Source organism: Myodes glareolus, chromosome 1 (assembly GCF_982192425.1).
Source record: "Myodes glareolus chromosome 1, mMyoGla1.1, whole genome shotgun sequence".
NCBI classification, from domain to species: domain Eukaryota; kingdom Metazoa; phylum Chordata; class Mammalia; order Rodentia; family Cricetidae; genus Myodes; species Myodes glareolus.
This window is the reverse complement of record NC_142026.1, coordinates 63,296,953-63,369,041: the sequence shown is the minus strand read 5'-3', so window position 1 is coordinate 63,369,041 and position 72,089 is coordinate 63,296,953. Positions and strand designations below refer to the sequence as shown.

The window sequence follows — 72,089 nt, the reverse complement described above, 5'->3', positions numbered from 1 at the left end:
ATGGGTCAAGGAAGAAATAAAGGGAGACATTAAAGACTCCCTAAAATTCCATGAAAATGACCACACAACATACCCAAATTTATGGGACACAGTGAAAGCAGTGTTAAGAGAAAAATGCATAGCACTAAATGCCTACATAAGGAAGCTGGAAAAATCCCACACTAGTGAATTAACAGAACATTTGAAAACTTTAGAACAAAAAGAAGAAAAGTCACCTAAGAGAACTAGATGACAGAAAATAATCAAATTGAGAGCTGAAATCAACAAAATAGAAACAAAGAAAACAATACAAAGAATCAATGAGACAAAGAGTTGGTTCTTTGAGAAAAATCAACAAAATAGACAAACCTTTATCTAAACTAACCAAAAGGCAGAGAGAGAATATCCAAATTAAAAAAAATCAGAAATGAAAAGGGGGTTATAACAACAGACATGGAGGAAGTACAGAGAATCATGAGGTCATATTTTGAAAATCTGAACTCCACAAAATTGGAAAACTTAAAGTAAACAGACTACTTTCTGGATAAATATCACTTACCAAAATTAAATCAAGACCAGATAAGCAAACTAAATGTCCTTTAGCTGTTGAAGAAATATAAACAGTCATCAAAAGTCTCTCAACCAAAAAAAAGCCCAGCACCAGATGGTTTCAGGTCAGAATTCTACAAGATTTTCAAAGAAGAACTAATACCAATACTCCTCAAATTATTTCACACAAGAAACAGAAGGAACATTGCCAAACTCTTTTTATGAGGCTACAATTACCCTGACACCCAAACCATAGAAAGATATTACTAAGAAAGAGAATTACAGACCAATCTCACTCATGAACATTGATGCAAAAGTACTAAATAAAATACTGACAAATCAATTCCAAGAACACATCAGAACCATCATCTACCATTATCAAGTTGGCTTTATCCCAGAGATTCAGGGATGGTTCAACAAACAAAAATCTGCCAAAATAATCCACCATATAAAGAAGCTGAAAAATAAAAACCACATGATAATTTCATTAGATGCTGAAAAAGCATTTGACAAAATACAACATCCCTTCATGATAAATGTTTTGGAGAGAGCAGAGATATAAGGAACATACCTAAACATAATAAATGCAATATACAGCAAGCCAGCAGCCAACATCAAAATAAATGGAGAGAAACTCCCAGCAATTCCACTCAAATCAGAAACAAGACAAGGTTGTCCACTCTCTCCATATCTATTCAATCTAGTTCTTGAGGTCCTAGCTAGAGCTATAAGACACCAAAAGGAAATCAAGGGGATAAATATTGGAAAAGAAGAAGTCAAACTCTCACTATTTGCTGATGACATGATAGTTTACATAAGCAATCTCAAAAATTCTACAAAGGAACTTCTACAACTCATAAACACTTTCAGTAATGTAGCAGGATACAAGATTAACTTAAAAAAATCAGTAGCCCTCCTGTTCATGAATGATAAAAGGGTTGGGGAAGAAATGAGAGAATCAACACCTTTTACAATAGCCACAAATAGCATCAAATATCTTGGAGTAACTCTAACCAAACTAGTGGAAGACTTGTATGACAAGAACTTTAAATCTTTGAAGAAAGAAATTGAAGAAGACACCAGAAATTGGAAAGATCTCCTATGCTCTTGGGTAGGTCGAATTAGCATAGTAAAAAGGCAATCTTACCAAAAGCAATCTACAGATTCAATGCAATGCAATACCCATCAAAATCCCAGAAAAATTCTTCAAAGACCTTGAAAGAGTGGTAACCAACTTTGTATGGAAAAGCAAAAATCCCAGGGTAGCCTAAACAATCCTGTACAATAAAAGAACTTCTGAAGGCATCACAATCCCTGACTTCAAACTCTACCACAGAGCTACAGTACTGAAAACAGCCTGGTATTGACATAAGAAGAGACAGGAGGATCAATGGGACCAAATAGAAGACCTAGATATCAATCCACACATCTTTTAACACCTGATTTTTTAACAAAGAAACAAAAAAATCAAAAGGAAAAAAAGAAAGCATATTCAACAAGTGATGATGGCATAACTGGATATCAATATGTAGAAGAATGAAAATACACCCATATCTATCATCATGCACAAAACTCAAGTCCAAATGGATCAAAGACCTCAACATAAAGTCAGTCACACTGAACCTTATAGAAGAGAAAGTGGAAAATACACTTGAATGCATTGGCACTGGAGACCACTTCCTAAATATAACTCCAGCAGCACAGACACTGAGAGAAAAAATTAATAAATGGGACCTCCTGAAACTGAAAAACTTCTGTAAAGCAAAGGACATGGTCAAATAGACAAAATGACAGCCTACAGAATGGGAAAATATCTTCACCAACCTCACATCAGATAGAGGTCTGATCTTCAAAATATACAAAAAACTAAAGGAATTGGTCATCAAAAGATGGGAACAAATTCAGAGAACACAGCCAGACGTTTCACAGGGAGAGAAACCTTGGAACACAGAGCTCTAAATGGAATGTCTCTGTTAAAACCCTCCCCTCAGAGCTCAGAGCACCCAGAGGAAGAGGAGACAGAAAGAGGGTAAGAGTCGGAGGAGATGCAGGACACCAAGAGAATGAGGCTCTGAACCAACTGAGCAAAGCTCATATGAACTCAGACTGAGGAAGCAGGCACAGGGTCTGCTCGGGTCTGCACCAGGTCCTCTGTGCACATCTTATAGCTTTCAGTTTAGTGTTTCCATGGATTCCTGAGTGTGCGAGTGAGTGAGACTCTGGTTCTGGTGCCTTCTCTTGGGCTCTACTTTTCCTGTTGATTTGCACTGTATAACATTGAAATGATGGTTTTTGTTTTATCTTCTATTTAATTTTCATCATATCACTGAGAAGCCTATTCTTTTCTAATGGGAGATGGACAGAGGGTGAATCCTGAGTGGAGGGAAGGTGAAGAGGGACTGGGAGGAGGAGAAGGAAGGGGAAATTGTAATCAACATATATTAAATGAGGAAAGAATCTATTTTTTTCAAAGTTTATTAAATTATGAAAGTTTCCATTTCCGCCCCTCCTCCCAACACCCTCCCACTCCCCCCTCTCCCTCCTCCTCCCTCTCCATCCCTAAGAGCAGTCAGGGCTTCCAGCACTGTGGGAAGTTCAAGTTCCTCCCCCCTCCCTCCAGGTCCAGGAAGGTGAGTATCCAAACAGACTGGATCCCGAAAATCCAGTTTATGCAGAGGAAACAAGTCCCAGTGTCATTGTCAATGGCTTTTCAGAAAGGCTCCAGGCCAGCCACATTCAGAGAATCCGGCCACATTCAGAGAATCTGGTTGGATCACGTGCTCGTTCAGTCCCAGTCCAACTGGCCTTGGTGAACTCTCATTAGATCAGTCCCCTTGTATCAGTGGGTGATCGCACCCCTCGCGGTCCTGAGTTCCTTTTTCATGTTCTTCCTCCTTCTGCTCCTCATTTGGACCATGGAGGGCTCAGTGAAAGAAATTGAGGAGGATACCAGAAAATTGAAAGATCTCCCTTGCTCTTGGATTGGGAGAATCAACATAGTAAAAATGGCAATTCTACCAAGAGAAATCTATAGATTCAATGCAATCCCTATCAAAATCCCATCAAACTTCTTCACAGACCTTGAGAGAATAATAATTAATTTTATATGGAAAAACAAAAAACCCAGGATAGCCAAAACAATCTTATATAATAAAGGAATGTCTGGAGGTATAACCATCCCTGACTTCAAACTCTATTACACAGCTACAGTATTGAAAACATCTTGGTACTGGCATAAGAACAGAGAAGTCGACCCAGATATTAACCCACAAACCTATGAACACTTGATTTTCAACAAGGGGGCTAAAGGTATGCAATGGAAGAAGGAAAGCATCTTTAACAAATGGTGCTGGCATAACTGGATGTCAACCTATAGAAGAATGAAAGTAGATCCATATCTATCACCATGCACAAAACTCAAGTCCAAATGGATTAAAGACCTCAACATTAATCTGACCACTTTGAACCAGATAGAAGAGAAAGTGGGAAGTAGTCTACAAGACATAGGCACAGGAGACCACTTCCTAGGTAGAACCCCAGTAGCACAGACAATAAGAGAATCAATGAATAAATGGGACCTCCTGAAACTGAAAGAATCTATTTTTAATAAAAGGGGAAAAAATGTCTAATAGAAAAAGAAAGAGTTAATAGATTTGATGCAACTGGAAAACAACAAATGGATTATTTTGATAATTACACTTTCTAAAGTGGAGAAACTGTCTTCTGCTCCTTTGGGACTTTACGTGGGTATTGCTGCATTGACTTTGAAGACATCCCGAACATCCTGTCCTGGGAATATCTGTGCTCCTTTCTATGCTGTGAGAACTCCTTCAGCCAATAGCCTTTAAGACACTGACACACTCTGGGCCTGGCCACACGCACTATATAAACATATGTATCAATGTGCACAGCCCTTTTGGCTGCTGGATTTGGTTCTTTGCTCTGCTCATGCAGAGCACTTTGATCTATGAGTTTACCCCTAAATAGAGAACCCTTTATACTCCATTCTGAGCCACTGTGGGACGACTTTATTGTAATTGTCTACACATCCCCTCTATTAATTAATCTGTTGTTTATTGCTGGGAGCAGTGGGAGGAACCTGGTTGTGCACTTAGCCCATTGTATTCTCTGTGAACATCCTTTGCTCTCCTTTGTCAGGCATTTAATCACAATTAAAGACAAGTGTTTTCGTTCGTTTAAAAAGGTTTTCCCCTAATAATAAAAGAAGAAAGAAAATGAATTTGCTCAGGTTTAGAGGCTTTTAAATGCCTCTCCAAATTCCTCCTGAGTATAATGCTCCTTATGTTCAAGAGCCCTCTCCTGGGACAGTAGCCAGAGTGAAAGGGATGATTCAGGCAAAGCAGCTGGAATAGACTCAATAAGCCTAGACCTAGTCCTGTGTCCTGGAGAGTGAGCCTGCCCTCTAGTGTCTGGGAAAGGAAGCACAGGTCCATCTCACCTGTAGAGAAGGGCATAAAAGCTTCATTTTTCTTCAGAGCCCCACTGGCATCCAGGAAGTGGTCAGGATTGAAGGTGTCTGGTTGTTCAAAGTACTGTGGGTCATGGAGAGCTGTACTCAGGATGGGGTACACTTCAGTGTTCTAGGAGACATTGTGAGAGGCAATGATATTAGCATACCCTGACTCCCATATGCAGACAGTCAGTACTTAGGGAACTGCAGAATGCTAGGAAACCACAGGCAGGCTGAGGGTGGTGATTGGTAGAGTGGAGGGTGATCATGGCATAGAGATGTTGAATTGCAGTTGGTCTCACCTTGGGGAGCAGGTACCCTCAGAACAAAGTGTCTTTGCTGACTTTGTGTAGCACTCCAATCAGGACAAGATCTGAAAATCTCTGAATCTCATGGATGACAGCACCTGTGTAAAGCATTTTGGTGCGGTCATCAACGGTTGGTGGGCGGTGTGAGCTGATCACCTGATCGATGTCCTTTTGGACTTTCTCTGCACAGAAAAGAGAGACAACAGACAATGACCACACCCTTCACGGAGGCAATGCACAGTGACCCTGTTTTCTGTAAGCCAATAGCCTAGGAACAGTGCAGAGCCAGGAGACTGTTGAGAAAGACACACTGCACTCTTGGACACACACACCTGTGCTTCTCTCAGGCATCTGTCTCTCCAGTCATACTTAGAGCTATGTTAGAGACTTTCTCCAAAGCTCCAATCTTTCTCATAAAAGAGAGAAAAGGAAAACCCACAACAAAGGGCTATTTTTCATTTATCAGTCTGAGTGAAGGCTTGAGGAGGAGATGGTAAGAATTCTTCCCATTTCAAATGTAATGTTATAATTTGTGTTCCTACATAACACACACCAGAATCAGGCAGACAGACAGAATTCTTTGCATGGAATTTATGTATAAAAATCCAGGGTGCTGGAAAGATGTCTTAGTGGTTAAGAACACTCACAGCTCTTGAAGAGGACCCAGGTTCAATTCTCTGCAGCCTCATTGCAGCTCACACTATCTGTGAATCCAGGTCCAGTGAATCCAACACCCTCACACAGACATATATGCAGACAAAACAACAATGAACATTTGTAAAAAACAATACAGGTTAAATATCTGAGATTATATTCTCAGGAATAAAAGGGAAGTAAATTAATCTGTGTATAACTGAATACAGAATATAAACACATTGGTGAATATGATGGCTGATGAAATAGCTCAGTCAGCAAATGCATTGATTTCCATCCTGACAGCCTAGCTTTGACATCAGAACACATGTGAATGTGCAGGAGAGACCCAACTGCACAAAGTTGTCCTCCCGCCTTCACACATAACCTGCAGCAGACAAACTCACAACATCATTACATTGATTTCAAATTCTTAGAATGTGAGTGTGTAAGTCAGTCAAGCAAAGGATGATTGGTTACTAAAGAAAAGATTGCTGAGTAAGTGAAATGAGCAAAGTAAAACTGGATTGATGTGGGATTTCTCTCTGAATTCTGTGAATATCATTGGTTAATAAAAAAGCTGCTTTGGGTCTGTTGATCGGGCAGAATTTAGGTAGGTGGGGAAGACTAAACTGAATGCTAGGAGGAAGGAAGGCAGAGTCAGAGAGAAGCCTCACTGGAGACAGATGCTGGAACTTTAACCGGTAAGCCACAGCCACGTGGCAATACACAGATTAATATAAATAGGTTAAATTAATATGTAAGAGTTAGCCAATAAGAAACTAGAGCTAATAGACCAAGCAGTAATTTAATTAATACAGTCTGTGTGATTATTGGGGCTAAGCAGCTGGGCACCAAAAGTGGCTCTCTCTGCCAACAAATTGGTGCACCAATGTGGTGGACTAAATCTATATAAAACATGAGAAAGCTTGGAAAGGAACTTGAGAAGCAAAAATCCAGAGTTTAGCCACATTTTTCCCCAAATGGTCTTTGTTTCCTGGCAGCATGCTGTGGCTCCTTTAAGAGAGGTCTTGCCGATTCAGTCATAGCAGAAAAAAATGCCATGCTGTTTTTAAATGCCAGTTTTCTGGGCCAGGCTGCCAGCACAACCTCTGGTTCTTTCAGAAGGCTGAACATTTAAATGGGGTTTGTAAGCAGCATGTTACAAACTGCTTAATATCTCGACATATACCAACTGCATACTTGGAATTGGGCAATGTGCACAGCTTGCAGAGGTGGTGAACAGACTTCTACCGTGTTGCACTGTGTGCAGCAAGCAATGTCGCAGCTTAAGTTTTTAAGAAGTGCTTAGCATATTAAGAAGAGCTCCCGGATAGTAAAAGAATTACAGATACACAATAAAGACAGATTCATATGGAAAAGACCCCTAAATGGGTAACAGTGTTTGATAAATGTACATAGGCATGGGAGAGAGAAGAAATAAGAATATAGACAGTTAGAAAAACAAGTAAATGGTTAAAAAATGGTAACGTCTTTAATGAGACAGAGTAAGACTGTTATAAATTAAAAGGAGTAAAGAAAGAATAAGCCATATAAAGATGGAAAATTCAGAGTCTGGATTATGTATATTATTGTGTTTTCTTGGAATTTTTTGACTGTAGAGAGACATTTGATTTTGGGGATTGCTAAACTAAACCAAATTATATATTTTAAAGGTATTTTGACTTCAGAATATAGGTCTAAGGATATATTGCTTTGGAAAAGATGTTCTTCTTTTGATTACACAGAGGGTGAGTGCTGTGGGAGCTCCTTCCTCTCCTTCAGCCAATAGCCACTGAGATATCAGCCTACTGGGGCATGGTCTCTCTCTCTTTAAAAAAGCAGCAGCAGCCCTCCACTCACTCTCTTGCTTCCAGCTCCACTTCTGGCTACTAGACTCCTCTCCTGATCGTGCAGAGGGCTGTTTTCTGGGACTATGATCTGTAAGTTTTTCCCCTTTAAATAAATAACCATTCTATTAATCATAATTCCAAACTGGTGTGGAATTGTTTGTGACTTACGCCTTCAGATGAGAACCTGTGGGTGGCTTCCAGACTAATGTGCTTTGGTGGATCAAGAGCCTCTGAAAGGTTGCCTTGAACACCCCTCAAAAAATTACTTTACCCCAAAACAGCAGGAAGTATTTTAGAGAAAACTATGTCTATATTCCCAAATATTGCTTATAAATATTTGTTTACATTTAAAGAAGAATATGCTATAGATACTTGCTTTGGTATGGATCTTGGTTTATTGATAAAATTTAAGGTCAATTTTGTTATATGTATATTTCTGCTTTTGATTAAGGTATTGTGTTTGTGCAGCTCATTTAGTCATTTAAGATATTTTTTCTATGTACAGAGTTGTATTTCAGATAGATAGGCATTCTTCAAACCTTTCAAAGACTATGGAATATGACATTTAAAATGCTTTAAAATTATATTTTTTGGGAGTCTTTGATGGAGTTGAAGAATTAATAGTTATAGTTTTCCTTAGTTATGATAACAGATAAAGTAGATACAAATATTGTAACTATAATTCTTGCTTGATACCTGTTTTGTTATATGTAATTTTATTATGTTGAAGATAAAGCCTTCCTTTTCATTTAAACAGAAAAGGGGAGGTGATGTGGGATTCCCCTCTGTATACTGTGAATATCATTGATTAATAAAGAAGCTACTTTGGGACTGCTGATAGGGCAGAAATTAGGTAGGCAGGGAAGACTAAACTGAATGCTGGGAGGAAGGAAGGCGGGGTCAGAGAGAAGCCATGTAGCCTATATTTCCCATGCGAGGTCGCTGGGAAACAAACAAGCAGTCTCTTCCAGCACTGAATGTCCACATTCCACTTCTCACTCATTGTATTAATCAATTAATAAATCAACAAAGGCTCATACACAAATAAATCAATGAACATAACTAACCAATAATGAAGTGATGTTAGGTTTAGAAAAGGAATATGTAAATGAATAAATGAACAAATATAGGAATAAACAGGTAGGTGTATTGAATGATAAATAATCACAGAAAAATGAATGAATTATTAAATGAGTACCTGAAAGAATGGATAAATACATGAAGGGTGAATTCAAAGGCCATTGGGAAGGATTAAGGAATGAGGAGATTTGTATATGAATTAACCGTGAATCAATGACAGAGAGCCTGCCAAACTAGCTTTGATAAAGGATAAAACTCATAAGCTGATTCATCCAAATAAATGAGTTAAATATATGTCATTGGGTCAAACAGAAATGAAAGAATCAAGGATTAATAACCTCTGGGTATAGAGAAGACGGGCAGAGAATTACATGAGTGGGTGAATAGGTGTGTAGATGAATATATAGATGGGTAGATAGTGGATGGGTAAATGAATAGAATGGGTAAATGGATGAAGAGGTGGAAGGACAGAAAGATGAGTGAATGGTGTAAAGACAGAAGGAAAGAAAAAGAGAAGGAAGGGTGGATGGAAGGATGGAGGGTTACGTGGCTCAACCATTCATAGCACTGCCTTAGTTTAGAAGCAGGCCAAAACTTTCAGAGTCCCATATGTAAGAAGCCCATTTCTCTTTCATCTACACAAACCTCCGTAGCCAATAGGGAGCTAGAAGTTCCCCAACTGGCTGCCTGTGGCTCACCTGCAACATGGGGATATTTGAGCAGGAGCAGGAAGCCATAGTGGAGTGTAGTGCTGGTGGTCTTGGTGCCAGCAAAGAAGAGAGACAGCACTGAGATCATGAGGTTCTGGTGATGGAACTCCGTGTGTTGGTTGGTCTTCTCCTGGTTCCACATGGGAGAGAGAAGGGAGGGTCAGGGGTGCCTGGAGCCTTGCAGGGAGATGCACACACGTCCTGGGAACTGTCCTTCTGTCTCACTATCTGGACCACATGGCATTTCTCAGTCCTCAACAATGTCACTTGGTCTCTGCTCTGCCTTCTCTCTCTACTGTGCTCTCTGGTAGTTTAGCATGGTTTGTCTACCAGACTCTTTCTTCCTCTGGTCTTTCCTGCTTTTTGTCCCTTGCCCTGTGTTTCTTTCCCACCTTTCTTTCTCCCTATCACATTTTCTCCTGCCTTTAATTTTCATCATTTTCCAGACACTTCTGCATCTCCTCCACTCCATTTCCTGTCTCTCCTCCCCATCCTCCACCCCCTTTTCCTCTGCTCACATCCTCAGCCTTCACTCTCAGCCATCTCCTCTCATTCACTCAGGACTTACCTTCTCCATGCGTAGAAGGTAGGTATTAATGAAGTCTCTTGGATTGTTTGGGTCCAAGGTTGCCCAGTGTTTCTCCACGCTGTGGCCAGTGTATTCAAGGATTTCCTGCATGTTTTGTAGATTTGTCTGTGGGTACCAGGAAAGAACTTCAGGAAACCCGAATAGAGCTCAAATATCTGCAAGAAAAATGGGCCCAGCAGATCACATGGAGTTATCAGGTCTCAGGAAGTGGGTAGTGCTCCTAGGTCCACAGACGTCATGAAGGAACACACACACACACACACACACACACACACACACACACACACACATCATACATGCACACCATACATATACATGCTTTTGAACTGTGTCTCTAAATCAGTCTCTAACCTTCATTTTACATTCTCTCTATTTCCCTTTTCTTCTCTGTTCTCTCTCCCAATCACCCTTGCTGTTTTGTCTTAATTTGTTTCAATTTGTGGGTTATTGTATTTTGAACACATTTATGCTATACTGGATTTAAATTCAATGTGTAACCAAGGGTCAGCCTGAATTTCTGATACCCCAGCATCCACCAACAAAATGCTGGAATTTCATGTGTTGTACACCACTACTTCCTGGGGATGAACTCAGGGGCTCATGCATGAAACACTGTGTCCTCTGTCCTCTGCATCCCCCATGTCGTCATTTTCTCATGCCAGGATGGTTCTGTATTTCTGCATTCAGACCTCTCCACCCTGCTTAACATTCTTCTTTTGCTCTGCTCCTTCCTCCCTCAATTCCTCTTGGTCACAGGCACCTTGCTTCTCCATGTTACACTCCCTTCTTTGCCCGCAGAGCAGCATCTTCTTTCCTCTGCCTTGGATGCTCCTCTCTTCCCACCCACTGACCTGGCCTGAGAATGAGCTGGTGAGCGAGATGGTCTGATAGATCAGGTTCAAAAGGCGCAGACTGGTGGTCTTTGTAATCAAAGCGCTCTCCAAAGACAATTGAGCAGATAATGTTGGCTGTGATGCACTGGAAGAAGAAGGTGGAGTCCAGGGGGGCTCCTGGAGGAGGATGCAGGACAAAAGACAGGGGATATAGAGCCAGGGAACATTTGGCTTCAGCCCCATGTCTGTAAAGGTGTCCCCACCACTCACTGCTCAATGTACAGCAACAGCTGCTACCACATTTGCTCATATGGTGCACATAAGAGTCTGGGCTCTTCACTCAGAGATGCACGAATTCTTTTATTTAACTCCCCTCAGTACTGTACAGAATATGGAGTGCTATTCATATACACAGAAGGGGGCACCTTCACCAACAGAACTCAGCTAACCATGACCAGAGCTAGGATGCTGGGACAGAGAAGTGGAGTGTGTGTAGTCAGTCTCCACCTGTCCTCCTCCCAGGACAGCATCCTGACTCTGAATTGATAATTAACTCCCCCTGGAGGGAATGGTGCAGAGAAGAGTTCAGGGATGGCTGTGTGAATTTATGTCCTGCACACTCCATGCACATCTTCCAGTCTTCCTCCATCTCTTCTTTGACTTCCTCCATCCCTTCTCCAATTTCCTCAATTCCTTCTCTGACTTCTTTCACCCTTCCTCTCACTTCTGAGCTCTGTGGTGTTCCAGAAGCCATCCTTACTACCTGACTACCAGCCCATGTGTTCCAGAGCCATTTGCTGTTCTTCTCATGTGTTCAGGTCCAGCCCCACCATAAATTATCTCACGGACCAGTGTGGAGGCAAGGGAATAATTGAGGCACAGTTCACACAGCAATATTAAGAGGGAGTCTCAGGGTTCATCCAAATCCTGAAGATCCCTCACATTTATTATCCAAACAGCTTGTATATCAAAATGTAAACTGAGGGGGAAGTTCATTAGCATTCTGTTTCCTGGGTAGCAGGACTTAGGTCATGTCTGCCAATATGACTGCTCTGTCATGTAGACTGAATTAACACCTCTTCCCTAGATTGAAGGCGTAAGTCACAGACAATCCCACACCAGTTTGGAATTATGATTAATAGAATGGTTATTTATTCAAAGGGGAAAAAACTTACAGATTACCATCCCAGACAACAGCCCCTCCGCACGAACAGGAAAGGAGTCTAGGAGCCGGAAGCGGAGCTGGAAGCCAGAGAGAGAGTGGAGGACAGCCACTGCTTTTTTTAAAGAGAGAGAGACCACGCCCCAATGGGCTGGTAACTCAGCGGCGATTGGCTGAAGGAGCAGAAGGAGCTCCCACAGCACTAGATAATCTCTCAAATTACAAAGAAGGAGCAGAGCAACATTAGCATATCCTGACACTGCTTTGTTTAGAATGGCATCAGTTTGTCTGGAAAGGCTAGGTGACCATCTTCTGTGGGGAAGGTCCAAACTGTGGCCTGAAACTCTGGCCACCATACAATATATAAACATGGACTTGTATAACATGGCCCTACACGCATGTCTTCCAAACACTGCAACTCCAGTGTCACGAGATCCAGTCCTCTCTTCTGACCTCCAATGGACAGGAACTTATACATGGTACAGCTGCGAAGTACACAAACATAAATGCACAAAACTCTCAAATACACAAAATAGTTTCTCAAAATTTAGAGCCAGGAGAAGTAGCACATACCTGTAGTCACAGAAAATTGAGAGAGTGAAGAATTGCTGCAAGTCTAAGACAAGCCTGGGCTACAAAGCAAAAACCTCTCTCAAAAACAAAACAAAATAAAATTAAAGCTTAGAAAAGGGGATGACATAGCTCTGAAGTAGTGCTCCTGCCTAGAATCCTTCAGTGAAGGGATAGGGGTATATATCAGTGGTAGAGCCCCTGCCTAGAATCCCCAGTAAGGGGATAGGGGTGTAGCTCAGTGGTAGAGCCCCTGCCTAGAATCCCCCAGTGAGGAGCTAGGGGCATTGTTTGGTGTTATTACTCTTGTCTAGCATCCCCCAGTGAGGGGACTGGGTCATGGCTCAGTGGTAGAGCACATGTCTAAAATTTGAAAGGTCCTGGGATCAATACAAACATCTCAAAAAGAAAATTCTTTTGAGAGATGGAGTATTGGCTAAGAGTTCTGGCTACTCTTACAGAGGACACCAGATGGGTTCCCAGCACCCACACGGTGGCTCACAAACTGCCTGTCAGTCCAGTTCCAGTATCATGTTCTCTCCTGGCCTCTGAAGGCACTGCATGAAAAGTAAATCTTTAAAGAAAAAAAAACTCCTCCTTGATTTCTGCTGGTGTTAGTCAGGTTGAAAAGAATGGGAGGTTAGTGTCTTGCAATGGAAATTGAAGAGCTAAACATTGCAGTAGTCCCCCAAAAATAAAAACTCTAAATTGGGGTCAACAATATACTGTCGATGAAAGATAAATGATTAAACTTATAGACAGGATGATAGAAACTTCTTGGTACAAACCACAGATGAAATAGACACAGGTAACCCAGACACAGAAAGACAATTACCACATGTACTCACTCATAGGTGGTTTTTAAACATAAAACAAAGAAAACCAGTGTACAAACCACAATCTCAGAAAACTTAGACAACAGTGAGGACACTAAGAGAGACTTACATAGATCTAATCTGCATGAGAAGTAGAAAGTAGAAAAGGACAAGATCTCCTGAGTAAATTGGGAGCATGGGGACCTTGGGGGAGGGTTGAATGTGGGAGGGGAGAGGCAGGGAGGGGAGCAGAGAAAAATGTAGAGCTCAATCAAAATAAAAAAAAAAGAAATAGACTGAAAAAGGATTACCAAACCACCGGTATAGTGGTGCACACTTTTAATCCCAGCATTGAGGAGGCAAAGGTTGGTGGATCTCTATTAATTTGAGTCCAGCTTGTGAAACACAATTAATAAAAACTCAGAGACTGAAACTGGGGTTCAACCTGAAGATCTGAAAAGCAAAGCAACCAGCCACCGACTCTTACCTCGACCTCAATCTGAAATGGTGATCTTGTCTCCAGGGATCTCAGAATGAGCCTGAGCCTGAGACCTGTCTCCTCCCTTGCTATAATCCTCACTACTTCTGGGATTAAAGGCATGTACCACTACTGCCAGGTTTCTATGGCAAACTAAAATGTCTACTGTGATTAAAGGTGCGTGTTATTACTGCCTGGTCTAAAGGCTGGCCAGTGGGGCCGCTTTATTTTTTTGATCCTCAGGAAGTTTTGTTTATTAAAATACAAGTGGAATGCCTCTACAAACCTGGTCAACAGAGGGAGTTACACAGAGAAACCCTGTCTTCAAACACCAATAAGAAAAAAAGAGGATGAGGTGGATGAGAAGAAGAATTAATCAAAGGTTGAGGGGGCTGGTGAGAGGGCTCAGCAGGTAAAACACGAGCTGTGCAAACCTGATGGCCTGAGTTCAGTCCCAAGAATCCATGCTGCACAGCTGTTCGCTGAGCACACACATAAATAAAATGGTGAGGGAAGCCAGGTGTGATGGATCCCGCTTGTAATCCCAGTACATGGGAGACTAAGGCAGGAGTGGATCCAGGGGTAGCCCTGGAGCTCAGATCCAATTCATCCCAACAGCAGTTAGAGAATGTCTGTCTGACCAGGGGGTCTTCCGGGGGACACACCCATCAGAAGTCACTCACAGGGAGCCTGCCATGTTCCCACTGTGGATTTGGAAATGTCCCTGTATGCAATGCCAGCCCCTATCCTGTGGTGCTGCAGAAACAGTCCTACTGTCCTGACCACCCAGGATCTTGAGGGAGAAACACCCTCTGTGCCACCATTAACAGGCTTCCAGACTGTTGTGGGATATTTTGGTTTCATTATGGTATTCCTAAGACTGTCAATACACTTGGAAAGTAAGATGTGTTCATGGGAGTCTAGGGATGTGAGCTTGGGTAAACCAGAACCAGAAATGCTATTTCAGACTTCTGTAAACAAGTAAACAATGTATTTTCTTCAGGAAAAAGTAAATTATATATATATAATTTATATATATATAATATATATATGAATATATATATATAATATATATATATTCAGATAGAGTTTCATGTATTTCATATAAGGAATTGAGGATAACCTTGAACTCACAGGCCCTTGTTTCAACCTTCCAAATCATAGGATAATAAGCTTGCCCCAGTAAAATCCCTTTATGTGATGCCAAGCCTTGGACCCAGGGCTCCATGCAGCTGTGCACACACTCTTCCATCTGAGCATGCCTTAGCACATTTCCTTTTTCTCAGTCACTATGGATACTGCTGGTTACCCATTGAGTGATACCACACTCAGATGTACGGACAGACTAAAATAATCCCTACTTCTCTGGGAATTTGACTTCTGAGGCTTTCTTACCTCTGTGTTCTAGACCCCTGTTATCTTCTCAGAATCTACCCACACTGTTTCTTGATCCACGATAGAATCTCTGACCTTAACTGGCTGTGGAAAGAGCTGGTGGTGATAGTAAATCCTTCACTTAGTGAACTTAGTGAATGTGAAAATTTGGGATACTAGAAATTAAAGTGCTCACCAAAAAAATCATGGAGCAGGTGTTGTTGGCCATGACAGAGTGAAAGAGTAGGACCAGTGGTGTGAGAAGTTCATCTGTATATGTGTTGTTTCATTGGTTAATGAATAAAGATGCTGCTTTGGCCTGCAGCGAACCAGAGCAGAGCTACATGGGGGAAAACTCAACTGAATTATGGGAGAAAGAAGGTGGAGTCAGCAAGAAGCCATATAGATGCCAGAGGAGACAGATGCCAGAGCTTTGCCCAGTAAGCCACAGCCATGTGGCAATATACAGTTTAATAGAAATGGGTTCATTTAAGATGTAAGAGCTAGCTAGAAAGACACTTAAGCTATTGGTCAAACAGTATTGCAAGCAATACAGTTTCTGTGTGTTTAATCCAAGTCTGGGCAGCCAGGAATGAACAAGCAGCCTCTGTCAACAGACTGACATACCAATGTGTGCCAGTTAAATCCACACAAATCCTGAGAGAGCTTGGAAATGAATTCTAGACACAACCCCCCCAAATTTAGCCACATTTTTTTCCTGGATGGGCTCTGTTTGCTGGTGGTGAGGAGGAGCACTGTGGCTCTTTTAAAATTAGCAGCAAGAAACAATGTGGTTTAGAAATGGCAGCTTCCTGGTTTGTACTGGCAGTATGAACTCAGACTCTTTCCAGAGGCCAAATTCTTAATTAGGATTTGTGAGCAGAGTGCCACAACTTGCTTAATGGCAACATAGACCCACTGTGTGCCCGAAAATGGGGCAATGTGCATGGCTCTCAGAGGCAGCAAACATGCCTCTGCCCTGTTGGACTGGGCGGAGCCAACAGGCAGTGCTGCGGAGTTGGTCCCAGCCATGCCCACTTAGCAATTAAAAAAATGCTCCTGGTCAGATTATAATTACAGATACACAAGCAATAAGGACAGATTTAGATGCAAAGGACCTTTAAATGGGTCACAGTGTTGAATAAATATATGTAGGCGATGGGGGGGAGAGTATAGAGAGTTATAAAAAGAAGTAAATCTTTTTAAAAAATAAAACAAAGGCTTTAAAGATACAGAGTCATAGATTAAAGAAGCAGAGAAAATAAGCCTTGTCAAGAAGGAAAGTGCACAGAGAGTCTGGATTATGTATACTATTGTGTTTTCTTTGAATTTTTGGGTATGAATGAGCTAAGTACAGAGAGACACTTCATTGTACAGGCTACAGGCTGTTAAGCTAAACCAACACACATATTTAAAATATTTGGGTCTAAGGATGTGTTGCTTTGGAAAAGAGGTTTTGCTTTTGTTTTCATAGAGAATGAGAACCTGTGGATTCCAACCAGACTAATATGATTTGATGAACCAAGAGCCCCTGAAAGGTCAATGTAAACCCCTTAAAAATTGCTTTGCCCAACAAAAATCGGGATGTAGTTTAGAGAGAACTACACCCAAATTCCTAAATACTGCTTATAAATGTTTGTTTGCATTTAAAGGGGATATGCTATAGAGATTAGCATTGGTATGGATCTTGGTTTATTGATACAAATTTATGGTCAATTTTGTTATATGTATATTTCTACTCTTGATTAAGGTATTGTGTTTGTGCAGCTTATTTAAAAATGTAAAGTACAGTTAAAAATACAGTTAATAGTTATCTATAATAGTCAAACTTGTAGTTATGTTTGTTAGGTTTTCTAAATGTACAGAGATATATTTCAGAAGGATAGTTATTCCACAAACCTTTCAGAGACTACAGAATATGACATTTGAAATGTTTTAAGAACTTTGGACTTTTCAAGACAGTGAGACACATCTGTTCCTGGCAGCATCAATCTACTTCAAGAGGAAGATGGGCATCAAAGAGGCTCCTTATGGCATTGGTTAGGCATTTGGGCAAAAAACTGCTCTTACATGAACTACTTGTTGTTATGCTGTATGAACTGGACATGCAGGACCCGCAGAAAGATGACTTCTGAACTTGCCAAAAGGCAAAATGGACCTCTGGGATTCCTGATTTATGAAAGAACTGCCAGACATTTTGCATGACACAGAAAAAAGCAACTGATGAACTTTGCCTTTACAAGGCAAAACAGTTCTTCAAATTTTCTGCTTCATGGAAAAGTCTGCTTGATACTATGGGTCTGTAGTTTGAAGATGAATGCCCAAATGATACAAAAGATCCTTGGGTGACTGTCCAGACAGTGAGATGTCTCTGTCAGTTCTAGAGTTTTGAAAGTTGCTTATAATGGATGTCGTGTTTACTTAGGTACTATAAATCTTTCTGGAGTCTTTGATGAAGTTGAAGAATAGATAGTTATAGTTTTCCTTAGTTATAATAAAAGATAAAGTAGATATAAATATTGTAACTGTAATTCTTGCTTGATATTTGTTTTGTTATATGTGATTTTACTATGTTAAAGTTTAAACCTTCCATTTCATTTAGACAGAAAAGGGGAAATGGTGTGGGAAGTCTTTTAGTATATGTGTTGATTTTATTAGTTAATTAATAAAGAAGCTGCTTTGGCTTGTATCAGGATAGAATAGAGCTAGGTAGGGAAAGCTAAACTGAATGCTGGGAGAAATAAGGCAGAGTCATAGAGAAGTCAAGTAGCTGACAGAGGAAACATGCCAGAACTTTGCCTGGTAAGCCACAGCCATGTGGTAATACACAGATTAATAGAAATGGGTTAATTTATGATACAAGATCTAACTAGAAAGACCCTTAAGCTACAGGCCAAAAAATATTGCAAATAATATATTTTCTATGTGTTTATGTGGGGTCTGGGCAGCCAGGAATGAACAAGCAGCCTCCACCAACAGACTGGGTTTGGAAAGGCCCTTAGAAACAGGAGTTACATCACAGAGGTCTAGGTGTCATGTATATTGTCCCTCTGGATGACTTTCATAGGCTGGTTCTATCCCTGGTTTGTTGTATTTCTGTAATTATTGTGTCAATTATTCTCCAAGCTGTGTCAATTATTCTCCAAGCATCTGCCATGGTATGGCTCCTTGTGCATCTGTGTCTCTCTGGTCTCATTTCTGACTCTCTCTTTGAGAGAGTCTGTCCTCCCTTCCTGCCCTTTGCCTTACTTACTTTTCCATTGCACTACAAAGACACCATGACCACCTCAGTTTAGAGGAAAAAGCTTCATTGGGGCTTACAGTTTCAGAGGTGAGGCCATGACCATCATGGTCAGGAACATGAAAGCAGGTGGACAGTCATGGTGCTGAAGCAGTAGCTGAGAGCTTACATGTCATCCATGTAGGAGGTAGACAGAGCGCTAACTGGGAAAAGCAAGGGCTTTGGAAGCTTCAAAGTCCATCCCTAGTGACACATCTCCTCCAACAAGGCCACACCTCCTAACCTGTCCCAAACATTTCTACCAACTAGAGAGCAAGTATTCAAAGATCTGAGCCATGAGGGTTATTCTCATTCAAACCACCACATCCTGTTACTCTCATATCCATCTGTCCTCCCCACCAAGACATTTGTGTCTCTGTTGACTAATTACCGTACCTTATATTTCAATTCTGTATTTTTTCTGTGAAATTTCTATCTCAAAATGTATCCTTGGGTCTTTAGTGTTTCATCCCCTGTCCTGTCTCAACCCCCTGAATTGGTCTCTACACCACTCTATCAGGATCTTTAGCAACCACACTCTCCATCTCTTGACTCTATTGTGTTGACCTCCTGCACAGACCTCTGGGCCTCAGGCCAGGATTACCAAATCTCCACCACCAGACCCCAACCCTCTACCCTAATTCCATTCTTCATGCTCCATTTTCTGGTACAAAATCCTTTGTGGAAGTCAGACAGAACACCCCGAGGAAGTTTCAAGATTTTGTTAGGCCAAAAAATAAATTAATAAAAAATCATACCTAAGAGTGGTGTTGGGTGGGAACTTCCCTCCCCATACTCTTGGGACCATCCCCCACTCACCACTTTCTGGGAGTTGGATCAATGATGACCATGAGCCCCTGTCCAGAGAAAGCCTCAGCCAGACCCATTAGGGCCTTCCATGGAATAGAATAGGCTGTGACATGAGGCCCATGTAGGCTGTGACAGTATCTCCATATTTCCCCTCAGCTGTAGAGTCAAGGCCCAGACATAAAAAAAAAGCTGACCCTAGTGATGAATCCTTCCTCTCACTGGATCACACTCCCTCGTGTCTGGGTGTCATCAGGTTAGTGTTGTGTCCGAGTCACAGGGACCCCAAGAAGACCATCAATGAATCACACTCCCCGGTGTTAGGTTGTCTGGGTCTCATCAGGTTAAAACCCTATCCTGAGCTCTTGGTTTCACGTGATCATCTCTCATATATGCTTTCCTAAGTGCTCTGATCCCAGCATTTCTGAGGACCTTCCATCTTTGGACATTATGAGTTTCACAGATTCCGGCCATGCAATGCTACTCTCCACAATGGAGAACACAATACGTCTACCAGAAGCTATCTCTCTACCTACCTTCCTTTTGATCTTCCACAGAAGAATTCTAGAAGCTTCTCTAGTACTACAGCATGACTGGAATAAGAGAATTTCCAAGCTGATCTGGTGATGCCTGTTGAACCATGGACTTGCAATTGTTTGCTCCCTGTGAGCATCACTTCCTTCCTTCCACCTCCTGCCTCTTCACACTGACCTCCTCTACATCTCACCCCTTGGAAGGATTTGAGAAAGATTGTGGGATCTGTTTAAGAATGTTTTCCAGCAAAGGCAGAAGTCATGGTCCAGGAGAGAAACAGCTCTTGAGCTGGAGAGACCCCAGGTCCAGCCTGGCAAGATTCAGGAAAAGATAGAACACCATGGTCCTCCCTTGGCATGCTACACATTCCCCTGTTGTTCTTGAAGGGCTGACTGCTCTGTTTGTTTTCCTATTTCTGCTGGTGGTGGAGGAGGGTGTGCCAGGAATCTCCCTTGGCAAAATCCTGGTAACTCTCCCTAGCCTACAGGGAGCTTGGCGAGACAAATGAAATTTAGTGTCTTCTAGGTGATTTGAGAGAGGCCTGCTGATTGGCCAATGGCTGCACAGAGACATCTTCCTAGGTGATGATGTTCTATAAATGACCTTCCCATAAGCACCTGCTTATCACAGTAGTGCAGTGTGTAAAAGCTCATTTTCAGGGGACACCACTTAAAGTGTGGCTCCCAGACAATTCTGTCAGAAGGTGCCAAGACAGCAAGAACAGATGACTTAGAGAACTGGTATCAACCTGGAAACTTTAGGGAAAAGGATTTACTCTGGTTGTTGGAAGAGTGTGACAGAGATTAGGCAGACAAGGTCCAGCTGTGTATGGGACAAGTTTAAGGAGTTACTCACTGTGTCACTTTATCGAGTTGTTTTTTTAATTACTGGTTACTGTTCCACTGTATTAAACACCTGGCATCAGCCATCTACTTTTCCAGGTTCTCACAATGGAGCAGGGAACAAGACAACAGGTTGTCCCTTCACAAGCCTGGCATGAATGTGATGGAGTTGACAGTAAGAAACCATTCTGAGGAGAACCTTAGTTACCAGACAATCAAGAGGTCACATGTAAGAGTAGCCGGGAGGTCAGGGGACTGGGCACTGTGGTGGTTGCACTTGAGTGTTAACTTGATTGTATCAGGCATCAACTAAAACCCAGGCTGCTGGCATCCTGTGAGGGTTTCAAAGACACTCACTGTCCTGATGGTTTGCGTTTTCATTCTCTTCTCATGTTATTTTTTTTTCTCTTTCTCTACACCACTTCCACACCCCAACAAAGTTTTCAGGCAATGTAGGAATCACAAAGGGATTTCATTTCATTTCTCCTAGGCAGGGGAAAGGCAATTCAGACGAACCCACAACTATGTAAACATATTGAACTAATACCCTGTTACCAGAAGTTGTAAATCCCTCTTTGGATCTCAGAGATACCTGGAGTGCTATACATTTACTAGTTCAAGTAAAGACAACATTGCAGATACCATAAATTTGTTAGCTTCAGCTCCAGTCTGCACTTCTAGGATACTGTGACACTATGATGATTTAAATCTGAGAGTGTACTTTCTGTCCTATGTGTGACCTCGGACCATAAAAAGAAAGCTGCAATTCCCTTTTTGGGGGCTACAGAATCAAATTACTCTCTGTAATCCCGACTAGTCAGAATTTCCTTCCTCAGCAGTGCCCTTGAACAAAAGTTGCTTCTGTTTCCAGAGTTTGGTGTTCTACTCACTGTTATTTGTGCAATACCAGGACCCAACACTTATATACATAAAAAACAGTCAGTCAGTTGACCTTGAGTCTTCAGGGTGCACACCTATATCAACAATAGGATGTCAGGAAAGGGTGCAAGGAATAATCATCTGTCATCTGGCAATAATTGGGCTGTTTTGTATTTATGACTCTAGCCTAAATGAATTGGCAGCTCAGCTATGTGTCTTGTGAATGTTAGATTGTTTTTCTGGAATAGTTTGGTGCACACCAAAACTTGTGACTGCATTTCTCACCATTAAGATTCAAGGAATTTTTGGGTCTGGGTTACCTCACTTTGGATGGGTTATTTTTCTAGTTCCATTCATTTGCATGCAAATTTTAAGATGTCATTGTTTTTTTTCTTCTGAGTAGTGCTCTAATGTGCAAATGTGCCCATTTTCTTATTGCATTCTTCAGCTGAGGGCCATCTAGGTTGTTTCCAGTTTCTGGTTATTATAAATAATGCTGCTATGAACATAGTTGAAAGATATCCTTGTAGTATGATTGAGCATCTTTTGTGTATACTCCCAAAGGTGGTATTGTTCGATCCTGAGGTAGGTTGATTCCCAATTTTCTAAGAAACTGCCATACTGATTTCCAAAGTGGTTTTATAAGTTTGCATCAATGGAGTAGTATTACTCCCTTACACCACATCTTCGCCAGCATACACTATCATTGGCGGTTTTTAATTAGTCGTTCTGACTGGTGTAAGATGTTATTTCAGAGTCATTTTGATTTGCATTTCCCTGTTGGCTAAGGATGTTGAACATTTCCTTAAGTGTCTTTTGACCATTTGATATTCTTTTATTGAGAAACTAGAAACAACCTAGATGTTCCTCACTTGAAGAATAAAAAATATGTGGCACATTTACACACTGGAGTACTACTTAGTAGTAAAAAACAATGACATCTTGAAATTTGCAATTGGAACTAGAAATAAACCATCCTGAGTGAGGTAACCCAGACTCAGAAAGTTGAACATGGTATGTACTCGGTCATAAGTGGACACTAGTTGTAGAACAAAGGATATTGAGCCTACAGTTAATGATCCTATAGAAACTAAGTAACAAGATGAACTCTATTGGGGGCTTTGAGTTCCAGCCTTAGTACTCCCCTCAGGGCTCAGAATCAGATGTCTATGGCAGGCGAGGATCTGAGGGTAAAAAATTAACTCAAGTACATTATCCCTGCATCGTCTTTATTTTTCATGCAAGGAAAAATAATGAAGTGAAGGGGGCACGAAGAAGAGGAAGAATAAGAAGAAAAGTAAGGAGAAGAATAAGGAGAAGAAAGAAGGAATTAAGGGGAAGAGGTAGAAGTAGCGAGGAGGAGAAGAGTAAGAGCAAGGGCTGATCTCCATGTGGTTTCTAGTTTTTACAGACATAGTTGGAAAATTCCACAGGCAATAACAATGATAATATGCATATCAAAATCACAAGAAGGGCAGGTAGAACCTAACAAAGCAGTGCTCTGGAACAGGTGGCACCACCCAGGAAAGAGCCAGCATTCAAGGGGAAGTATCCGATATTCCAAACCATTAGATAAAGATGTTAAACATCCCTGAATCCTGGATTCACCCATTCCCCTCATCTAATCTCTTTGGTGATCACCAACTTTGGGGAAGATTTATTTGTTAGCAAAGGTAAGACATGCTGCCTTCCTTCTCAGAGACTGTCTTTTATAGAAATTTCTGTGGTCTGTTAGCAGGTACTTCTGTGGGATTGAGTCTATGTAAATTTGGCTGCTAGAACAAAGAATGAATGTTATCGCTCTAAGACCTTCTGGTGTGAAGGAATGGAGTAAAGTTACTCCATTGCCTGTGCAGAGGTTACACTGCTGAGGTGTTCTGGGAATGAATTCCATTTCAAAGGGAAGAATCATAGCTTCACAAGGTTTCCACAGCTATGACAGTGACTTTTCCAAAAGGCAAATGTTCCCACACCTCTGAAAAATGGGTTATTCCATGTGGACACGTATGTATATACTTCCCATGGATCTGCCTAGTGGTCTAAACTGTACATTCATTATATAGTCTTGTGGGTGCCAACAGAACCCTGAGAAAAACATACTCAGATCCACCTAGAAAGGGGAAATAGACAAGATCGTCTTACAAAATTGGGAGCATGGGGGTGGTGGCGGCAGGGAGGGCAGAAGGGGAAGATGAGGAGAGAAGCAGGGGAGAAGAACTTGGGGGAATGGGATAGTTAATATGGAGGAAGGACAGAAATTAGAGCAAGAAAAGAGATATTTTGATTTAGGGAGCCATTATGAGACTAGCAAGAAGCCTGGCACTAGAGAAATTCCCAGGAATCCACAAGTATGATCCCAGCTAAGGTCCTGAGCGATAGAGGAGAAGGTGCCCAAACTGACCTTGCCCTGTAGTCAGACTGATGAATATCTTTAATGTCACCACAGAACCTTCATCCAGCATCTGATGAAAATAGAGGCAGAGATCTGCAGCTGAACTCCCAAAGTCCAGTTGAACAGTGAGAGGAGTGAGAATATAAGCAAAGTCAAGACCATGATGGCTACACTCACTGAAACAGTCTATGTGAGCTAATGGTACCTCACCAACTACAGCCGAACAGAGAAGGAACAACATAGGTCCAAACTAGATCCTCTGAATGTGTATGACTGGGGCAGACTGAGAGGCCACTAGTATTGGCACCAGGATTTATCCCTACTTCTGGTACTAGCTTTTTTGGAACCTATTCTCTTTGACTGGATACCTTGCTCAACTTAAATATAGTAGGGAGGGCCTTGGACCTTCCCCAAAGCAATGTGCCTCTCTGAGGAGTAGATGGGGGAGGGGTGGGGAGTAGGTGGAGGGAATGGGAAAACAGGGGGGAGTGGGAACTGGGGATGGTATGAAAAATGAAAGAAGATAGTTTATTTTCTATTTAAAAATAATAAAATTAAAAAGTGAAAAAAATAAAAGTAATTCTCAATAAAATAAAAAAGATTTAAGGAATTTGAGCTAGCTGGCTCATTGTTTTTCTTGATTTGAGCTATGATCTATAGCAGCCCCTTGGGAGAACTCATAGGCCCTGACTGTGTATTCATTTTTATTTCTCAAAATTCTTAATAAGTTAACATTGTATCAATTAGATAGTACAATTAGGGAGGAATCATCTTCTTGACAATCCACAGATAAAATTGCCCAGTAGAACAGGTTGTTTTCATGAGAGAAACACACTATGTTAAAGGCAGTGGGGTCTCCCCCTATCTTCTCACACCAAGCCAGATACTAGGGAGAGATGGTAGCAGCAAACATGTAAAGGCACAGCAGAAGCAAAAGACATTCTGGAGTCTGTGGTCTCACAGTTTTGCTTAAAATGAGATTGCCCCATCAGAGAATTTTCCTCCTGGTGAGCTGACACCTTGAAGTTCAGTTTCCACCTGCTGATCCTCTGACATGGCCAGCATTCATTAGATTAGATGATGGAGCACCAGAAGTTTCTACAAGTAAATTGTGGTTGCTGGGTGCAGTAGGGAGCTTGTAATGGTAAAAGTAAAAATGCTGCAGGATCCCCAGTGACTGCAGAGGCAGAAATGTTGCAGGTCCCCTAGAGGCTGCAGTGGGCCATGTGGTGGCAGGCAGCTAACAGCGGTCCCAAGAGCAGCCAGTCCCAGGAAGGGATGGCACAGTTCCCCGCCCGAGTGGCTGCAGCAGGCCATGAGGAGAGACAGACAAATGGGCGCGCCACAGGACCATGCGGCAGGTCTCCAAAGATGGCTAGTCCTGGGCAGGGAGGCATGCAGCAGGTGAGAGACAGACAGGGACGCCATGCAGAGTGAGGTTGGATATTTATTTAGTGGGTTACACAAGGGAAGGGGAGAGGGAGAAGAGCCGAGAGGGGGCAGGGGCAGGGGAAAGAAGTGGGGAGAATGGAGAGAGGCAAAAGCTGCCTCTTTGGGGGAGAAACAGAAAAGGCTGGAAGCTGAAGGTCAGTTTCCTTGGCAGACAGGGGAGGGAATGGGCATGGCTTGTCTCTTAAAGGGATGGAACAGATCATTACAGAACTGACTCAGCATGAGATGTAGCCTCTGGAAGTCTCTCGGTTCACACAACAAGAAAGACATTGAGTGATTTCTCCAGTGCTATTCTCAGGGCAGAAGAACACACCTCGGAGCTTTGCAGAAGCGGCAGTAAGGTGGAACGGTGTGAGCAGTGGCCTACGGCCTGGTTTGCAGCAGGTCTCACAGAGGAAGAAAGATGGGGCCATTCTCAACAGGAGTGGGGACACCTGGCCACCTCAGCCCATTCAACGGGCCAAGAACTGGATCTGATATGATGGAGCTACGTTGATCAAGCCACTCTCCTTGGGCCTGATATCAATGTCCTTAGGAGCCATAGGACTGGACACAGAGAAGTTCTGGAGGATGGTGGTGAAGAAAAGGAACAATTCGTTGCGGGCAATGCCTTCGCCAAGACAAATGCGCTTTCCTGTGGGCACAGAGAATGAGCCATGTGAGCCCCAGGGCAGTAGGCAATCTTCAGACTGTCCCTTCCCTAAACCCAGACAACTCTCCCATTGCAATGGAGAAGAATGAGTTTGACCCTCAACCTGCAATTCAAGCGAGAATGTTAAGAATTTCCCAAATCCTTAAATAATTGATGCAAGGGCCAGTGAGACTTCTTAGCTAGCATGGAAGGAAACCTTCATCAATCCTGAGAACATGTGTTCACCCCCTAGATCCACATGTTGCAAGGAGAGAACAAACTCCCACAGTCTGTCCTCTGTCATAAACATATACACACCATCCATAGTGCACATGTATATGCATGCAAACATATATATGATAAATTAATCATAAAATGCAGGACAAATCGTTGGTGGATGTGTCATGGTAATTTCTGACAGATTTCTAGGTTTTGTTTATTATCAGAGTCCTTTGTTCCAGAATAGTAAGAAAACAGTAGAATAGGAACGAGGTGTGTATGTGTAAACATGTGTATTGTAACATCTTTAAGGCTCCCTCTTTTCTCATGTCGGAAGATTGGTACCCATCTCATTGGCTGCCCTGAGGGTGAAGGTGTTGTTTACGAAGACTCTTAGATTAACAACTAGATGATATCAAGGGCCCTATATGAGCAGGGCATGGAGGCACATGTGTGCAAGTTCAGCACTTGGGAGACCACGGCAGGAAGATGATAGAATACATAGAGAACTCTCTGTCTCTACCCCTTTCTCTGTTACCTCTGTCACTCATACTCTCCTCCATCTCTTTCTCTCTGACCCTTTCCTTCTTCATCTTGAGATAAAAGAACTTCAACAAATTTGTGAACACAATTGTTCATATAATTGAGAATGAGCAGGGACACATGATAAGGGATCTATGTCACCCAACAAATCCTCAGAGGTATAAGGAGCCCTCATTGATTTGTCTCCTTGCGCATGCGCATAAAGCAGCACAGAGCAAGGGAGCCTGAAAGCCCGCACAGAGCAAGAGAGCCTGAAAGCCCACGCAGAGGCTCCACCACCTGCCCTGTAACTCAGTGATTCTTAATCTGCAACTGACTTCCTCAGGCCTCTAGGTGGAGGAGGGATTTCCCAGCAACCCTTGTGGCCTCAATTGCTGGAAAATCATGCCTGTGTAGGAGTATTTAGGGAAAGCACCTTATCCCTTTGGGCCTCACCTTTCCAGAATTTAGGTGGCATGAGCTTAGAAATTCATGGAGAGGTCTCTAAGATGGTTTTCCTAGTAGTTTTGAGACTCAGGTTTTACCAGAGCAGCTTTTAATGCCTTATCTAAGTATCAACACAAAATCCCCTTGTTTAGAGCCAGTGATTTGGGTTACCATTCATGTCTCTTTGGCTCTAACATTTTGTCTGTTTCTCTCTCTCTCTCTCTCTCTCTCTCTCTCTCTCTCTCTCTCTCTCTCTCTCTCTCTCTCTCTCTCTCCTTTTCTCTTTCTGCCAATGGCAGCCTACCTGTACCTGTGTCTGTACATATCACTCCTATGTGTATTTTGATGTCTTCTATCTACTTGTGTCTTTCTAAATTCCCTAGACAGCATCTCAGCCCCTACCCTTTCTCTGAATAAGGCTACCTTGTCATGTGTTCCTTCTGTGTCTTTCCTCATACTTCTTTTTCTTTGTTTGTTTGTTTTTTGAAACAGGGTTTCTCTGTAGCATTGGAGCCTGTACTGGAACTAGCTCTTGTAGCTCAGGCTGGCCTCGAACTCATAGATGCGCCTATCTCTGCCTCCCAAGTGCTGGGATCAAAGGCGTGTGCCACCACTGCCCAGCCCCTCAAGCTTCTTCCTTTCTTTCTAGTTGTGTCTTTCTCCCCATCCCTTTCTCTCCCCCTCCTCTCTTCCTGACTTCTTTTTCCACCACTGTTTCCTCAGCCTCCACTCTTTTTCCTACCACATACTGCCTCCTATTGCAGCTTCCTTGTGTCTCTGTATGCCTCTCTTTATTGGAATTTGTTTCAATATCCTTACCTCTCTATTGTTTATTTGTCTCTGTCCATTTTCTCCACATCCTTGTTTTTCTAAACTTGGGACAGTCATCTGGACAATTCAGGAGCAGGGCTGAGCCCAGGGTCCCTGAAGTCACTTGGCACTCAGGACTAGACATTTCCTAGAGGAGACATGGCTCAGCAGGAGAACACTTGCCTTAAATCCCTCTGTGAAGGGATGAAGACAGACATGCTCAGCAGCAGAGCATCTCTAGAATGCTCAAGGGAAGGCTGGAGGTGTGGGCTCTTTGGAAGAGAACTCGCTTTATATAGTAACACACAACCCTGAACTCCATCCCTAGCATGAGGGTGGAGGGGGACAACAAAAGACTAAGGAATTGTCTCTAGAATCTCTCTTTCTACAAAAAATAAGAAACCCGAGCACACAGTTTCTATCTTTACATCCTATAGAGTTCTTTAAATTGAATTAAATTTGGCCAAAGGTAGCTTCTTTATGTAATAAATTAACCAAACACAACAGACAACTGAACCACACACTAACTTGAGATTGTATTCTTCCAGTGAAGAACAAACCTCAGTCACTCAGAGTGGTTGACCTGAGACTGCCAACTACCTCAGCATGGCCAAGTGAGACAAAAGCAGAGCTGGCACCCAACAAGTTGTGTGTCCATTCCCAGCTCCCTCTGGTCTATAGACACTGATGGGTGCTGTAACTCTGACCTTTCTCTAGTTCGGGAGATTATCCATCCTGAATGGGCTCTTGGAAAAGATAAATGTTAGTAATTTTGATTTCTCTTACAACTGAGCAAATCAAAGTATATTTAATGCAAATAGATAACAATGCCAGGACATACCTCATCTCCCCAGTGCTCACAGATAAATATATCCCTAGCCCCAAGACCTTACCAAGTTCATGGCAGTTCATAGATGATGTCATTTGTTCTTATTGTTGTTACTTAAGAAAATGAATTCTCTCTCTCTCTCTCTCTCTCTCTCTGTTAACCAATAGGCCAGTCATGCTAGGCTTCCTGGTAGGCTGAGGGCAGATCTTCACCTCTCTCTCTGTTCCCCAAGACTCAAACCCCAGACCTCACCCCACCTCTGCAACACAAGCCTTGCTGCAGCCTTCCCGACCCGCATTCCCCATCTCTTTGGATTTCCCTGATCTTCCCCAACAGGCACCCCTTACTGACCCAAAGGCTACTCTGATCAGGGAAGCAGGTAGGTTGACAGAAAATCCATCCTTCTCCTTCTGATTTTCCAGATCCACTCCTCTGCCCCAGTTTCATCACCAGCTCTGTGGCAGAATGCCTGCTGTGCTCTCCCTTTCCTCCCTGACCCCATATGCAATGACTCACAAAGATTTTCTCCTTCAACCTACCCTCTCCCAACTCATCCCTTTATCCCAGCCTCCAACACCAGCAGGCATTTTCTGGGAACACACCAGCTGGGCAGGACAGGGAAACAGGTCCACAGAAAGCTTCCTATGGCAACACACAGTCATCAAACTCACCTAAAACCCGGAAACAAAAAAATCAAATACCCACCCAACAAAGATAAACCCAGAAATTGGCACCGAGACCTATAATCACCACAAAACCAGATTCCTGGGTGCCAGTATAAAAACACAATCAGTAAGAGCCAGGATAATGTGTCTCCACGAGAGCCCAGCAGCCCTGCTACAGTTGACCCTGGGCATCCGACATAGTTTCAGCCAAAGGAAAGACCTTAACACTGTTGTCTGAAGGTAGTTGAGTTTCTTAAAGAGGAAATTAATAATTCCCCTAAAGAAATCCAGAAAAACACAAACAGTGGAAGGAAAAAACTCTTCAAGACCTGAAAATGGAAATAGAAACAATAAGGATAACCTAAATGAACCAAATTCTGGAAACGAAAAATTTATGAGTTAGAAGAGGAACTTCACTGGCTGCTTCACCAGCAAAATACAAAAGATGGAAGAAAGAATCTAAGGCATTAAATATGATAGATAGAAGATGTATGATAGAAGAAGTGGATATATTGTTAAATAGCATGGTAAGTTTGAAAAACTCTTGACACAAAAATTCCTAAATTCCTAGAAATCTGGAATATTGTGAAAAGATCACACATAGGAATAATAGGAATAGAAGGAGAAGAACCCCAGCTCAGAGGACCAGAAAATATTTTCAGCAAAATCATAAAAGGAAAATTTCCTAATCTAAAGGACTTGTCTATAAAGGTGGAAGAATCTTATAGGACACCAAATTGATTGGACCAGAAAAGAAAATGAAGGCCCATTAACCTACAAATGTACAGAACAGGGAAAGATTATTAAAAGTTTCAAGGCAAAAAGACCAAGCACCATGTAAGGACAAACCTATTAGAATTACACCTTGCTTTTCAATGGAGACTCTAAAAGCCAGACAGATGTGCTGCAGATCCAAAAACAAACAAACAAACAAACAAACAAAAAACCTAAAAAACCTCACAGATATCAACCCAGACTACAATACCCAGCAAACTTTTCAACCATCATAGATAGAGTAAATATAATATTTGATGATAAAGTCTAATTTAAACAACATTTATCTAAAAATTTAGCTCTAAAGAAAGTGCTTGAAGAAAAGCTCCAATCTGAAAATATTACCTGTGTAATGATTTCAGCCTCAATAAGGCTGATACTTCTGGGTTCTAGGAGTCAAGCATGTGCAGACAAGCCCTCGGGCAGAAGTGCCTAATGGCCCCTAGAGATGTTAAAGGGCTCCACCCCACGTGTGGTGTGGATTACATCATCCATATATGACTCAGGTAAGCCCTTGCACGCATGCGTGAACCCCATCACCTGTGTACGACATAGCCATGTCAACCCCCTGTGTGCATGTGCTAGGCAGCTTTTAAAGGCTGGATTCACCATCTTCCTCTCTCCCCCTTTGCACACTGACTTCCTCAGGCCTGTACACACCCCCTCTAATAAACTCCTAAGCGGGCTTGTTGTGTGTTCCATGTTTCCTTCTTACTTGCGCCAGGTAATTTCAATCTGCATACAAGAAAGCGCAGGGAATAAAATAATACAAACTGGCAAAATCAAAGTAGGAAAACACACACACTCACCTAACCACCGACAATAGCAACAACAATATCAACAACAAAATAACAAGAATTAACAATCATAGGTCCTTGATCTCTCTCAACATCAATGGTCTCAATTTCCCAATTTAAAAAAAAATCTCTAGCAGAATGGATGCAAAAAGTGGATCCATCCTTCTGCTGCAATCAAGAAAAGCACCTTAATGTCAAGGACATTACCTCAGGGTAAGAGACTAAAAAAAGATATTCCAAGCAAATGAACCTGAGAAGTAGACTGGTGTAGCTAATTTCAAATCTAACAAATTAGATTTCAATCCAATCAGAAGACACAGGGAAGCACACTACATACTCATAAGAGGAAAAATCCATCAAGAGTACCTTTTAATTCTTAACATCTATGCCCTAAACACAATGATACCCAAGTCTGTAAAAGAAATACTAGTCCAGCTTAAATCACATATTGAACCTCACACACAGATAGTGAGAGACTTCAACTTCCATACTCATCAATAGACAGGTCACCCAGAAAAAAACTAAATAGAGAAATGCTGGAGCTAACTGATGTTATAAAGGACCACACATTAGGAAGAGTGAGGACCACTGCTCTAGAATGAAAAGAAACCAAACCCAAAGGGAACAGATGGCTATAAATAATCAAACTCATGGTTGAAATCAATGAAACGCAAACAAAGAGAGCAATTCAAAGAATTAAAGATGCAGAGAGTTGGTTCTTAGAGAAAAACAATAAGATTGACAAACCCTTATCCAAATTAAAAGGTGGAAAGGGACAGTCTGAATTAACAAAGTCAGATGCAAAAAAGGGAACCATAGCAGATACTGAGAAAATCAAAGAATTTAAAGGACATACTTAAAAAACTTGTAATCCACCAAATTGGAAAATCTAAGAGAAATGGATAATTTTCTTAATTTACTACTTACCTGTGTAGGCCAAGAAATATGAAGCTATTTCCACCTTGTCTGGAGGGTCAAAGAGTTTTAGTGTGTTCAAAGTTGTTGACAGCAACCAGAGCTACACATCCTGACCTAGGGGGTACTTGGTTCTTTTGACATTAAGATGGCCCATACAGGTAGATGCACTCTACCCTGACCAATGGTTAGGATACTGAGCATTCTTCTGCTCCTTCTTTTGAAATAGGAGGTTTGACCTTGGTCTATGGTGGGTTCACTGCCTACACAACAGAATGCTAATGACTTGATGCCTCAAATATTGAATCAAGTAACTGTTCCAGTTGTTCTTTGTATCATATTAAAGTAGTCTTTTGTGTTCTCCCCCATGCTGTATTGGGGTATAAAAGTGTATAGAAAATTCACTGCAGAGGGTTTCAGTATCCCCTGGAACTCCCTCCTGGTACTCTCCTGTGTTTTCTGTTTTATCATTTTCATTCACATCTTCATGCCCTTTACTAACTCTTCTAATCCCCATGCCTCTATCCTGGTAAGCGGTGTTTTTGTTGAAGCTTGTCTTTGACCTTATCAAAGTTAAATCAAGATCAAATAAAGAATTTAAACAGACCTATAATCCATAGAGAAATAGAAGCAGTCACTAAAAGCCTCCCAACTTCCACCCCTTGCCAAAAAAGAAAGAAGAGAAAGAAAGAGCAAAAGAAAGAGAGGGGAGAGAGGGAGGAAGGAAGAAAGGAAGGAAGGAAGGAAGGAAAGAAGGAAGGGGGAAAGCAAGTAAGCAAGTAAACCCAGGGACAGATAGTTCTAGCACAGAATTCTATCAGACTTTCAAAGAGAAGTTCATGTCAATACTCCTCAAATCATTCCACAAAATAGAAACAGAAGGACCATTGTCTATTTCATTTTATGAGGCCACAGTTACTCTGATACCCAAACCACAAAGAAAGAGAATCACAGACCAAGTAATACTCTATAAAATACTTGCAAACCAAATCTAAGAACACATCAAAAAGAGTATCCACCATGATCAAGTAGGCTTCACCCCAGATATCTAGGATGGTTCAATATATGAAACATTAATAAATACAAACAAGCTGAAAGAAAGAAAAACCACATGGTCATCTCATTAGATACAGAAAAGACTTTGACAATAACCAATGCCTCTTCACGGTAAAAGTAGTGGAGAGTATAGAGGTTCAAGGAATATAACTAAACAAAACAAATGCAGTTTACAGCATGCCTACAGCCCACATATAATTAAATAGAGAGGAAGTTGAAAGCAATTCCACTAAAATTCAGAACAAGACAAGGTTGTCTACTATCTAAAAACCCATTCAGTAGAATACTTGAAATCTTAGCTAGAGTAATAAATCAATCCTCCTGGTCTCCTTAGGTGGACACAAAATTAACTCACAAAAACCAGTAGCTAGTTACAAATTATTATTGGTTAATGTAAAACAAAGCACTACTGTTGGTCTCAAATGTTTCACGCTGATACAGGATTTTATGTGATGTAAATTTAAAGGTTTTTGTTGTAGCATATGCATGTTTCTGTTCTTGTTTAAAATATTGTAGCCATACATCATACACCACTGAAGAAAATCACAAAAGAAGACTTTGGTAAGAGTTTTTATGTTGTCTAAAAAGAGAGAGAAATTTCAATATGTTGTCTAAAAAGCAAGAGAGATTTTGGTATGTCGTCTGGAAAGCAAGGGCAAAAGCAGAAAACTAAATAAATAAAGAGAAAAAAACGGATTAAAGATATATAAACACTTATAAAAGGTCAAAAGGGGATGTGAACTATGTTTGCTGTGGTTTCTCATATATGCCAATACTGAATATGCTTGTTTTGTTGAAAAGGTCATCTATGTAAGTTTTCTTGCAAGCATGGAGCTGAGACAAAAATGGTTTGTCTATTTTTGCTGTCTCTGTCACCCATCACTGCTGTGGCCACATTTATGGGCCTGACTTCAAAAATTTGTCTCTGAGCTCTGGTTACTGAATTTGGGTTAGTAAAAATTCAGATGACTTTTCAGTATAGATAATGTTAAAACGGTTATATGCTTTTTTGCTATTAAAAAGCTGGCTCTAGAATTGTATTATGGATCTTCCTTTGTTAGACCCATGTTTTGTTTACTTAAAATCTATGCATGGGTACTTTTAAAGAAACCATAAGGCATAATTCCATTTTAAATTTTGGATTGCTGTTTTACTAGAGTTTAAAAAATGGATGCCAAATGTTCTTACTGCCATCTTTTTTTTTTTTGGTTTTTAATTTTTTTCTTTTTTTTCCTTTTTTTTATTAAATTATAAAAATTTCCATTTCAGCCCCTCCTCCCAACACCCTCCCACTCCCCCCACTCCCTCTCCTCCTCCCTCTCCATCCCCTAGAGCAGTCAGGGTTTCCTGCCCTGTGGGAAGTTCAAGTTCTTCCCCCCTCCCTCCAATGCTAGGTGATAGTCACCAGAAGTACCAGCTACAGTGAAATGGAGCAGGCTAAGATCTAAAAGACAGGCTACGTGTATGCTGCCGAGGATGGGACCAAAGAAGTATTTTATTTTTAATATTCTTAATATTGCAAAAATGCATTTAAAGATTTTAAGTTTTTAAATAAATTTATAAAGCTGTGTGACATCTGTGCAATAAAATATTTTATATTATGTTTCATATTGTTAGAGTTTAAGCTATTTGGATAAACTGAGTCATAATTTTTTGTATTGATACTAAGAGGTTTGGACCTCCTCTTCTGGGGAAAGAATGTTATTTCTGTGTCAATCACTCTGGGATAATTACAGATTCGATGGCCTTGTTAATGATAGAGAACAAAACACAGGAAAACTGGATGAAAATTTGTTCAACTGATCTCCTTGGTAACCACCTTACTTCCAGCTTGAACAGGTTCCTAATGATATTGCTTTTTCTTATCAACAGATTTGAGTCCCTGGACAAACAGGATCCATGATCGAGTCCTGTCATCGGTGCTTGTGAAGGGGGAAAAATTAAAGAGCCCAGGGCAGCTTTCTCAGGTCAACTTGGTAGATAAACAGAAAGGTAGACCTGAGTCTCAGTTTGCCCTAGGGCAATGCTAACCCTTAGACTGCCTCCTGTTCCCATTTCACCTTGGGACCTGTTCCTTGCCTTTGCAGGAGACAGCATTAACAGCTAGCTAGATAGAAAATTGTTCTGTGTTTACCCTCGGAATGACTAATTCAGTTTTTAAATTAGCTTTAATTCAAAATCATTACAGAGTGTGGAGTTCTAGTCTTGTGAAAGCTGCTAACTTATTATAGACTGTTAGGAAATACAAGTTAGCCAGTCATCTTTAAAGTACTGATATGATTAGTTACAGGAATAAGCCTTATTTAGTTCCCTGTATATGTTTTCAAAGTCAAACTTAAAGCAAGTAATAAAGAACAAAGTTTGTCTAATCAGACATACTTAGGCAACCCTCATACTTCAGAGATCTGCAAAATATGGCATTTAAAATAATGATTTAAAAGCTTATTATATTAATCAGAGACTCTGAGATCCTAACAGTAACCCAAAGTCTCCAAAGAAGATTATGAGACACTGTAAGGTCCCTACCTGGATTACGACGATGCTGACCATAGGCGAGATGACCCCCAGTGCAACACTGGCTGCCAGGACCCGGTCCAGACTGTGGACAAACAGCAGGACCTTGGAGAATTGATTGTACCACTTTTGCCTAGACAAAATAAGGTCAGTCTTTCCCATGTCCTACTTCCATGGAAAAAAAAAGTTCACCTTATGGTCCTGGCTTAGACAGTAAGACTGCTGTTCTGGATATTTCTGCCTCCAGTGCTATGGAGACCAGGGAATGACTGTGTATGGACTCTGGTCTCTGCTATTTTTAGTAGATTTGGAAGCTATTTGGTCTGTATTCAGATATACTTTATTTACCCTTCTGAGATCTCTGATAGTATTAATGTCTAGAGCAGTTATAATGTCAGTTTAATAGCAAAAGGTATCCAGATTCTTCCACAGAAGGTCCTGGTCAAGCGTTATGCAGACATTAAGAGATCACAGATATCAGCCCAGACTACTATACCCAGCAAAACTTCCAATCACCATAGAAGGACAAAACAAGATATTCCATGACAGAACCAGATTTAACCAACACCTAGCCACAAGCCCAGCCCTACATAAAGTTTTAGAAGGAAAACTCCAACCCAAGGAAGTTGGCTACATCAACAAAAACACAGACAATTGATGATCTCACAGCAGCAAATCGAACACACCAACAGTGAAAACTAAATTAACAGAAGATGGCAAACACTGATCATTAATATCTCTTAATATAAATGGACTCAACTCACTTATAAAAAGACACAGGTTAACAGATTGAATACGAAAGCAGAATCCATCCTTCAGGTGCATATAAGAAACACACCTCAACCTGAAAGGCAGACATTGCCTCAGAGTAAAGGGCTGGGAAAAAATTTTCCAATCAAATGGACCTAAGAAACAAGCTGGTGTAGCTATCCTAATATCTAACAAAATAGACTTTAAACTAAATTCAATTAAAAGAGACAAAGGAGAACATTTCATATTAGTCACAGGAAAACTCCATTGAGAGGAAATCTCAATACAGAACATCTATGCCCCAAATACAAGGGCACCCTCATACGCAAAAGAAACACTTCTGAAGCTTAAATCATACATTAAACCCCACACACTTGTTGGTGTGGGAGACTTCAACACTCCACTCTCACCACTGGACAGGAAAGTCAGACAAAAAATGAACAGAGAAATAAGGAAACTAACAGATGCCCAGAGTCATAGGATTAAAAAAAAAATCTACTGCTCAAAAAGAAAAATAAAAGTAACCACAAAATGACCCTTGAAGATATTCTGCTCCACTCAGAGATCAGAACCTTCCTTATTCAGCCATCATCAGAGAAGCTTCCCCCCTGCAGAGATGGAAACAAGTTTAGAGAGACACAACCAGACATTTCACAGAGAGAAACTTTGGAACACAGAGCTCTAAATGGAATGTCTCTGTCATCAGAGCTCAGAGAACCCAGAGGAAGAGGAGACAGAAAGATGGTAAGAGTCGGAGGGGATACAGGACACCAAGAGAACAAGGCTCTCAACAACTGAGCAAAGCTCATATGAACTCAGACTGAGGCAGCAGGCACAGGGCTGCTCGGGTCTGCACCAGGTCCTCTGTGCACATCTTATAGCTTTCAGTTTAGTGTTTCCATGGATTCCTGAGTGTGCGAGTGAGTGGGACTCTGGTTCTGGTGCCTTCTCTTGGGCTCTTCCTTCTGTTGATTTTCACTGTACAGCTTCGATGTGATGGTTTTTGTCTTATTTTGTATTTAATTTCATCATGTTTGGTTGTTATCGCTTAGAAACCTGTTCTTTTTTAATAAGAGAGAAGGGAGTATATCCTGTGGGGAGGGAGGGTGGAGAGGGACTGGGAGGAGTAGAGGGAGGGGAAATTGTAATCAGTACATTTTTATGAAAGAAAAATCTATTTTATTTAAAAGAGAAAGAATTGATGGATTTGATGCAACTGGAAAACAGTAGACGAATAATTTGGTCATTGCACTTTCTAAAGTGGAGGGACTTTCTTGCGCTCTTTTGGGGACTTTATATGGGCATTCTGCATTGACTTTAAAGACATCCCGAACTTCCTGACCTGGGAATATCTGTGCTCCCTTCCTCTCTATTAACTAATCTGTTGTTTATTGCTGGAAGCAGCAGGAGGAACCTGGTTGTGCACTTAGCCCATTGTGTTCTCTGTGAACATCCTTTCTTCTCCTCTGTCAGCCAATTAATCACTCTTTTAAAAAGGTTCTCCTTCATAATAAAGTAAGACAGGAAATGAATTTGCTCAGGTTTAGAGGCTTTTAAGTGCCTCTCTAAATTCCTCCTAAGCAGGATGCACATTTCCTTCAAGAGTTCCCTCCTGGGACAGTAGCCAGGGTGAAAAGGATGATTCAGGCAAACTGGAATAGACGCAGTAAACATGGACCTAGTTCTCTGTCCTGGAGGGTGAGCCTGCCCTCTAGTGTCTGGGAAAGGAAGCACAGGTCCATCTCACCTATAGAGAAGGGCATAAAAGCTTCATTTTTCTTCAGAGCCCCACTGGCATCCAGGAAGTGGTCAGGATTGAAGGCATCTGGTTGTTCAAAGTACCGTGGGTCATGGAGAGCTGTACTCAGGATGGGGTACACTTCAGTGTTCTAGGAGACATTGTGAGAGGCAATGATATTAGCATACCCTGACTCCCATATGCAGGCAGTCAGTCCTTAGGAAAACACAGAATGCTGGGAAACCACAAACAGACCAAGGGTGGTGATTGGGAGAGTGGAGGATGACCATGGCATAGAGATGTGGAATCGCAGCTGGTCTCACCTTGGGGAGCAGGTACCCTCGGAATGAAGTGTCTTTGGTGACTTTGTGTGGCATTCCAATAGGGGCATTATCTGCAACTCTCTGAATCTCGTGGATCACTGCATCTGTGTAAGGCATTTTGGTGCGGTCATCAAGGGTTGGTGGGCGATGTGAGCCTATCACCTGATCGATCTCCTTTTGGACTTTCTCTGCACAGAAAAAGGGAAACAACAGATAATGACCGCCCCTTTCATGGAGGCAATGCACAGTGACCCTGTTTTCTGTGAGTCAACAGCCTAGGAACAGTGCAGAGCCAGGATAATTTATCGGAAGGACACAGTGCACTCTTGGTCACATACACCTGTGCTTCTCTCTAGCCATGCTTAGAGCTATGTTAGAGGTTCTCTCCAAAGCTCAAACCTTGCTCCTAATACAGAGAACAGGAAAAACCACAACAAAGGGCTATTTTCATCTATCAGTCTGAATGAGGGCTTGAGGGGGAGATGGTAAGAATTCTTCCCATTTGAAATGTGATTGTTATACATTGTTTTCCTGCATAACACACACACACACACACACACACACACACACACACACACACACACACACACCGAGAGAGAGAGAGAAACAGAGAGAGACAGAGACAGAGACAGAGAAAGAGAGATATTCTTTACATGTAATTATCATTTAAAAATCTAGGGGACTGTAGAGATGGGTTAGTGGATAAAAGCACTGGCTACTCTTGAATAGCACCCGGGTTCAATTCCCAGCACCCTCATGGTCCAGGTCCAGGAATCCAACACCCTTACACAGACATATTTGCCAACAAACAGCAATGAACATTAGTAAAAAAAATAATAATATATGCTAAGATTCTGAGGCTATATCCTCAGGAATAAAAGGAGGTAAGTTAATCTATATACAACAAAATACAGAATATGAACACATTAATGAATATGATGGCCGATGAAAGGGCTCAGTCAGCAAATGCATTGATTTCCATCCTGACAGCCTGGCTTTGACATCAGAACCCATGTAAATGTGCAGGAGAGACCCAACTGCACAAAGTTGTCCTCCAACCTCCACACATGAGCCACGCAGACAAACTCACAACAACATCACATCGATTTCAACTTCTTAGACTGTGAGTGTGTAAGTCAGCCAAGCAATGGATGAGTCGGTTACTAAAGGAAAGATTGCTGGGTGAGTGAAATGAGCAAAGCAAACCTGGATTCCGTATTCCACTTCTCACTCACTGTAGTAACCAATTAACAAGTCAGTAAATGGGGCATACACAAATAAATCAATGAACATAACTAACCAGTAATGAAGTAATGTTAGGTTTAGCAAAGGAATATGTGAATGAATAAATGATCAAATATAGGAATAAACAGGTTGTAGGGTTAGTTTATACAGGCCCATATTTCTACATTGTATGGTGGCCAGTAGCGAGTGATCTGGTAAGGCACAATTTGCACCTGCCTCATAGAAGGTGGGTGCCTGGCCTTTGGTAGTGAGACATCGCAAGCAAAGGGTCAGGACACACTAATGTCACTCTGCTCCTTCTTTGTAATTTGGGAGGTTGCATGGGGAAGAGGTGTTAATTCAGTCTGTGTGACGGAGCAGGCATAGAGAGCACTCATAGATAGAAAGATGTGACAAAATCGCCATAGAAGTTGTGTACATGACCACAATCACTACCCTCCCGGCTACCTAGGAAACAGAATTCTCATGAATTTCCCTCTCAGGTTACGTTTTGGTGTATAAGCTGTTTGGAGAATAAATACAGGTGATTTTCAGGATATGAATGCAGGATTTCGTGAGGGATCCCTGAAAATTCCCTCCCAATAAAGTCATGTGAGTTGTGTCTCAATTATTCCCACACCTCTACTCTGATCCAAGAAATAATTTATGATGGGACTGGATCCCTGACGCAGGTACGTGTATTGAACAATAAAAAAATCACAGATAAATGAATATATTATTAAGTGGCTACATGGAGGAAAGAATTGACACATGAAAAGTGGTTTCAAAGGCCAGTGAAAAGATTAAGAAATAAGAAGATTTGTGTATGAATGAACCAATGAATCAATGTCAGATAGCCCATTCAACCAGCCCTGATCAAAGAATAAAACTCACAAACTTATTCATCTAAATACGTGACTGAAATATTTGCCCTTAGGTGAAGCAGAGATGAAAGAATCAAGGATTAATAACCTATGACTATAGAGAAGATGGTCAGAGGATTACACGAGTAGGTGAATAGGTGTGTAGATAGAAAAAGAATGTATGGATGGGTAGATAATGGATGAGTAAATGAATAAAATGAGTAAATGGATGAAGAGTAGGATTACAGAAAGATGAGTCAATGGATGAATTAAAGACAGTAGGAAAGAAGGAGGGAAGGGTAGATGGATGGATGGAAGGTCAACCTTCAAGTTATAGCAGACAACAATGGAAATGGACCAGCTGAGTGTTCATTCACACACCACCCACAGCACTGCCTTAGGTTAGATGTAGTCCAAAGCCTTCAGAGCTCCAGATGTAAGAGGCCCATGTCTCTCTCATCCACACAAAGCTTTGCAGTCAAAAGGGGGAGCTAGAAGTTTCCCAGCTGGACACCTGTGGCTCACCTGCAACATGGGGGTATTTGAGCATGAGCAGGAAGCCAAAGCGGAGCGTGATGCTGCTGCTCTCGGTACCAGCAAAGAAGAGAGACAGCACTGAGATCATGAGGTTCTGGTGATGGAACTCCGTGTGTTGGTTGGACTTCTCCTGGTTCCACATGGGAGAGAAAAGGGAGGGTCAGGGGTGCCTGGAGCCTTGCAGGGAGATACACACACATACTAGGAACTGTCCTTCTGTCTCACTATCTGGACCACATGGCATTTCTCAGTCCTCAACAATGTCACTTGGTCTCTGCTCTGCCTTCTCTCTCTACTGCACTCTCTGGTAGTTTAGCATGGTTTGTCTACCAGACTCTTTCTTCCTCTGTGGTCTTTCCTGCTTTTTGTCCCTTGCCCTGTGTTTCCTTCCCACCCTTCTTTCTCCCGATCACATTTTCTCCTGCCTTTTATTTTCATCGTTTTCCAGACGCTTCTACATCTCCTCCACTCCATTTCCTGTCTCTCCTCCCCATCCTCTGTCCCCCTTTTCCTCCGCTCACATCCTCAGCCTTCACTCTCAGCCATCCCCTCTCATTCACTCAGGACTTACCTTCTCCATGCGTATAAGGAAGGTATCGATGAAGTCTCTTGGATTGTTGGGGTCCAAGGTTGCCCGGTGTTTCTCCACGCTGTGGTCAATGTATTCAAGGATTTCCTGCAGGATTTTGTGGATTTGTCTGTGGGTTCCAGGAAAGTACTTCAGGAAACCTGAATAGAGCTCAAACATCTGCAAGAAAGAAGGGCCTAGTAGATCACATGGAATTATCAGGTCTCAGGAAGAGGGCAGTGCTCCTAGGTCCACAGACATCATGAAGGAAAACACACACACACACACACACACACACACACACACATACACACACATACACACACACACACATCACACATGCACACCATACATACATATGCATTTGAACTGTATCTCTAAATCAGTCTCTAACCTTTATTTTTTAATTGATTTTATTGAGCTCTACCTTTTTCTTTACTCCCTCCCTTTCCCTACCCACCCCTTCAACCCTCTCCCATGGTCCCCATGCTCCCAATTTACTCAGGAGATCTTGTCTTTTTCTACTTCCCATGTAGATTAGATCCATGTATGTCTCTCTTAGGGTCCTCAATGTTGTCTGCTTTCTCTGGGATTGTGAACTGTAGGCTGGTTTTCTTTGTGTTATATTTAAAAGTCACTTATGAGTGAGTACATATGGTATTTGCCTTTCTGGGTCTAGGTTACCTTACTCAATAGGTTTTCTAGATCTATCCATTTGCTGGCAAATTGCAAGATGTCATTATTTTTTTCTGCTGTGTACTACTCCTTTGTATAAATGTACCAGTTAAGGAAATGCTTACACCCTTAGCCATCTAACCTTCATTTTACATTCTCTGTCTCTTCCTATTTCTCTCCTCTGCTTTCTCTTCCAATTCCCCTTGCTGTTTTGTCTCAAATTGTTTCAATTTGTGGGTCATTGTATTTTGAACTGATTTATGCCGGACTGGCTTTAAATTCAACATGTAGCCAAAGATTGTCCCAAATTTCTGATACCCTAGCCTCTACCACCAAACTGCTGGAATTTCATGTGTTGTACACCACCACATCCTGGGGATGAACCCAGAGGCTCGGGCATGAAATACTGTGTCCTCTGTCCTCTGCATCGCCCATGTCATCATTTTCTCATGTCTGGATGGTCCTGTATTTCTGCATTCAGATCTCTTCACATTGCTTAACATTCCTTTCTCCCACTGCTCCTTCTTCCTTCAGTTCCTCTAGGCCACAGGCCCCTTGCTTCTTCATGTTGTCTCTGCCATTCTTCTAGCTCTAAGATACGCCTTTCTTCACCCACAGAGCAGCTTCTTCTTTCCTCTGCCTTGGATGCTCCTCCCTTCCCACCCACTGACCTGGCCTGAGAATGAGCTGGTGAGTGACATGCTCTGATAGATCAGGTCCAGCAGGCGCAGGAACTGGCGGTCTTTGTTGTCAAAGCGCTCTCCAAAGACAATGGAGCAGATGATGTTGGCTGTGATGCATTGGAAGAGGAAGGTGGGGTCCAGGGGAGCTCCTGGAGGAGGAGGACACAGGGGTATAGAATCAGGGAACATTTGGCTTCAGCCCCATGTCTGTAAAGGTGTTCCCACCACTCACTGCTCAATGTACATCAACAGCTGCTACCACATTTGCACATATGATGTGCATAAGAGTCTAGACCCTTCGCTCAGAGACGCACACATACTTTTATTTAACTCCCCTCAGTACTGTACAGAATATGGAGTGCTATTCATATACACAGAAAGGGAGGCACCTTCATCAACAGAACTCAGCTAACCATGACCAGAGCTAGGATGCTGGGACAGAGAAGTGGAGTGTGTGTAGTCAGTCTCCACCTGTCCTCCTCCCAGGACAGCATCCTGACTCTGAATTGATAATTAACTCCCCCTGGAGGGAATGGTGCAGAGAAGAGTTCAGGGATGTCTGTGTGAATTACAAGCCCCGCACACTCCATGACTATCTGCCAGTCTTTCTCCAACCCTTCTTTAACTTCTTCCATCCCTTCTCTCATTTCCTCCATCCCTTCTCTGATTTCCTCCATCCCTTCTCTGACTTTCTCCATCCCTTCTATGATTTCCTCCATCCCTTCTCTGACTTCCTTCACCCTTCCTCTCACTTCCGAGCTCTGTGGTGTTCTAGAAGCCATCAGCTTGCTGCCTTTGCGTGCCAGGTTCAGTCATGAACCCTGGTGGTTGGAGGACTGTTGTCATTCTAACAGTATTGGGCCACTGTTGTCCCTCACCCAGGGCTGGCTTGTCTGTGGTCACTGATCCTGTGTGGATCCTTCTCTGGGGTGCAAGGGCTTCACTCTCAGCCTTGGAATTCACTTCTCTTCCTCTGGATCCCTCCATCTCTCACTTCTTTCTCCCATCATTCTTCTCACATTTGCACCTTTCTTCCCTCCCCTCTCTGCACTGACCTCTCAGATCTCCAGAAAAAGGTCAATAAGAGATGACAAATACCCAGTGTAAAGAAATGGAAGTGCAAACAGTGTTGATGTCATCAATGTGCCCTTGTTATAAAGAAGATTAAAGTGTCCTGAGTCCTCTGAGTTTGACTTAAGTCAAACTCCCATGAGCCTCTGTGTTCACTCTGCTCACCAGCATACTCACAAGAAAGAAAACACAGTTCCCTGCTTAGACCACATCTGCAGGTCCTCCTGCTCCCTTCCCTTTCATTGACCTAGAGTCCGCATTTGTCTTTGATAAGACCATGGGTGGAGGGGGAGCCAAAGTGGCCTTGAACTCTATGTGCAGTAGAAGAGGACCTTGGAAATCTCATCCTCCTGCCTCCACCTCGAAGGTGCTGGGATTACAAACATGCAGGACCATGCCTGCTGTATATGGTGCTGTAAGCTCTCCACAACTCAGCCACAGCCACATCAAAGGCGGGACCTCACAATGTAGGCAGGGCTGGCCTTGAGCTCATGGTCATCTTCCCTCACCTTCTGAATTCTGAGAGGATGCGTGTCCAACAGTCCTACCCCAATTAACAAAGAAAATTAACTCACAGATTGATTTTCTGGAGAGAAGTGACCATCATGGGCAGTACATATTTCTGAGTAATTTTTGAAACAAAATACCTCACGTTTCTTTCCAGTCCGTGTGATTCTCTTTTCACTCCTGTCCGTATCTGTTCATCCCCAAACTCAGTGTGTCTTTTGTGTTTCTTTCCCCGTGTGTGTGTGTGTGTGTGTGTGTGTGTGTGTGTGTGTTTGTCTGTCTGTTTCTCTACTCTTGTATGTCTCTTTCTCTTTCTTTGGTTCTACACTCAGGTGTCTGTGTCACCATCTTTCTTTCTGCCCATTCTCTTGGACTCACCCTGGGATTTCCGCAGCTCCTCCACCAGACGTCGGGCTTCCTCCTGAATCTGCTCCTCCACACTCTGCTTGCCCATTCCAAAGTTCTTCATGGTGGCTAGAGAGAACCGCCGAAGGGTCTTCCAGCGTTCGCCACTGGCAAAGACCACACCTAAGAATGTAGGGAAAGCATGGGTGGTTACAATGGAAGTTCAAAGACCCTGAGTCTTCCCCACAGCTCGGGCTCCACCATCACACGCGTCTTCCCAGACCACATCCTCCACTCCATTCTGTCCCATATCTCACCATATGTCTGTACAATTGGCTCAAACAAAGCTATTGTCCCCCGGTCAGAGAAAGCCTCAGCTTGGTCCACCAGAGCTTCCCTTATGGCCTCTGTCCCACACAACATGACCACGGGCCTCGGTCCCAGGTGCACTGTGAACACGTCTCCATATTTTTCTCGAAGCTGCCAAGCATAAGGGTACAAGGGTCGTGGTTAGTCGGTGCAAACGTTGTTACACTGTGAAAACACCTAGACATAGACTGGTAAGTAGGTACCCCTCCACTGGCCACCCTTTCTCTCCTGAGGACCTAAGAGGTGCTCAGACAGGCAGGGTCTGCACTGATTCGTTGGATTTCCTAATCAGTACACCAGTACTGTAGAGTAGGGGGACAGGGCAACACTTGTTTATAACTCTGACACAAGAGAAGTAGAGACCAGAGAATCAGTAGTCATCCTTGGCTACACATTCAGTTTGATGCCAGTCTCACCTACATATGACCCTATCTCAAAAATAATAGATACAGATATGGATGCAGATGTGCATTAGTTCCATGCCCATACCCTTCAGTCTGGCCAGCTGAACCATGCCTCCTGTGGTCCAGCTTCCGCCTGTCCAATGCCTTCTGACAACGTTCATAGAGAACGGCCCTGACCCACCCTCTGGGTTACATGGGAAGAGAAAGTGATAGTCACCTAGTAGTGGTCCTGAATGTGAGTCTGACTGCAGTATGAACAGTTGGGAAATTGCCTGGCAATGCAACCATCAGGGCATCTACAGGGAATTGGTCCCAGGAACATGACAACCCTCCAGTGCTGAGAGCCCTTGAGGAGCATGGTGTGATGTTTGCAAACAATCCCCCCTCGTCCTCTTGTAATTTTTACTCTCTCTAGATTGCACTGCAGCTAATCGAAATGAAAGGCTACGAAAACGGTCAGTGACTAGTGTTGTTAAGAAAAAACTCTGCACATGATTGATGTTGATGCATTTTTGGTTTTAGATGGTGTCACAATATTGAATTTCATGCAACAATGAACTAACAAACCTCAGATCAGAACAATGGTGTAAGTGAAACTTGCCAACTCAATGCTACACAGAAGCAAGTTTTGTTTCCATCTGCTGCATCTAAATGATGTTCAAACACAGATGCAGTTGATGGTGTGTCAAGATAGTGGGAGGTAACGACTACAAGGGGCTGGGACTGGTACCAGTCTTGATGTTCAACATTAGTGGTAAGAAAATGTTCGTCTTTAAAATTCATTGAGGTGGGCTTCTTGAGAGGTGACCCAGTTCAACAACATCTTAACTCAAGGCTTAATAGGTGGGGCAGGAGAGGTGGTTCAGTGGTTAAGTTGCAGAGCCCCTGAGTTTTGTCCCACCTCCCATGTCAGATAGCTAAAAATTACCTGTAATGCCAGCTTCGTGGGATTTGATGACCTCTTTGGTTTCTTCAGATATCAGATATGTATAATGACCATTCACACACACACACACACGATGATGATCTTGATAATGATAGACAGACAGATAATAGATAAGTAGATAATAGATAGATGATAGATAATAGACAGACAGAAAGATACATAGGTACATAAATATTGATCAATAAATAGCTGGTAGATAGATGATACAGATCATTTGCAAACATTGTAATTGGGGCTCATCAGATAAGAGCACTTGCTGCACAGTTGTGATCACCAGGATTTATATCTCAGCACCAGTATAATAAGCCAGTGAGTTCATACAAGCCTAGGACTCCTGATTAAAGTGTTGGATGGTGAAGATAGAAGGATTCCTGGGGCTTGTTGACTTTTAGATCCAGGTTCAGGAAAGGACCTTCCCTCAAAGGAATGGGTAAATTAATAGAGGAGGACAGCTGGTGCCCTCCTCTGACCTCTATCCCCCATTAACAGGTGTGCTTATACAATTAGAAATATACTCACCCAGACAGACAGACAGACAGACGTGGTCATAAATAACAGTGTTTTAAAAGATTTTGTAAAGGTTACTTTAAAATGTTGTGCACTGCCCTTTGCAAGCCCCTTCCTGGTTCCCTACTTCCGCTCTTACATCCCTAAGAACAGTTTCACCACAACCCAAGTCACAACATTCACTGAAACATACCTCACTTAATACCCTGAGCCTTCCCCAGGTCCCTCACTGTACCTATGCTGCTGAAAATAAGATCAAGGTCCCTATCATGATGGCACAGCTGTGCCTGACAGGGTCCCATCAGTCCTCTGCTTCTCCGTTCCTCCCTTGTTCCTCTTTTCCACCAGCCCCATGTTGTTCCCTGACCCTGTTCCCCTTCAGGTCCTTTCTTCAGCACCTGCCTCCCTTGGTGCCACTCTCGGTGTCTCTCAGAGTCTTTGCTCACAAGGAGAGCAAGACATTCGGTCGCCACCTCTCACCACTTGCTAAAACACCATGCTGCTTTATTTTATTCATTGATCCTGTCTGTATACCGTGTCTGTCTGTCTGTCACTGCCAGGGTAATGTTCCATTAGCGTGGTAACCTTATCCACCTCTGAACTGTCACAGCTAGAATGCTCCTTGAGACATAGGGACCTAATACATTTTCAGTGATTTGATAAATAAGTCAATATGTGGGCAAAGTGAGTTGTCATTTAATAAACACGGATTGTCACACCCTTGGGAGCCATGTATCCTTGTTATCACGAGAAGAGAAAAGCAATACTCAAGAAGACGCAAAACTGAGGCACAATTCCTTGCTAAACTATACTGTCTAGTTGATATAATAATGATAGCTCATAGACAGTTTTGATGAATGAAAGTAAATATAAGGAAAAGTGACAGAGCTAGAGCCTATGTGTGGCAGTATTCCTGCTGGGCTACACCTGGTCCAGCTCCAGAGTGCTAGCACCTAGTTTTATCCATCTTTTGTTTAGCAATTAACCTTTTGTTTCTCTTGTCCTCTGTCTGAGAGTTTCCCAAGGGTACAAAGACTATGCAAAACTTAGTTAGAAGGAAACCCAGAAAATTTTGGTTTCTCCTGAATAGGGCATTTGCATTTGGCATCTTCCCTTGGAGGCCTAGTCAGGATGTTTTGAGGATATGGACATCTGTTTGTTAGGTGTAAATTGGAGAACAATAAAAGCAGCCCTGGGCAAAGGAAAAACAGTCAGTTCTGATGGTTGAATCCTGATGGATCAGTCTTGAAGATTCTCTAGAGAGACTGACCTGCTCTGCAGCTAAGAAAGGCTAAATTCATTCTTAAGGTGCCTCTGAGTCTTCATTTCATAGACCCATGTGAACCCACACACCTGTGCTGTGACATCCACAATGCCTATGAGTTTCACTTATGTAGCTGTATAGATCATAGCTCAAGCTAATGATTAAGAGAAACACTTGAGTCCCAGGAACCAGGCTGGCTCAAATTCCTTTCATGTTGATGCTAAAAGACACAGTCACAAGTTTCTGTGTGCATCATTAGCTAAAACAAGCCTTTAAAACAATTTCAGGTTAAATCATATGTTTTGATAACAGCCTTATGACAGTTCCACACCAGAAATCCTGGACAGGACTGAATCAATCAGATACTCCAGGGTATGACCAGCACCCCAGTTTTCTCGGGTCCTCCCAAGATCCTGGCATCCACAAATCAGCAGGAAGCAGTCTCCAGAATACGATATCTTCATCCCCTTTACCTGCCATGCAGGAAGCAGTCTCCAGAATACGATGTCTTTATCCCTTTTACCTGCCATGCCTAATTCCTCATTATTTTATTATAAGAAAAAGACGGGAATGTTATAAAATTGTAATTATGCTGGCCTTCCCTGTCACCTGGGTACCCTGTCCCTTTAAGAGACAAGCTCCACCCACTCCCCATCTCCCTTCCTGCTGAGGCAAGCTGATCTCTTGCCCCCTTTTTTGCTCATTCTCTCTATCTCTGTTTTTCTTTATCTGTAGAGGCAGACTCTGCCTTTTCTTCCTCCCCCTTTACTCTTTCCTGTTTTTCTCTGTCCCGCTATCTCTCTTTCACTTTGTCTCTCCCCTCCATAATTCCCTACCCTTATACCCTCCCAATAGCCATTAAATAAGTTCTTTACTCAAGTTGTCTCCTCGTGGTGCATCTGTCTGTCTCCTGTATGCCACACTGCTCCCACCCTCATTGGAACCTGCCAGCATCACCTGCCCCACGATAAATCATAACACAAACCACATGGTTAGCATCCTCTGCCTGTGACAGGTGTTCTTCTTCCCTACTACATTATGACACATAAGAAGGGCCTCCTTAGAGGCTGGAAGAGTTGATGGCTTGATCTGAGACTGTCAAACCCCACAATTATGAGCTGGATAAGCCTTTAATTTATAAAGAACTTAGCCTCCGGACTTCTGTGGCAGCTACAGAAAACAGATGAAGGCACAAGGAGACTTTCTCTTGCCTGCTTAGTTGAATCACTTCAGTTCTTACCATCCTTGGCATCAGTTAAACTGGTTCATTCCCCTGACCTGAAGATTCAACGTCTGCCTCTCCCCTGTCATACTGTGATCTCATCTACCTGACTCCACTCTTCCCCTAGCACCTGCTGCTGCTCAGGAATGGCTTCTTTTCCATAGCTGTCATCATTCTAGAAAGTCTTTGTGATTTGTTCAAGTCCTGCGTCTTATGTAAGTCTGTTTGAACTCTCAACCAATCTTAAAATTCCTATTGCTTTGCTTGTATGCAATATCACCCAAGTGAGCAGATAACTTGCCAAATTAATTTTTTTGAGTATATTCTATATCTGCAAACAGATTCTCATTTCCTGAGGGCCAAGGAAGGCAGCTCAGCTCTCCAACATTGCCACATACATTGGATCATAGAGGGTAGGAATTCCCTGCCCAGTGCACGTATCCTAACCCCTGGAAACCTTGTTTGCAGATGACATGATGACTGTCCCTACAGGAAAAGATGCAGCATGTCGTGCTATCATGACATGATGTCTCCAACCCTCACTGTGAGTCTCTGGGCAATTAAGATTGCTGAGGGAGGTGCCATTTTCTTCAGTGATGTAGCTGTTCATAAGTTGCTCACATGACAGTAAATAGCCCCAACATCTATACTCACTCAAGCAACCATAATTATCTACAAGTAGGAAGGGCCTTCAGACACAGAGACATGGACAGAAGAATAAGAAAGGAAGGAATTAGATTTTCAAAGAACAAAATTAATCCTAACATTCAGAAGGAGGATCTCTGTGAGTTTGAGGTCATCTACAGAATGAGTTCCAGAACAGCCAGGACTGTTTCACAGAGAAACACTGTCTCAAAAACAAAGCAAAGCAAAACAAAACAAAAAAAAATAAAAAAATAAGGTGTTAAGTTGACCTTCCCAACATGTGGGAAGCACGTTTTTAAAATATTTGTGGCCAGGTGTACCACACATCTGTCAATCCAGAACATGAGATGTTAACTCAGAAGGATCATTAGCCTGAGAAAAGGAGGAGACCTTTTCTTAAAAACCAAATTACAAAAAAGTATACACCATTGGTCCAGGTGGATGATATTTTAAAAACCAAGAAGTAGCAGGGAGTTGGGATTACTGTCAATATATCAGCTTTCTAAATGGGAAATGGGGCCAAAGATTGTAATTGATTATTAATAAAGAAGTGGTAATTAAACATGAAATCTCACTAGTGAAGACTGGTAAAGATGGTGCCAGGGTCTGCTCCTTGGACGGTCCTTGTGTTTATAACTGATAAGCTCTCCCTACCGATGTCAGCTTCTGACCTGCCTCTCCTCCCCTTTGTTCCAGAACATGACAGGCTAATCCCTTGTATTAGCAGAAGCAAACCTTATCTGTGGATACCTCTGACATTTTTCTTTCTCTTTTGAAACAAAGAAGCATCAAATAGGAAAATTGTAAGCCCTTGGCCCACACCTTAACACCCGGACCATTTTAGCACGTCAAGCATAGTGTTCCACAGGATTTCAACAGAGCAAGGACACACCTGTCAATCTGAGTACCATCTGTCACCAATCGGCATCTCTCTTTTCACTCAGAAACCTTCTTACCTGAACCTATGACCTGGGAAGAGTCCCCTGCTTGTCCCACTGAGTGAGCTCCAGGAGCAAGCACAAGGCTAGGCCATAGGGTACAGGCCCTCTGCGTGTCTCACCTGCATGAAGGAGTTGAGGAGGCCTCCTCTGTCCATCTGCAGAAGGTTCCCCACGAGGGGCAGGGGACGGGGTCCTGGTGGAAGTTGGCCACAGGGCTTTGTGCGACTGCTGACCAATAGCAGTAAGAAACCCATGAGGAGAGTGAGGAGGAGCAGGACACTGGACTCCATGGTCTTTGTCTGAGCACTGTCCACTTCGCTGCAAACTCCAGCAGAACCTTTTATGCCAGACTTTGCTCCCCAACCAGTTGAGCATTTTCAGCAGTTCTTGCCTCCTATTGCATCATTGTCCAGGGATGTGAGCACCCATGTCTGCTGTTTGAACAGCTGGTGATCTGCTTACTCCCCAGCTCCATCCCCCACCCTAGATGTTGGCAAGGACACAATAAAACATATACACAGGAAAAGGCATTAGGAGTAATGAATCCTGATCTCTGAGGGTAAGTATACACATGTCAGGTCAGTTCTGTCTGCTTATTTATCCGGGCATGGCCCCATGTGTGCTCACTGTATGCTATATATGTGAAAGGTCATTTCTAATATGAATGTGCAGCTGTGTGTTTCTGTGTTTGAGTCTAGACGAACTTGCTAGTCTACTCTTGCATGTCTGGGGTTTGTTTTCATGTATAATCTTCAATTGTGGAGGCCTTTCCGTGTGTTTTTAGCTTCATATGTGAATTTGTTCACATTTAAGTAAGAATAGTGTGGCATGGTCCTGTGCATGTCTCTGTATGTCTCTGCAGTCCCAGCCAGAGTCTTTGAGGGGCTGCAGATGTGATTTCTCCAGAGTCTCCATTGCATTCTCTGGCCCATGACAGCCACAGATGGGAGAGAAAGGAGAAAGAAGGAGAGCAAGAGAATCAGGAGTGCAGAGGCTTGGGAGGAGAGAGGGACTAAAACCTGGCAGAAGAGAATTTGAGGGTTCTGGGTGTCTGGACCAACTAGCTTTTATGTCAGCTTGATACAAGCCAGGGTCATCTGAGAGGAAGAAATTTCATTTGAGTAGATGTGCCCATTAAACAACACTGCGAGCAAGCCTATAAGGAATTTTCTTAATTAGCGATTGATGGGGGAGAGTCCAATCCACTGTAGGTGCTGCCATCCCTGGGCTGGTGGTCCTGGGTTCTGTAAGAAGGTGGATTGAACAAACCATGAGGAGCAAGGCAGTAAACAGCACCCTCCATGGCATCTGCATTGGCTCCTGCCTCCAGTTTCCGGCCCTGACCTCCCAGGACAATGAACTGTAAAGTGGGAATGCAGGCAAAATAAATCCTTTCCTCCTCAAGAGGCTTCCAGTCATGGTGCTTTGCCACAGAAATAGAAACCATAACTAAAAGAGTCTTTGATCTCTGTGACTAACGACAAATGCTTCCTTTGTCCTCATGGCTGTCTTCATAGGACCCTCTCCTGCTCTCTCTCTCTGACACTGTCCCTGTCCTCCCACCCCATAGACTCTGTGCTTCAAGATGCAGAGACTGTCTTGGTCTGGATTCTGCTCTAGCAGGATACTGGAAATCTGGTAATTATATGGACAGAATTTTTTGACTTGTGGTTCTGGAAGCAGTTATTTCCATGAACACAGCACTGGTGTCTGGGGAGGCCCTTGCTGCTGCTCTATGATGTGACTCGGGGTCAGCAACTGAACCTCCTAAGACCGAAGGGGAAAGCTAGAAGGACACTGAACGTTCTTAGCTGCCCACCCTACAATGGTGACTTTGATGCACTCGCAAGGTGTTATGGTTTGAATGTGGAATCCTTGTCACAGGTTCACATGGCAGCACTGTGTACCTAACTGATAACACTATTTGGGGAGTAAACAGGACACCCTAAGAGGTAAAGCTTGCAGGAAAGAAGTAGGTTATTGGAGGGAAGCTGATGGGTGACAACTCCACTGCATCTCTCTCTTTCTCTCTCTCTCTCTCTCTCTCTCTCTCTCTCTCTCTCTCTCTCTCTCTCCTTTTCCTTCTCCTTTTTCCACCTGCCATATATAAGAACAACCACAAGCTCCTACATTTAGACCAAGCCCAAGTGCCAGACCTAACCTGCCATGAAGCTAAGAGAACACAAATCCTTCATTTTGGCTCAGTTGCTTTGTAGCAGGAATTTGGCCTCGGCGACAACAAGAGCAATGAATGCAGAAAGATGGCACCAGAATTGGGCTATTAGGATGAACATGACCATGTTACTCAAAGGCTGGAATCATCATCAGGTGGGGCTCCAGGTTTGCTATGGGAGCTCGTGACTGGTCACACAGCAGTGGCAGATGAGAAATAAGAGAGAAAGAGACAAGCTGGAATCAGGCCCAGGGTGTAAGCCATCATCTAATCTATCTATAGCCATTGTAAGTAACCTACTTCCACCAGGCAGGCCTCACCTCTTAAAGACTCTGCAATTCCCCAAACAGAGCCACCTGCTGTGGACCAAATGCTCAAGCACATGTTTTGGGCAACATTCACAACCAACCTGTGACATAAAGGCAAAAGCTTTAGGGCCTTGTCAGAAGTTGAAGATCTCACTTCTTAACACTGTTATAATGACATTTAAATTTCAATATGGTTGTAGAGATGACATTCAAACTGATGTGTTCTGCTGTACTCCCCCCAACACACACACACACACACACATGCACACACACATACTTACGCATACATACACACACACACATACACACACACACACACACGAACAGATACACCACATACGCATACACATGCGCTCATGCACACACGCACGCACACATACGCATCTCATGCCATTCACACACTAAATACATTCATTCCATACCAATAAGACCCAAGTTTCATTTTGCTGACAATCCTTCATACAACCATTTACTTTGAGGACTTTGTTATTCATCATTCACCTGGGAAAATAGAAACTGGGATAAACTTGTGTAGTTCACGTATATGGATCGTGGAAGCTTGTACATATGTGTATGCCTCAGATGAGAATTTTATCTTCTCTGTTGTAACTTGTTTCTTATCCTGATATCTACAAAAGAGTTGATGACAAATGAAGAATTGGGAGATCACATTGACTCATCTACAGAGGAAGAGGGGGAGAAACTGAGAGAGAACCACGTAAACAACACTGGCATCCACAGAACCTTTCAGATTACAGAGGTATCATAGGGCAAAACTGCCTGGAGATGTGTGTAAGATGATAGAGTCTTTGCCCAGAATTCACCAACTTCGGGGTTTTATCCTCAGCATAGCACACAGTGGGTGTGATGGCACATACCTACAATTCTGTAACTCTGGAAATGGATCATTTAGAAATACATAATTATCATACTTTCCATTATAATGACTTTCCCAAGTATTTTCAACAAAATAAATTTTAATTATCAAGGACCCAAAACCATTATCATGATTCAGTGACCAAGAATGACTCCACACATGTGGTCCTCCTGATCAGAAGGTCATCAGGCAAATACTGTATAATAATGTCTTCTTTTAGAGACAAAGAGTCCCGCTTGACCTTGAACTCACTCTGTAGCCAAGAATGACTTTGATCTTTTAATTCCCCTGCCTCCATCTCCCAGGCTCAAGGAAAACAATCATGAACCACCATGGTCATATTAAGGAATGCTGAAGACCAAACCCAAGGTTTCATGTATGCCAGGGAAGCCAGAACTCTACCAACTTAGCTAGATCCACGGCCTCCATAATTTCTTTTTTGTTGTTGTTTTGTTATGGAAAAAGAGTCTCACTCTGTAGCCCAGGCTGGCTTTGAACTCCTGGTCTTCCTGCCTCTGCCTCCCAACTGTCAGGATAACAGATTTGTGCCACCACACCTGGCTGTTTGGTTAGGTCTCACTTTATAGCTCAGAATGGCCTTTAACTTCCGAAGTAGATGGGTTTGTAAGCTAACGTCACCAGGCCTGCCATGTATTTGGTTTGGGTTCTTTTTTTTTTTCTTTCATGCTATGCTTGAAATCTGGTGAGCATTTGAACTTGTAGCCTGTCTTAATTGGGAACCTAAATGTTCTTCGAAGATGTTTTTTGTTTTTCTTTTACTTTTCTTTAAAATCTTGGACTTATATTTAGACTTCCTGAATCCTCCCACTAAAAAAGAGGATTTCCATGACTTTGATGTTCCAAGAATATCTGAAGTTTTCCAACAGTTGGGTATTAATTTCAAAATTGAGTTGATTTAAATTTACACTTGATTGATTATATCACATTCAAAATGCATTCAGTGGATGGTTTTCTTTTTTGTTTGTCTTAGACGAGGTCTCCCTCTGTATCCCAGAATGATGCAGTTCTAATCCAGAGTGTGGCCTAAGATAAAGGTTCTTAACACCTGTGTACTTCTGTTCGTAGGTGAAGATAATATATCTCCCCCAAAGTATGGGGACTGTGACAGCTACTGTATGAAATGTACTTCATGGCTCCCACTGGGAATCCTGGCTTCAAATAATGACCCAAGTTCAGTGCCAGCTCACCCCACTTGACAGGACCAAGGTAATCCTCATTATAGAGGGAGAAGCAGTGTAGTAAAGGAGTGAAGTATGAAGATGTCACAATGAAATCCATTATTTGGTACACTACAAAAGTTGGTGAAAAGTTGAAGATGAGCTGGGGAAATAGCTCAGCCAGAAATGTACCTGCCTCACCAGCAGAAGGAACTAACTTCGAATCCCCAGCACCCACATAAAGCTAGGTATGAACATGGAGCATATACATGGAACCCCAGCATTTGGAGGATGGAACAGGTAGAGATCAGTCTTATTGACCAGTCATAAACTAATTAATTAACTAATTAATTAACATAATTAGTAAAGTGGAGAACAGCTGAGGAAGATAGTAACATCATCATCTGGCCTTTACACATAAGCATTAGGACATTTTATACACACACACACACACACACACACACACACACACACACATAGACAAGATTTTTTAAAAGGAAAAAAATTAAAGTATTTTGCAAATGTTTAATAGTTTACACACATGACCACAAAGAAAATGGTGATATAGGCCTCTTTGCTTTGGGGTTTCCATTTGTAAGTCTTGGAACAGAAGACCCACAGCAGAACTTCCGAACAATGAAACATTTGATATTCATGGTGGCAACTAATTTAGGGAAACAAATGTAGCGCTAACTAAGCACATTAAAGTGTATGAGCCAGTGGTGGGGCACATGCCTTTAATCCCAGCATGCAGAAGGTAGGGCCAGCGGGATCTCAGTGAATTCCAGCCCAACCTGAGCCACAAAGTGAGTTATAGGACAGTCGGGGAGACATAGTGAGACCATGTCTCAAAACCAGTGAAAGTATAAATCTGTGCAGTTCTCACACTGTGGATTAGCATTGATGATGACACATCTAGAAAGTCCTCAGGCTGTGGCTGCTAGCTTCCAAATCTTCTCTGAATGTCTTGAAGCCAGAGGTATCAACACAGCAATACCCTGGAGAAAACAGAATAAAGTGACCACAACCAACAGCACAGTCCTGCACCTAAGGCTCAGAGGTCATTGTGGAAGAGAAGGGGAAATGGGATAGGACTGCCAGCTGCTCTGCATTACTATTTGACAACCCAGAATGAGGCACTCAACCTGTCAAATGAGGCAACTGGGAAAGAAACACAAATGGCACCCAGAGCTGCCATAGTGAACCAAGTAGAGGAGCAGATGGCGGCAGGCAATGGTGGTCAACTAGGTGGATGATCAAAGTGGCAGCATGAATCAGAAGGCAGGGGTGGAGAGCCCTGCCCCATATAGTTTCTGGGGAAGGTGAATGGGAATGGTTGGAAGCCCTTTGGACAGTTTGAGTATCAGCGTCTCTGCCACTGCGCAGGTAGGTATACACTGACCTGATTATAAACTAGTTTTCCTCCATCTCTCACTTGACTGAAACTCTGGTTCCATTTTTTTACTTTATTTGCATACATATACATTCAGTCAACCAGGGTCCAGAGAGCTCTATAAATTTGGGTTAGGTTAAGTCTGCAGGGGTAAAGTCATTGAATGGTCAGAGAAGGAGGATTCCCCACCTGACATTCTGGCCAGAGCCTGACTCTTGGGCAGGTTCCTGGCTTCTGGCTGAGGGTTGAACTTCCAGAGACCTTACCAAGAAGGAACAGTGTGGTGAAGATTCACAGAGACAGACAAGTTCGAGGATTGCTGCCCTGATGCTTCTGTCTCAAGCACAGAGACAGCTCCGTATCCCACCACTCAGGCCAGTGGGACTCGACTGTGGCCACACGCAGAAGGACAGATTCCTGGCTCTGCCTCTAAGACTCCATCCTTTGGCTGAAGATGAGAATTCATTCCTGAGGCTGACTCCAGCCCTTGAGATTGAAAAGACTGGAGGGGGGGCAGCAGACCCTGACAGAGACCAGATCTTAGTTTCACTTCACTAGAATGGGACAGCATTGAGCAAGCAGGTCTCATGAAAACCACAACAAACACCCCCACAAGCCCTTCTGCTGGATCAGCAGGCCCCCAAAGCCCTTCTGTTGGTTCAGCAGATGTCTCCCAGACTTCTGTAGGCTAAAGATAACTTTCTCTACCCTGCTACCAAGCAGCCCCCATACTAATCTTTCCTTCCCCAACCAACTCCAGGCTAATCTCTCCTCTCTGGAATTTCACTACCTCTGCTTAAAAGGAGCTCGTTCCCTTCTTTGGCGGTCACTCTTTTGCCATCCCAACGTTGGAATCAATAAAGTGCTCTTGTTATTGCATACATGGTTGTTGGCATTCTTTGGGGGCTTTTCTTGGACCCTCACAATTGGTGCAATGGTGTACAGTGGTGAGCATAGCTGCCTTCCAAGCAGTCGACCTGGGAAACCCCCCCCCCCAGACCACTCACCACGTTGAGCGTCTGATAACCTGGTCGCCTGATAAATGCAGTGAGCGCTCTGTGTCTTGTCTTGGCCTGTCATCGTTTCTGATGGTCTGATTGTCACCGTGCTGTGTTTTTCAAATCTGTTTCTCTTTCTCTGATAAGCTCGAACTAACTGAATCTGGAGACTGAGGTTTGCCTAGTGGTTGTGCTGGAGGCACCTCGGACATGTAAGCCGGGAGATGTCTTGGACTTACTTGGTAGGGACAACTGGGTATCATTGGTTGAACTGGAACAGAGGATCCCTTTTGGTTGGATTAGGACAGAGGGTCCCTTTTGGTTAAATTGGGACAGAGGGTCCCTTTGATTGAATGGGGAACACAGGTCATGCCTGTTGCAAAATGAAACTGATATGCCATCAGTCCGTTCTGGCTCTTAGTTTCTTTTCCATGCACTGGACGGGGACATTTCTGTCAGTATTATTTTGGGGTCTTCCTGTCTATTACGTTACCTCGTTGCTTCTTTTAGGAATGGGTCATTCAAACTCAATTTCCTTCCTTGAGTTTGGACCATTCCAAGGACTTTCCAACCCAAGCCGCTGACTTGGGGCTCATAGTCTGGAGGGGCGGAGGTCTGATTGATAAGGACTGGTAGGACTTTGGGTGCCTGGCAGAAAACCTGCAATTGGTCATTGTGGTCACTGTGGGGGCCCTTACAGGGAAGCTGACAATTTTTTTTCACGATACTGACTGCCAGGCAGGCACTCTGTGCCTGCAAGCTGCAGTGGGAGCAACTGCTATGCTTTCCCTCGCTTCCTTCCTGAGCCAAATTCATAACTGTGGATCAAGGCCCTTGCAGCCAGTTTCTTCCCCTTAATCCTTTCCTGTTCATACACACACACACACACACACACACACACACACACACACACACACCCCACCCCCACCTCCACAAATGTGTCGGTTTTGTTCATTCAGATCCAATGGGTTATAAATATTTGTCATCATTTAGAGGGGTTGGTTACAAATTACCATTGGTTAGGGCAAGAGAAAAAGAACTACTGCTGGTCTCGGAAGTTTCTTGTTGGTGCAGTTTTTATGTGATTTGTTATGATATGTATGTTTCTGTTCTTGTTTAAAGTATTATATGTATATAATATTCTAGAGTACTAAATGCAACCACAAGAAGGACCTTGATAAAAGTTTTCATGTTGTCTGAAAAAAGGCAGAAACTAACAAAGAGAAGAGACATAAAGAGAAGGCTGTTTGAAGTAAGAATGTCTGGCTGAAGCAGAGGAGCGAAGCTAGGAACTAAGGAGGATAGTGAGTTGTAGAAGGCCAGGGGAGGTAAGAGATTTGATCAGGCTATGTTAATACTGGGTGGTTTCCTTCATTAAAAAAGAAAAAAAACAAAGCTGATTCACTACAAAATGTTTGTGTTGGGAATGTGGTCATACTCTTTAAAGAAGAGAGGGGACAGATCACTGCCTACTGCACCCCTGTACCCTGTCTTTCCTTCTCTAGGCAACTTGGAGGAAGAGTTTTTTCTATCACACCACCTTACACCCAGGCATCCCTGGAGGACAGAAGGGGAGGGGCAGATGAGCCCCCTCCTCACATGTTTCTAACTGCTCCAGGTCCTCTTCATCACTGAGGAGAGAGACCGGATTATAACAGAGGCTTGGAAATTGGTTCCAGGCCCAGATGGAAGAGCTACCAGCAAAGCTGACCTCATAAATGTTGGTTTTTCTGTGATATGATCCAATTGGGGATTTCAACATGGAAAAAGGTAGGGAGGGAGAGGCTGAATGTGTTCTGCCAGATTCCAATGGTGGTCTCCAGGCTGCTGTGAAGACCTGTGGCTCACAAATTTGTTCAAAGTTGGAAAGGTACACCAGGGGCCTGAAGAAACACTGAGAGTGTTCCTAGAGAGGCTGATAGAAGCTTATAAGAACTGAACACCTTTGGATCCAGAAGCACTAGAGAATCAGTCTGAGTCAGCCTGGCTTTTGAGAACCAGTCAGCACCAGATATCTGCCATAAGCTTCAGAGACTAGAGAGTTTTGAAAGTAAGAGGTTGGCTAAATTCATTGCAGTTGCTGAGAAAGTATTCAATAAAGACAGACACAGGGGCCCACCAAGATCTTTCTAGCTGCATCAAGCAGCCCAGAGGTTGAGAAAAAGGTAAGGGCCTTGGGAGACTCACTGCATAAAGGGAAGGGTTAGAAGCAGGGACTGCACAATAGACCCAGTCTGCAGAAAGACCAATGTGCCTACTGTAGGAAGTTGGGTCACTGGAAGAATAAATGTCCGGAATGACAGGGCTCAAAAGTGAAGGTACTGGAACTGGGAAAGATGAGTGATTGAAGGGGACAAGGCTCAGAGCCCCTCCCCCAATAACCCTAAGGAGGACGGAAAACCCAAAGATTTTCTCGTGGATACCAGAGCACAACACTCCATTCTAAAACAACCCCTAAGCAAAATGCCACCAAAGCAATCCTGGGTGCAAGGGCTATAGGGATGAACAAGTACTCATGAACTACTCGAAGATTTAAAGGACATAGGAAAGGGGTGAGCAACCCATTCTTTTATGGTCATCCCTGAGTGCCCATATCCACTATTGGGAAGAGACAATAGAGACCTGCTCCAAAATTGGCTCCAAGAAATTCCCCAAGCCTGGGAAGAAGCTGGGATACCTGGACAGGCAGCCACGTTCCACCCACTAATACAACTGAAAGCTGGGACAATGCCAATGCATGTCAAACAATACTCAATGCCCAAAACGGCCAAGCAGGGAATCACCCATTTTAGGTGCCTCAGAGATCTGGGTATTTTGGTCCCTTGCCAGTTGCCTGGAACACACTCCCATTGTCAGTTAAAAAGCTCAATTCCAGTGACTGCAGATCAGTGCAAGACCTTCATGATATAAATCAAAGGGTTGAGGACATTCCTCCAACAGTTCCTAACCCATATACTCTTTTAAGTGTCTTGCCTCCAGAACAGGTCATCTACACTGTGTTGGACCTTAAGGATACCTTCTTCAGCCTGCCACTGGCTCCAGCCAGTCAGCCTATGTTTGCTTTCGAATGGATGGATCCAGACGACAGATTCAATTGACAACTGACCTAGGCACAGCTACTCCAAGGGTTCAAGAACTCTCCTACCATCTTTGATGAAGTGCTCCATGAGGAGTTGGGTAAGTACCAACAAGTCCACTCCAACATCAGCTTATTACAGTAAGTGGATGACCTCCTAATAGCAGCTGACACTCTGGAAGCCTGCAAAGCTGCCATGGAAGGGTTACTTAAAATTCTGGGAAACTTGGGGTATTGTGTATCAGCAAAGAAGGCACAGCTCTGCCAGACTCTACAGATTTAGTGTAAATGTCCATTAAAATTATAGCAACATTCCTCACAGAACTCACCTACAGATTTAATGTAAATGTTTATTAAAATTATAGCAAATTTTTTTACAGAACTCAAAAGAACTATCCTCAACTTTATGAGGAAAAGATAAAAACTCAGGATAGCCTAAACAATTTTAAAATCCTATACAACTAAGGAACCCCTGAATGTATTACAATCTTTGATTTTAAACTGTTTTACAGAACCACAGTACTGAAATTAATCTACCTTGGATATAAATTTATATGCCTACAAACTAAAGATTTTTGACCAAGAAGCAAAATTGTGAAATGGGAAAAGAAGCATATCTAACCTCCTTTACTGCCCTGAGGCTGTAGCTTCCTGAGGCTAGTTCTCTTTTTTGCAAACCTACCTGGAAGCTTTTGCTCCGCATGGCTCTCTTGGTCTGTCAGTCAAGGCAGGCTTAGCTGTGTGGATTTTACCCTTACTTCTCATGTCTTGAAGGATTCCTTGAGTAAACAGAAATCCTGTTTACAAAATGCTTGCACCATGGTAAATCTTTTTTTTTTTTTTAACCCTGCATTACTGTTCAATCCCCTCAAATCTGTCTCATGGTTGGGTTTCCCTGGATGATTCTTACTTTTCCTATTGACCACGGTGATCCAAGTGAGAGTGTACAGGCCTGTCCTCCATGTGCAGTGATGTTCCTCAAGCCTCCATGGTAGCCTCAGGCCCCACGTTGGGTGCCATATATCCCAACCAGTGGGATACAAATGGGGGTCCCTGATAAACCTAGAGGAGGAAAAGGAATGAAGGGTACAAGAGACATGAGAAAACACAGCAAGACAGTATTTCTGATCAAATCATCAATTTTATTATTCCTCAGAAGCTGTTACATAGCAAATGGGAAAGGAGGAGGGGAGGAGTATCAGGAAAGTCTGTTCTGCTGGAATTCAGGCCTGGAGACATCCCTGCTGATAAGGAAATACTGAGGGTATGTGATTGTTGACTAACAAAGGAAATATTAATTGTTTCTGAAGTCTAGTGCCTGTAGGTCTCACTAGGAGATCAGATACCAGGTAGATTTCCTAGGCCCTGCAGAGGGGATAGAGGTAAATATTTTACTTAACTTGTGAGTTTAAGATAGCTATAAACAAAATGCAGATCTCAAAATACAGATCTTTGCTTCCAGCAGTCATACACTGCCCTGGGCACCAAAAAGGAAAGGACCCAATTTTGAGAGGAAACAGTCAGGTAGACAAGGCAGCAAAGGAGGCTGTTCTCCAGACAGTACTCATCCTACTGGTCACACCATCAAAGATGGTGAAACCCACATTGCCAGAATTTCAGCTCAGACTGACCAAGAGCTTCAAAGAATCCACTCGTGCACAAACACTTACAAGGAGGAAGGATGACTCAGGATCCCTGATGATAGATTATCCTCCCATCAGACTTTGTCACTCAACTAGTCCAACAAATACACCAAAGTATTCATTTGGGAGAAAGGAAAATACAGGACCTCTCGAGAAGAGCAAATCTTAAGTTTCTTGACCTTAAGGCCTAAACAGCAAAAGCTGTAGGCTGATGTCCCATTTGTCATCTTGTCATTGAAAAAAGTGTAGCCACAAGAACTGGACACGGGGAGAGAGGAGCTTGGCCCAGTGCCAATTGGGAGATTGAATTCACATAGGTAAAGTCAGGCCTGAATGGCTATAAATATTTGCTAGTTTTTATTGACACCTTTTTAGGATGGACTGAAGCTTTCCCAACTAAGCACTCAATGGCTGCTATGGTGGTCAAGAAGCTACTGTAAGAGATTATCCTCAGGTATGGCCTTCTTGTGCTCTAGGGCTCTTGGAACCTGCATTAATCTCTCAGGTAACACAAAGGCTATGGGGACCAACTGAAAACTTCATTGTACTTATCATTCCCCAAATTCAGGCCAAGTATAAGGGATAAATCAGACCCTAAAGGAGACCCTAACCAAATTAACCCTTGAGACTAATGATGACAGGGTGTCTCTCCTCCCCTTTGCTCTCTACAGAGTTCACAATTCTCCTTATACCTTAGGCCTGACCCCATTTGAGATCATGTATATCAGGCCACCACCCATTCTGCCTAATCTTAGGGCAGAATTACTGGCTGAATTTGATGATAAAAGATTTGTTTCATCCCTACAAGTTCTGTCTCAGGTGCAGAAACAACTCTGGCCTTAGCTGCATAAAGTCTGTGAGAAGACACCATCTCTGGTACCCCAGGAGACCTGGTGATCATCACAGATCTCTATGGTCCTACTGGTGGTTCTGAAACAGCAGAACAAGCCTGTAGATCTGGGGGAAGCATTGCCAGGATTTGAGATGGTACATTACTCAGCAGGTAATAAAAAGGCTGGAAACAGAAGACCAGAGCTCTGACAGAGAACAGGCCTTAGTTTCACTTCAATAGAATGGGACAGAGCTGAGCAAACAGGACTCATGAAAACCACAACTTATGGGTGACCATAAGCAAGCACCCCCACAAGCCCTTCTGCTGAATCAGCAGGCCTCAAAAGCCCTTCTGCTAGTTCAGCAGGTGCCCCTGAAAGAGCCCTGATATTGGAAGACTTTGACTCAAGCCTAGAGATAACGCGACCCCTCCCCCCAAGTAACTCACAAGAGACCGTCCTTGCTGCAATCACACGAGGTTTAATGACAAGACGACAAGATGGGAACCAGTGCACTGGGGCCGAGACTCATAACCCACGCAGGGCAAGAGTTTGACCCTGAGTGACCGGGAGAAGTAGTTTTTATAGGAAGAAACCATGCAGCCCAGTAATCCGAAAGGGGGCCAGGGAGGGTGTCACAGAAAATTCCGAAAATTCCAGTGATGATTACAAGGGGGCAACTCCCTGCCTCTCAAGATCATTCTCAAGGTCATAATCAGCTAGTTCCTATTCTAAAAATACCAATGATAATTACTAGGGGGAATCTCCCTGTTTCTCAAGATTACTCTCAAGATTACAATCCACCTTTATCTTCAGTTAGTTCCTAAAACCCTGAAACTGGCTAATCCTAGATTTCTGATTCTTCTCTTCCTGCTAGATTTTTTGCTCTATTTTCCTGCTAGGGGAATCTGGATTTATCCAGGTCTTTCACCCCCAGATTTCTGCAGGGTAAAGATAGCTTTCCCTACCCTGCTGCTGGAAGGTCCCTAGCCACTAGAACCCTCCATCAATCAATCCCCGTAGTAATCTTTCTTCCACCAATCAACTCCAGGTTAATATCTCCTCTTTGGAATTTCCCTAATTTTACTTAAAAGGAGGTTGTGACTTTCTTTGGGGGTCACTCTTTTGCAACCTTAACATTGGAATCAATAAAGCACTCTTATTATTGCATTTATGGTTGTTGGTCTGCTTTAGGGGCTTTTCTCAGACCATAACAGAGACCTTCCCAGAGAGAGAAGACCAGGAGTACAGAGATATGATGCTCACAGTGTCTCATGGTGGGTGTCCTTCTGCCACCATGGGGTTTCAATGTTTACTTTCTTGTTTAAATGGTTGTTCTCATGAGGTAAAAATGTTCCCTTGTCGTCTAGTCATTGTCTGCTCATTCCATCCTTAGGAAGAGAATTGACCAGCTCACAGCATACAAAAAACATCCACACATTTTAAACAAAGAGTTTGGAAGGCAGAGGTTTATCAATGCATATAAGTTGGTCGCCCGCTCTAAGCAATTCTATCATCAGCAAACTCGGTGCCATTGGATGATGCAGGGAAGTTGGTGAAAACATGAGCAATGCTGGACTTTGTTTCTGAGATGAGCGGTCTCATTTATACCATGCTGGTCGTGAATTTGCTTTGTAGCCAAAAACGATCTTGAACCAATCTTCAACTGATCCTCCTGCCTCCACCTGCTGGAATGGGCACCAGTACCAAGTTGATGATGAGTTTGCGATTGAACCTGGGGCTTCATACATGCTGAGTAAGCACTCTACCAAGGGAGATACAGTCCCTTCCTTAAACCTCTTTTTATAAAAAAATCAGTAAGTTGACAAATGTACATGTTAGCAAACATTCTGAATTATAGGACACATCTCAAATTACAGCAAACTCCACTTCCCAAATGCAGAAATGAAGTTGTATGCCATGGCACACAGCAACAATGTCAAGTCATTAAGGGGCCATAGTGGGTTTTTTTCACCTCTAAGACTCCATTTGCAACTCTTTTTTGTAATTATCAAGGTTTTATTTATTTTTTTCAAATTTATTTATTTATAAAAATTTCCACTTCCTTCCCTCCTCCCCATACCCTCCCATTCCCCCCACTCCTTCTCCTCCTCCCCCACTCCCTCTCCTCCTCCCTCTCCAGTCCTAAGAGCAGTCAGGGTTTCCTGCCTTGTGGGAAGTTCAAGTTCCTCCCCTCTCCCTCCAGGTCTAGGCAGGTGAGCATCTAACCAGACTAGGATCCCAAAAAGCCAGTACATGCAGACAAAACAGGACCCAGTGCCATTGTCAATGGCTTCTCAGTCAGCCCCCATGTCAGCCACATTCAGAGACTCCGGTTTGATCACATGCTCATTCAGTCCCAGTCCAGCTGGCCTTGGTGAGCTCTCATTCGATCAGTCCCCTTGTATCAGAGGGTGAACGCACCCCTCGCGGTCCTGATTTCCTTTTTCATGGTCTCCCTTCTTCTGCTCCTCATTTTACCTCTAAGGCTCCATTTACTACTTTTTTATGGATTGTGCCACTGGTGTCAAATCTAATTGTCTTCCGTAGATCCAACTGTAAAATGTTGGACACTTCTTGAAGTTTTATAGTTTGGACTTCCATTTTAGTTTGTGATGCATTGTGAGCCAATGGTGTATTGTAACGTGCATGGGTCAATGTTCCTTCTTTGGAATAGTCATAATCAGTCTATCAGCAATATTGTTTGAAAATGTAATTTCTCCTCCAGATTGCTTTTGTAACTGTAAAAAAACATTTTAACGGGGGAGAAGGTGGAAATTTTTAATAAAAAAAGAGTTACAGGAAAAAAATCATTTTAATATATATGCAGGACAATGTCTTTTATTGAGGTGAGGATGCAAAAGATTGAGCCAGGGTGTTCAGAACATCTTAACAAAAGCATGATGTGATTAAAACCAGCCATCTCAAGGTCTCACCCAGAAAAGAGAAAGAAGAGACATGGGTCTCACTACTCACTCACAATGGAAAACAACAAACATGAAGCCCTCCCACTGAGCCCACCTCTTAAAGGTCCCATCACCTCCCAGTAGCACCACATTAGGACAAAGCCTTTATTAAACAGGCTGTGTAGCTATTTCCTGAAACTTGAAACATTCTCTCCCTGAAAGAGGAAGGAAACATGGGAATCTATGAAGACACAAGGCTCAAAAAAGTCAAAAAGTTACAAAACTCACAAACACCTTTCTGAAGGATGGAAGTAATGAGCAACGCTGATGGGGAAGGAGGTACTCTCTGGTGTAGCTGCCTACAATTTGTGCATGGAGTTCCAAGGAGGCAGCTTTGATGAGCCATTGCCCATGCTGGGGTGGGATTGGGGTGTTACCACTGCCTTTGCGTTACTTGTATTCCTATGAGCAAGCTGCAATAAAGTCATTTTCTCCTCAAGTTACAAGGTTAAAAAAATGTTGTTCGTGTGGTGCCAGTAAACATCTGTTAATAACTCCCTAGGAGAAGGCACACAACAAAGGGGGAGAAAAACAGAATACACTAGCCGGCAGGAAGTAGTATCCTCTGCAGAGTCCTAGGCATTTCCCAGCAGATGAATGAGCTTTCTTCATTTCTTGTTTACTGTATAACTTACTGGCAGTATGTGTAGTAGGAATGTAGTAGAGTCATCGTGTCTAAATATTAGAATGCCATTGTGTCTAAACATTAGAATGTAACAGTTGTTTCTCATTGTATCTAGTAACAATAGAATGGAATAGTTGGAGGTACTGAGACTTTGGAAAAAATCATAGTAGAGAACAGTGATTGTTTTCTTGATTTATAGAGTTGTTTTTCTAAAGGGGCTTTCCATCTATTGCATGACATTGGCCTCAAGACTGTCCTGGCAAACCTGGAGTATCTTGAGTCATTGGATACTGCAAATAGTACACCATTTGGACTAAAGTTGCAGGGGTCTGATGGTTTCCTACAGTGAACATACAGAATCAATCAAGAGGGCCTTGATATGAGGAAATTGTTTTACCCCAAAGGTAAACTTTGTGTAACAATCAATAAATATGCTTTCAAATGGTGGTTCAAAGTTTGGCCCATCAGAGCCTGAACCTCCCAAAATCTCATTCTGGAGTGGCTCACCTTCTTTGAATGTCCCACTCAATACAGAATATTGAGTCCCAACAAATATATGCATGGGAATTGCTTTTACCTGCAACCTAACATTATAATTTGTATCTAATGATTACAGACATTGTCTAGTTTAAGTCTAAAAGCAATTTCTTTGTCCCTTATGTTCTTTCCCCCCCTTTCCTCTTACCCTGTCTCCTTTTGGTATTGGGGACCAGCCTCAACAAAAACATCTCTTCCCAGGGTAGGAGCATGAGATTTAGAAATTAAGTATAGAGTATGAATATATGTGGAAAAGTAATATAACAGAAACCATGAAATAGTATCAAGAGGATATTCCAGTAAATACTAAAATTGTCTGCATATAATTTTCCATATGTTTTATACCCCAATACAAAAGTGGGAAGAAGGTAACAAGAGACTTCTTTAACATAATACAAAGGACAATTCAAACAGTTAATTGCTTTAACCCTTGGAGACATCAAGTCATTAGCATTCTGTTGTTTAGGCAGTGAAGCTACTCTAGACCAAGTATCCTGAAATTAGCCCCTCCCCAGGTAGCCTCATATTACAAAAGAAGAAGAAGTATATGTAGGAGGGTCTTCTTTCTATGTGTTGCTTTCATTGGTTTAATAAAGAGAACTGCCTTGGCCTTTTGATAGGGCAAATCTTAGATAGGTGGGAAAAAATAACTGGATTCTGGGTGGAAGAAGGTAGTGTGGCAGACTCTATGGCTCTCCTCTCCGAGACGGATGCTAATTAGACTCTTGCCGGTAAGCCACAGTCAAGTGGCAATACAAATTACTGGGGATGGGTTAAACTAATATGTGAGAGTTAGCCAATAAACATCTGGAGATATGGGCCAGGCAGTGTTTAAATGAATACAGTTTCTGTGGTTATTTTGGGGGTTAAGCTAGGTGGGTGGCTGGGAGCTGGGTGGGACGCAGCTTGCCGCTCCTTTTACAACAGAGTGGCACCCAATGTGATGGACTAAATCCACTTAAAAACCAGAGAGGGCTTAAAAGGGAAAGAGAATTTAAAACAGCTTTTTGCTGTTTGCTAGGACATGCTGTAAAGAGATTTTCTGATTCAGCAATAGTGGCAGAAAAAAAGTCGCACAATTTTAAAATGAGGTTTCTTGCACTGTGCTGCCGGTGCAAACTCTGGCTATGGTGCATTTGTGGGCCTGGGTATTTATGTATCCACTCGGGATTGTGGAAGGTAGCTAAGACCATGCCCATAGCTCAACTCTTCCTGCCTGGGCAGTCAGTGGAATCAGGCTTGGGCAGGCAGGAGACCATGGTGGATTTCTGCCACCATACAGAGAGATATTTCCAGGTTGCACAGTGCTCTGCATGGAAGATTTGGCTGTAACTCAGATTAAAAAGATTTATGTGTGACACACTCATTCTCTGGATTGGACTGCTGAGTGTGGTTTCTACTTGGCGGCCCCAGAGCTAGCAGAAATGGTACATATCGGCGAATCAATCCCACACCAGTTATGTTTTAAGGGGTTATTTATTTTGGGGGGTAAAACTTACATACACCATAAACCGTCAGGAAGGGAGCCTAGTCGCAGGAGCCGGGAGCAGGAGCCAGGAGCAAGCACCGGAACCAAGAGCCGGAACCAAGAGGGCCTTATCCGGAACTGCTTCTCTTTTTAAAAGAGAAATATACCACGCCCCAGTGGGCTGGTATTTCAGCAGCTATTGGCTGACGGAGCGGAAGTCGCTCCCCGCTGCACTGTGGGCTCCTGCTTCAGTGATTATTGGTTGAGGCAGCGGAAGTTACTCCCACAACACCTCCCCCTTTTGTTTTAGTAAGAGAGTTCTAAGCCTACTACGAAATTATATACAGTAAGTACAAACCTACACAATTATATACAATAAATACAAATATCCTATTCTAACTAGCTTAAGTCTTGTATAAGAAATAACTTGGCCAAGTCATGAAAGGAAAGTAACTACATTTATATAATCTTCAATCCCATCAAAGATCTGAGAAGGGAAATAATGTTACCTGAGTAATTAGGAAGCGCAATCAAACTTCCAGAACATGTAACAAATCACATAGACAATTGGCTACCTGGGCAAACACCCAAAATCACGTTTTGCAGCGTTGAAGCAACCAACTTTGGCTAAGGCCTAACGTAACTGACATACCATTTTCAAAGGCAAGGAACTTTTCAAAACTATCTTATCCTGTCTTGGCAGGATATGACAGTCCTGTTTTATCCATTTACGGATACTCTGTAACTCTGTATGGGCATTTCTTTACCCAAAGGCCAGTTCTGCCAAGAAGAAAGGCTCCAGGTGGAGTGTCTATGGTGCTCAACATTCTCTCGGGAATAGATCAGTGTTGCCAGGAGCGATTGTGTCTCCCTACCACAGAACTCTGAGTTAGATTAAAGGCCATTTTCTACAGCTCTTTGAAGAGGTTGAAGATTATCTATCTATACTGAATATAATGTCTATGTATCTAAAGAACCTGATTAGTCTAATTATAAATGACAAACTTAGATGACTATTGATCTATATTATTCTCAATATCTATCTAACTTAAAGACTGAAATAGTAAACAACTGTGCAATAAATGGGGACAATATGACCTCCAAGTATAAACAATGTGCAAGTATACATTGCAATATGGTAAATATATATATCAATACATAAACAATATATAAGTATCTTAATCAGAGGTAGAAGTGTACAATGCAATATGGTAAAATATACATATATCAATACAATATATATATGTCAATACATAAAAATGTTTTAAACAGAGGTAGAAGCATGCATGTCTAAAATAGTCAACATAATTTAAGTTTGTATCAATATATAAGAATCAATACCAATATATTTGTCTAAAAACAATAACTCACAAATACAAAGCTATTATCCCATAATTCAATTATCCCTCTTTTTTTTTTTGGATTCCTGCACTTATAAAATTCCTCCCCCAACCCTCAACCCTATACTAATTATAACCAACCCCTAAATGATGTCCCTAAACCCAAGGACAAACTTTACTGGGAGAGGGGACGTCGTTCTCTAGAATTACTTCCAGCTGTCATGGGGGCGACGTTCTTTCTGGGGGATCCTGTGAAAGCAAAATGATGGTTAAATTTCAAGATCAATGTCTTTTAAAATTGCAAATAGTCTCTGAGTATTTTGTGGAGGACTGGCCAGAATGTTGTACAAGATGTGCATCATTTCAGCTAACCACGTTGGAATCGTCTTGTGCAGCTGGTACTCAAAACAGGTCTTGTAGTAGCGCTATTAGTATCATGATGTCATATCAACCAGGTGGAGTTGTTGTTATGGGGCCCCATCTTCTTCCTGGAAACTTCAAATGTCACTGCAGGAAAAACTTATTGTTCATTGTGGAAAACTTAAACATTAATCATATATATTAATCATATATTAATATCATATATTATATGATTATAATAATATATAATCATATATTAATCATATAGACATATACAGACATACATATATTCAATAGAAGACATGATAGATATATTTAATGAAAGGTATGATAGATATGAAGAAAAGTAAAGATGTTTTCTAAACTCATATTCCTTTCTGTCCCATATCATGGCTCTTGACATGAGACAGAGACTCCAGAAACTCTGGGTTTTTCTTTTAACAACAGGCTTGGAATTAGAGAGGGACTGAGCCAGAGTCCAACTCTAAAACCAGCTCTATAAATTTAGAAATATGATTTAGTATATTTTACTTACAGAACCTATTCAGTTTTCTTGATAGTCCTTATTGTGCCATTATTTTCCATCTGTCAGTATTCAGATATCCAGGGTCCCTTGAACTTTTCAAAAATCAGTGTTTTCCTGTGGAGATAAGAACAGAACCCTGCCCCCATTCTATATGTTTTTCTTACCAACTGTATGAATATCATCATTGTGGATGAGCTGTCATTTCTCCTTTCCAAGAGGTTTCTCCTCTTCAAATCGAACCTTTATTAATTTTGATGGTATCCACAATTTTTCTTCTCCTGTGGAAACAAGAGCAAAACCCCTTCCCCAACGTAGCACATCTCCTGGCCTCCATTGAGAGGTCAGTACGTCTTTGAAATAAACAGGTTGGTTTAGTTCAGAAGTTTTTTCCATTATCCAGTGCCTCTCTGCTGCTGTTGTTCCTTTCTCATTAGCATTAA

At 42.5% G+C, this 72,089-nt stretch overlaps 1 protein-coding gene across 2 annotated transcripts; it reads right to left on the bottom strand.

Annotated features, from left to right (window-relative positions):
- Positions 1-24,825: 24,825 nt before the first annotated feature.
- Positions 24,826-51,715, bottom strand: LOC125396666 (cytochrome P450 2B2-like). 2 transcript variants are annotated; one of them, XM_048428657.3, is made up of 10 exons: positions 51,471-51,715; positions 45,371-45,533; positions 45,087-45,236; positions 43,119-43,279; positions 41,776-41,952; positions 41,193-41,334; positions 38,581-38,768; positions 38,267-38,408; positions 35,782-35,902; positions 26,070-26,224 (listed from the first exon to the last, which is right to left on the bottom strand). In XM_048428657.3, exons 1-9 carry the CDS (start codon positions 51,639-51,641, stop codon positions 35,787-35,789), a joined length of 1,410 nt encoding a protein of 469 aa, XP_048284614.3. In that variant the 5' UTR covers positions 51,642-51,715; the 3' UTR covers positions 26,070-26,224; positions 35,782-35,786. The 2 variants fall into 2 exon arrangements, with proteins under 2 accessions (XP_048284613.2, XP_048284614.3); XM_048428656.3 differs by lacking the exon at positions 35,782-35,902 and having other exon boundaries at positions 24,826-26,224; positions 51,471-51,712.
- Between the last annotated feature and the right edge of the window lie 20,374 nt (positions 51,716-72,089).

Bases quoted from the DNA above. Each gene is read 5' to 3' on its own strand.
- LOC125396666 (XM_048428656.3), bottom strand. From the start codon at position 51,641: ATGGAGTCCAGTGTCCTGCTCCTCCTCACTCTCCTCATGGGTTTCTTA. The intron at 41,335-41,775 runs GTAAGTCCTGAG...ATGTGGAACCAG, and splicing joins TCCTTATACGCATGGAGAAG to GAGAAGTCCAACCAACACAC. The intron at 38,769-41,192 runs GTGAGCCACAGG...TTTTCTGTGCAG, and splicing joins CAAATACCCCCATGTTGCAG to AGAAAGTCCAAAAGGAGATC.